Source organism: Platalea leucorodia (genome assembly GCF_965183815.1).
Source record: "Platalea leucorodia genome assembly, chromosome: 5".
Classification (NCBI taxonomy): Eukaryota; Metazoa; Chordata; class Aves; order Pelecaniformes; family Threskiornithidae; genus Platalea; species Platalea leucorodia.
In genome coordinates, this window is record NC_138827.1 from 3,697,535 (window position 1) to 3,768,496 (window position 70,962).

Genomic DNA, 70,962 nt, shown 5'->3' on the forward strand with positions numbered 1-70,962 from the left:
TGGAAAAAATAGCACAAACGTCATGTTTGAGGCAGCTTAGTGGGAAAGAAATAAAATCTAAGACAAACGAGTAAGCGTGAGCATTAGTGTGAGGTTGGAAAGGGTGAGAACCTACCTGTTGCATGGATATACGCTATGCTTACCCACACAGAAGTGTGACACGTACCTGTGCTTAGCATTTTCAGCGTTACTGATTCAGCTGAAGCTCTTCTGTATTTCGTTCTTTCATTTCTCCTCTTCATTAGTGAGAATGAAAACTTTGGCACAGTTTAAACCAGTTTTTATTTTGTTAAAGTCAGCCAGCATTACTTTTTAAAAATATAAATAAAGACAGAACTAGAAGTTTGGTTAAGTTGATTTCCAAATGTGGTTAAATGGGGAAGCTTACTGATTTGCAACTAACTGTGCCATCTTTCTGTGTGTGTCTGAACTACAGCACCTTGGCTGAGTATTACAGTCTTTTCTGAATAAAGGAAAGATAAAAGACAATGTGTAAAATATGTTACCATACAGAAACAAAAATGAGCCTGCAAAAAGAAATTCTTAATTTCTTTAAACAGTGCTAAAATTCCAAAATTTACTTTAGAAGGTGTACAGAATGTATTTTTGTACTACTACTTAAATTACCACAACTATTTAAATGCCACCACTATTTAAATGACCACAAAAATATTTTGCTCCCAGCAACATTACCGAATTTAGTTCCTGATTCTGCAAATGGTTTTTGTTGTGCTTCAACTTTGGAAGCTGCATCTAAGGACTCTGTGGCAGTGGAGCCTACAGTGCCTAAAGACGAGACCAAACGTAAGCCTCATCAAACTTAAGCGTGGTTCATGATTTTAGTAAAATGCAGAGGATAGTTTTACTTTCAGCTGCGCCATGTAGGAATTTCAAGTAGCAAGAACGTCCTCACTTGAACATTAATTTGCCTCTCTACTGTAAAAAGGGCTTTCTTACGCACATAATTCATCTGAGGAAAAGGTACAGGGAAACCGTACCGGGTGTAGGTTTGGGGTCAGTGGGTGAGCGGTGGTTTATTTCACGAGTTCCTTTTACATCTGGTGATATGGCTCAGGTATCGGTGTCATCGTCTCTGAAGTTTGGAAGGGACCGTATGAACTACAGAGCCACCGTCGCCCACTCATTTAATTACACTCTGAAACAACTGGAGGTCCATTCCCTGTCGGAAAGAAGAGGCAGAAAGTACAACCATCAGGTGAGATCATGAGGAAGGGCTGCAAAATGCAAAGTTGTAGTAGTGCACTTACTGTTAGTGTGCCTTTCATCTCAAAGAATTGCAGCACCAGGTACCATCCTGAAAAATGTAAAGAGCACCGAGTGCTGTTATCTCCTTCAGTCCAAACCACCAGCATTGTTTCCTTCTCTAAGCATTACTGGTGCTCGCTGGCAGTATCTGTCTTGCAGTTTTAGCATCGACCCATTTTGGATGGTGAGAAGCCAGAAGCGCGCAGGAGCCAGCCTAGCAATGAAAATTAGGCAGATTTTGTCCGCAAAGTGGTGAACAAGCTCCTATTCCACAAAAAAACAACCAACCAACCAAACAAAAAACACAAAAAAAAACCCCCAAAAAAACCCAAACCAAAAAAACCCCCACCAAACCAGTAACCCTTTGATACCCATGTACAGCAAACCTAAATTTTTGGACTATGTAGGAAATTGCAACACAAGTGTGAAAACGTGCGAGACTAGAAAGGCTTTAAAATACAATTGTGAGGTGCGCTCGCAAAGCATACCTGGGGAAAAAGAGGAAGAACTCCACAAATCCTCCTTCAAGATCAGAGACTACAGAATATTTTCTGTCTGAAAATGGACTGCGCGGGTCAGGACACCCCAGTTGCTGAGGCTGAAGACTTTCTGCTCAATAATGAGCTGCACAAACTGTACAATGTCCTGTTTGTTCATCTGGAGTCTTCTTGGTACTCACGGCGGTGCCGCAGAGTGCCCTCAGGTTGTTTCCACTCAGTAGTCAACATGTCTCGAGCATCGTATTCAGAGGAATTCTCTTGTAGTGTCGTTATTCCATGGGCATCATTAATTGCTATGCATGAAAGGCCCAAAGCAGCTTCCAGAGAAGATAACAGAAAGACTTCTCTTGCCTCAGTTGTAAAAGTGCAATTTCCCTGCGTGTTTGCCTAAGGCCCTGAGCTTCCAGGCCACGGGGAGTTTAATGGCATTTTACCGTTGCTCTGTCGCAGTTTTAATTGTGTTTCTTTTTTCCTCCACTGGGTGGAGATCATTCTGCTAGGTCACCCTGCAGGCTCTTCTGTAGTTCTAGTCTTGCTTCACTGGACCAATCCTTCTCTTCTGGTTTCAGCTGCAGCTCGCAGGGAATGGTGGGCAGCCTGCTGACATCCGACTGACCCTGGAGGATAAATCAAAGATGAACACCACTGCCTGGGGTGGCTGCATGACACTCGCTTCAGGTCAGGTATGAGTCTTTGAGCCTAAGAAGGGATGGGCGTAGCTCAATTCCTGCTTTTGAGGCTCGCAGAATGAATTTTTTCTGCACTTGTTATTGTATGAAAACCTTTTCCTTGAAGTCAACCTTTTCTTTTCATGTCTCAGAGGAAGAAAAATAAAACCTCTGAAGAATTCTGTTTCATGTCGCCAGATACGTTTGTATTTGGGATGCAGTTTTCCCTCAGGACAGAATCGTCAACCCCTTAGGTTTCTTGGTCGAGATTGAAACACTCCTTTATGGACACAGACCTTTCAGGGGTTCTCCCAGGGGTGTATTTTTGCCCAGAAAGCATACTCCTCTAGTATATACTGAACACATTTTTTAGAAAATTACTAATATGTCTGTCTTATTTTTTTTTCCCTCTTCTAGCTTCAGAGAGTATTAAGTATGGAACATCTGCATGCATGTGGGTCTCTAGAGCAAAGGTCAGCGTTGTTTAACGAATATCTAGATCTGAACTGGGATGACAAAAAATTCAAACACAATTTAACTTACGAGGTAAGAGAAGGCAGTTGTATCCGCTAACTCACCATTTTTATAGAAGCTGTTCTTAATAGATGGGAATTTATTTAGTTTTTATATGTAATTTTGAGTGGATTTTAAGAAAGCTTCTGTAGAGCTCCACTTTCTGTGAAATACGATTATTTCATTTTGCCTTTTACATATTTCTCTGCATCAAAAGAAAGCTAAATGTAGCGTAATTAAGAAAAAACGAGTTCTTACAAACTATAGGCCTCACTTGTGCCTATATTTGCAAAACCCTTGAGTTAATTCTGTAGGATGGGGACCAGTAACTGTGCTGATAAGCCAAAACGTTGTCAAGTGGAGATGTTACGTTTTGGAAATGTTACGTTAAAACCCTGAAGCTACTGGAATAAAAAAAGCCAGCCCGGGAACAGGAGGAGGTTGAGAGCTGGGATGAGTGGGCATGGAGGAGTGTCTAAAATTCTGTTGTCATGTTTTAACTTTGTTTTCTTGGTTCATTGCAGAGAAACCAATCCTTGTATCCTGATAAATTTCAGTTAGAAGCTGTTCTGGAAAATATCTTCCTGACCTCATGCACCAAACAGAAGATTCTGGGTAAAATAGAAACAAACTACTCCTCTTGCCTGGACTATCATATGAGCTTTGAGTTCTGTGACCTTCCAAATGTAAGTCTCACATAAACACATATTGAACCTACTTCACTTTAAATGTAATTGCTGGAGACTGTTTTCCGCTGCTGCAACTTTTCACGAGAATTGCCGTACTTCTGTAATTTAACAAACCATAAATAAACAGTGCCTTTTGATGGGTCGAGGCAGAAAGGCTGCGTTTGACACTGGAGTATATTCTATAGGCCCCATTACAGTTGTAAACATTCCCACTTCCTCCGTGTTCTTTCTTTCCTATTCCTCTCTCAAAGGTCTTTTAATTTCATGTTTCTGGAGAATATCAAAACAGGCTCATGAGTGATCAAAAAGGAAACTAGAGAGGAATAAAAGTGCTTTCCTTCCCCTGGAGGTAAAAGTTTACTGGTTTTTATGGTTGCTCTGCTGGTAGTGATGGATTTTTGAACCTCATTGTAACCTTATACCTGTCATTTATTTTTATATTACACGCATAAACTGAAGACCCATCGCGATCTTCCTTAGATGCACACTGGACCCCAGAGATGCCTATAGATATTCACAACAAACACAAAACTTGGAACTTGGAACCAATGCGGTCTCTTTCCAGTTCCCGGTGGCTAAAAGGCATCTCCGCTGGTTTCCTTGTGTACTGCCAGAGCCGGTCGCACCCTGTTAGCGATGGGCAGCGGCAGCCACATTCTGATGCCAGTGAGAACTTTTTCCAAGACCGAGATGTGTTAGCTCCTGTTTATAATGCAAAAAATGGGTATGCGTGTTACTTCAAAATCAGGTGCCTCTCTGTTCTTTTGGATCCTTTCCTTCAATGTCATGCATCAAAATGCCTAGCGCGAGTAGCTGAGAAGCATAAGACCAAAAAAAAAAAAAAAAAAGGACTTGTTTTAATAAAATATAGTTATATTATAGCTCGTCTTAGGCTGTGATCACTGAGCAGGCTTTGTTACGCCACAGCGACTGAGGATGTAATGAAGTAAGACCGTGCTGTGAGGAGGAGGATGTGCTGCTTTCTGAAACAACAAGTTTTGTTCATCGCTTCGTTGTGTAATTTCATGAGAACGCCAACATTGTACAACCTCTTGCTACTCTATGCAGAGCCCATTTCTTTGGAAGAGTTAAGTTTTAACACCTTTTTGCTACATACTTAGGTAATTGCTTTCTCTGGAAAACACCAGCTCAGCAAAGACGACATCATTTTGGAATCAGAGGGCAGATTCCACCTTGCTGATCGTGGGAGAGATGAGGGGTTGATTGGAGTATCCTTAAAAAATCAGAGTACAGCTGATGTGAAGAACTATTCTTTGGAAATTGAAGTGAGTTTTTATTTTATTTTTGTGGCAGTGGGGTTTGGGGTTTGGTTTTTAAAGGCCTACTGCCATCTATCTTCCAAACTGATCAGGTGCAGCCAGTGACTTTAAACCAGCAGGCAAGTCCAGGCAACGTAACATACCCCTGGTTTCTTTAGTTCTCTTTCTAAAGGAGCAGTTACGCAACGTACGTGCAGTACGATCAAGAGAAAAAGGCAGGCAGCAACGTTAGTTATCTGCAGAGCTCCGTGCCAAATGCAGTAAGTGTGTATCAACTGGAGTATTGTCGTGGTTGAACCCCAGCTGGCAACTCAGCACCCCCCAGTCCCTCGCTTGCTCCCCCCTCTTCTTTTACTCAGAAGAGTAAAAGTGAAAAAAACTCGTGGGTTGAGATAAGAACAGTTTAATAATTGAAATAAAGTAAAATAGTAGTAAAAATATTAATAATAATGATAGAAGAATATACAAAACAAGTGATGCACGATGCAATCGCTTAGCACCCTCTGACTGACGCCCAGCCCGTCCCCGAGCAGCGGCCCCCAGCCAGCTTTCCCCCAGTTTATATACTGGCCATGACGTCATATGGTACGGAATATCCCATTTGGCCGGTCTGGGTCAGCTGTCCTGGCTGTGCCCCCTCCCAGCTTGCTGTACATCTCCAGCCTTCTCAGTCAGTAGACCACGAGAAGCTGAAAAGTCCTTGACTTAGAGTAAGCACTGCTCAGCAACAACTAAACCATCAGTGCATTAACAACATTATTCTCATCCTAACTCCAAACCACAGCACTACACCAGCTACTAGGAGGAAAATTAGCTCCATCCCAGCCGAAACCAGGACACGTATATAAAAGTTTTAAGAGGCTGTGTGCCATTATAGCTCACCAGCATGACTGGTCTGTTTGGTGAGGCATGTTCTATTGCACCATAGCGAAAAAAAAAAGAAAAAAAGAAAAAAAAGAAAAAAAAGAGGGAAACAAAATGTGAGACTCGTACAAACCATCATTTGCCAGAAAAAAGAACTGGCCTTAAGAAAGGCACAGAACAGCTAATATGATGCTCATCCTGAGGCAAATATCTTCCTTTTTCTCTCCCCCTCTATTTTGCATTTGCTCTTAATTTTCTGTGAAATGAATAAGGTGGAGAAGCTGGTGGTGGCAGCAGAATGTGGTCAGCACCATCCCAGCTCTTCACTGGAAGGAATGTGGGTAGTCAGTCATAATTAACTGAGACAACAGGCCACCCCTTAAGAAAATGATGATGATTTAGTCACTAATGGGCTCGGACAAATACTAAATTATTTTTCCCTCTCTCTTTAGAAAGGAGATGAAAGAAATATCAGCTGCTCTACTTGGGCTTTCTCTAGTCTTTGTTTTGGAATAAATGGCACCAATAGCAGCCTCACAGGGGACTGACTGCTAGAGTGTATTTCTTTCATCGCCACCATTAAAATTTCGTTCACAAGCCTTGCGCTATGCAGTCGTTCAGCTCTTGAGCCAACCATCCTAACGCTTGCGCCTCTCTTCAGAGCGTAACTCCTGTGTCGTGCACAAGCATTGGCAAACGTTTCCCTCGCCACTTACCCTTCTGTGGGAAGCACTGATATTTGAGCATCATCTCTGCACATTCATTAATTCTGTGTGGTGGCTTTGAATAAATGTTTTTCCTTTATGGCTGCAGTTAAGAGCCTTTGAAGATATTTGGCTAGGCCTGACAGGAACTGCTACTTCCTCAGCTGTTCAGAGCCAAATCCTGGTGGAAGGGATTATTGATCAGAAAGAGAAAGTAAAAGTAGCTGCTTCTAAAGGAAAGGAGTGTTTTCAGTACTACGTGGGGCATTTGAAAGGTACGTACCTTCACGGACGATGCTCTTAGTCATATGATTTAGTTTTAGGTAGTCCTGCAAGGAGCAGGGAGTTGGACTTGATGATCCTCATGGGTCCCTTCCAACTTGAGATATTCTGTGATTCACAGCTGTCACTGGCGTGAAGAAAGGAAGAAAGGCTGTGTCCCTCTAGTGCCGAGCTAGCTCAGTTTTGTGGCGATTCAAGCTATGGTCTTCCAGATAATGAAAAAACTTAAAACTTGTTATACGAGGGTCAGTTTGGGAGGCGTTTGTATGATTACTAGCCAGGGAAGGATTATAATAGATGGTGATCAGATAGGATTAACTTCATCTTGATTTAGCCATCTTAAAGTTGTGCGCCTTGTTTAAGGTAATCATTACATTCCAATTTCAACGAAGGGAAGGAGAAAAGCACCCCAGAGGCTGGCTCTGCCCCATGCTGCACGAGCTGTATGAAACGGGGTGTGCGAAATCCCCCTCTGCAGGTGACTCCCTCGGCAGCAGTCAGTTCTGGCTGGCAAGAGAGGAAGGAGGGCTGTTGGCTCAGACCGTGCCTAACTTTTAGATGACTAAAGTTCGATGGAATGAGATGCTCCGAGCGCTTTCTGTTGTGACTCATCCACCTTTCAATTACATCAGATTTGTGTGCAAACCGAGTAGATTTGGTGGCACGACAGCTGCCTCAAACGCACGTTGCTGACAATCCCAGTCCTAGTTTCAGTTATGGGTTTGCCATTCCACGCTTCTGCAATGGAATTTCTCTCAGGTTCATGGCCTCGCTTGTAAGTGTTGCGATGTATTTGAGACTGAGACCATTAGTTTGGGAGTTACTGAAGTCAGAAGTTTGTAGAAACGATTCAACTCAACTCTCTCAACACAGATGCAACGCGCACTTCGCCAACCATTTCTGCTTATGCTCATCACTACTTGGGCAGGAACAACTTATGCGTGTGGTGGGTGGATGAGTGACTGACACTCCTTCCTTTATGCTCTAAGCTGTTTTGAAGTGTCAGCAACAAGGGACAGTGGAAGACTAAAGTAGAAAAAAGCCTGTGAATCACTGTGACGGAGGGAATTATTTAGATTGGTATTAATTCAGTGCTTTCTTTGCAGTAGCACATCTGTATTTGTAAATCATTCACAAGCCACACAGAAGAGAGAAATCAAACACTAACACTGATCTAATTTTCTCCTGTTTATCTTCTCTTGGTTTTTTTCCACAAACACCTAACACTCAGACACTGATTGATCACCTAAGTAATTAAAAAGCTGGCTTTGAAACAATGCCTGTCAGTGTTGTTCCTGTAAATGAAGCTCGCTCTTTTCATTCTCGCAGGGGATTTGGAAGAAGGAATGGAAGTCAGTGCTTGTACTGATGGGCGACAGATGGCTGCCGTCAATACCTACCTCAGCGTTAATGGCGAAAGGCAAGAAAACGTGGGCCAAATGACTCTAACAGCTGTTAATGGAAGCCTGAGTTTTCTGGCTCATGGATGCGGGGATCCAATTCTTAAGGCTGAGGTGAGACCCTTCGGTGGCAGTTAATTGCAGTATGGTTTTTCCAGAATATTGTTTAATCCTGCCAGTTTGATGGAGCATCTTCCAGGTAGGCTTCAGGTGTGAGTTTTGGGGAGTAACCAGGCAAACAGGGGAATTACGCAATTCTTCAACTCATCATAACATTATTTTTCACTGTGGTGTGAAAAGATATCCATGGTGAGAATTAAAAAGTTCAGCCATTCCTAGCAAGCAGAGCCAATACGGAACCCTCTCCTAACAGGGATATTCTCTGAAGAGGGTACGTAAATAAAGCGAGAGCAGCAGTAACGTGCCAGGGCTGCTCCGCACGTTGGTTACAAAACTACGATTAGAATTCCTGACTGTGCTTTTACTGCTGCTAGGGTTTCCCATACTCTCTGCTGGGAGGAGGCTTTTCAGTTTTTCATCCGTAGACTCTTCTGTTCCCATTTCTAACCACTGAATAACGCACAAGTCGTTTCCCCTGAGAAATGGGAGGCCACTGCGGATATTTGCTGGCGTTTAAACTAGTACAAACGTTGAGTGATTTGAACCCAGCACAAGCAATTCTAAATCAGAAATTCAAGGTTGTTTTTCATCTTCTCACAGTACAAACTTAAGGAAATTGGGAGCCTTCTGAAAGCCAAACTGATGGAGAAGATGAAGAAGTTTGATGGATATATGTGGAGATTCAGGAGATCAGTAAGTACCTGTACATCATCTGCGAAAGCACCGTGAAATGTTCGTGCAGTGTTAATTAAAAATCATTATATTGCACGCAGTCGTTTTGTTTTGCTCAAACATTTACATGGTTAATCCTGTGCTAACCTGCAGTTCATACACAGACAAAAACCATGTTTCATGGCAGAGATCCTGTATCTCTGCACCAACACTGAGGAGTTCAGAATCGCCTTGGAATGGAGTCAAAGCTTTGCCTGTGATCACTATGTATTTTGATATTTCTTCTTTTTTGGGAACCACTGTAGGTGCAGCAAGTCGATTTTCTGTCTGAGGCAGCTGGCTGGCCTTCGATAGCCTTGCAAAAGGCAGCAGGATTCCTCCACGGTGTGGGTAGAGCTCTCAGCCAGGTGTGGAAGCAAAGTGGAACCAGGCAGATACTGAGAAGCAAGCTCCCGCTTTACCTGGATAAAATCCAAGACATTGTCCAGCAAATGCAGAAGGAATTGCAAAGTAAGCAAAACTACGCAAAGCAAGGAGAATAAGGACAATGTCAGTGCAAGGCAAAAGAAACTTGAGCATAAAAGATGCTGAACAGCACAAATGTTTCTATTTTGATCTAGCAAAAAGTGCTGACCTTGGCTCTTAGTTTACAGAACGGGAGCCTTGATGCAATAAGTTCTAAGTAGCCTCAGCGTGACGACCGTCCTAATGAAATCATCGAAGGGGCATTCTCCTGGACACAGGAGTCTGGGTTCAATTGGATGAGAACAGAGCCCTAATTCCTAAGCTGAAGCATTTCTGCTAACGGTTCCCTGGCAAGCATTTCCTCCCAAAGCGCTGTTCATATCCACCCTCGAGTTTTGAACGCTTGTACTAATCGGATTTCACTTGAGCTGTTTTTAACAAGCCTGTCCAGTAGCCACCAATTCACTGCTCAGCTGGACCATGGCCCACACCGAAACCATCGAGAAATGCGCTCAGCTGTAATTAGCTGAGAGAACCTTCAGTGCTCACAAGATTAAAACCTCACTTTGGGCCACTTACCTCTAGACTCTTCCCACTCAAAAGTGGGATTTTTGTTGATATACTGTGTTCCAAATGAGTTGTGACCAAACCGTTGTGTTATTCCTTGAGCAGGCGTGGGCTGAGCTGTACAGCTCTGCTGGTGGCGTCTTGCAAAGCACTCCTTACATTTATTTTGGAAAGCAGCAATGTATTTATAACATAAGGCGTATGAGTGGATCGGGGTTATAGCCAAATGCCTCTTTAGCGTTTTCGCAACGCTGTGTGCACGCACACAGCTGTGAAATGTGCCTGACTGCCATGAAAACAAAGCTGCCCTCTCCTGTTTTCTGTGTCCCTCCTTCACTTAACACTGGAAGCTGTGGGGAAGCAAACAAACAAACAGCTGCTTTGTAACACACAGCCTAGCTAAGGTGTGTTCCATGTCATGTGTTTGCTTCAGAGCCATTAGCAACTTTGAAGGATGCCTACTACGATGTAACCTTGAAGCCACTGGATGAAGTTTGGCAGGAGAAGACAGAAGAGTACATGCAGAAAATCCAGGCTTTTCTGCCCAGGGTTGTAAAAGACGTGTGGCTAATGGAGCCAGTCCAGGTGGCATTACGGGCCGTGAAAGCAGCCTTGGATATGGTTGGTATAATTCAGTTCTCCATTTTTAATGGTGTGAAAGACAAGGCCTACAACTTTAAGTCTCAGCTTTGAACTATGGATACACAAAAATAGTTAAATATTTTTGCCATGGAAATAGTGCAGTTATCTTTCCACATAACAAGCGTGTGCACGGCTAATTTACTGTTCCTGAAATACTTGCCCTGCTTTGAAAGCAGTACTTTTCCAGCTAGAGGAGGGGTGGTTTTACTAGCGGTGGTTGAAATCGCAGCAGCAGTAATCTGCCGTTCACGTAGCTTGTGCTTTTCTTCCATAGAGAGGAGGGATTGTGATTCCAGCAAGTAATGTATAAATAGGTTTGGGCTCATCTAGTTGAAATGAAGAGCATAAAGGCTGTATCTTGACACCAACTTATATTAACAAAGATATCAATCCTTTGCAAGCTACTGAAGCCCATTACCTCAGTGAAGTATTGGTACGCTTTAAGTAATGTTATTTTAGGAAGGATTTATTTCTGGCCATTATTTGTTGCTGTAGTGACGAGTGTCTGTCTTCTGGATATCAACCTCTCAATGCCAAGATGCTGTCAGGCGAGTGACAAATGCAGGAGACGCTAAAGGGCCATTTCACTGACTACTGCTTTAGAACTCATGATCGAGTACTGACCCCGAAGCCGTACTGAAGTCAGTTTGTAACCTCCTCCTTTTCTGGCTCTCCAACAGACTACCCAGCAGATGCTCAGGTGGGCTGAGGCCATGTTCTCTAGAGCTGTGAGCAAGATCCGGAAGCCCTTACTCAACCTTTACAGTTTTTCAGCCAGGTAATTGGTGGGTTTTTTGCAGGATCCCTGCTGCCAGGTAGCGTTCTAAATGGGTATGTGCGTAGTTACACCAGCTTGTACGCTGAGGGGTGCGGACGACCACCCGACCGTGCTTTGCTTTGGGCACGTGGCATCACACCATAGTGTTCATTTTTGTTGGCTAGCGGCACAGGCTGCGTTTCAGAAGAAGCTGCTGAGAAGCAAACAGAATAGCGATAACTATGGTAACTGGCCTTATATGGCGCGGTGCACCGCAGGTCTTAGCCTTTGTGTATCTTTGTTTTGCCGTTCTAGCCAGACTAACGGTTCTTATGAATATTTCACTTCCACATTTCTAATAATAAAGCAACTGCATTTCGTCAGCTGAGCAGATAAGGGCACATGCTGTTTTGTTTGTATTCTACAGGAACTGTTCAGTGGCAGTAAAGCTGCCAGTACTTCCTAAAGCAGACCGCTCCCTGGATCTGGCAAATATTACTAATTATCTCATTGAAGAAAAGCTAATGAGGCCTCTCCAAGACCTCTACAGTATCAACCTAGTTGCAGAGTATTATAGATTCAAACGGAGGATGATGGAGAGTCCCTTTGAATGTAAGCCCTGTCAACTGCTGCTTCGTTTTGTAATTGGGTCTATTTCCACTTACTTCTAAATTTTACAAATCGTATTTGGAATAGTAGTTTACACAGAGATGATTGCTAATTAATAATCTTCCTATAACCTTTACATATAGTCTTTCTTGTAAAACAATAATTGTATGTATAATATCAACGCTTTGGCTAAAGCTGACGTGCAATACACACTGCTTTACTTCATATTCATACAAATTTTGCAACTCTTTGCACTTCCTATTGTTGAGACTGGAAATCAGCAGGCGGCATTTACCCGTCTTATCTACACGCTCTTGTGAGTCAATGGTTCGGTGCGTCATACCTGCTGGCCCTGGGTCTTGCCGTGGAGCCTTTGTCGATACTTTGAAACGGGTGACATCACTTCTGCTGACTCTAGGATGAAACGTCAGAGACAGTATTGCCCGAAAAAGCATTGCTAGATGCCAAAAGACTGCGTTAACAGTCCCAACTGTCCCTTGTAGATAATGGTTTTTCCAGAAAGAACCATTTTTAAAGGCTTTCTCCCACGGAGCCGGCACAACGCAGGGCACTGAAAATAGCTCCTAGTGACCAAGTAGGCTCAGTGATACATCAGCAGCGTTTCCTCGACTGCAACTCTGCTTGGTGCTCTGGTTTGACAGGGTAGTTGTTGAGACAGTTAACATGCTTCGTCCTCTGCACAGGAGTGTATAAGGTGTATATAAAGGGCGGGGCTTACACATATGACTATCAAGTAGCATGACTATAAATCAAGATGAGCTTTGAATCCCAATTCATGTTTCTCAAAGTTTTAGGACACTCAGGTGGATCTAGAATGAAAAAGAAATTATTAGATTGTTTCCTTTCTGGAGATGTTTTTGTTGCAGAGCAACTTCTAACTAACGAAAATGTAACAATAGCTTGAGAAATTATTTTAAGCGTATGCCAGCCAGGAGCTGTTTGTGTTGCAGTATGCAAGTAGTAGCACAGCACCTCCTGCTCCGTGGAAAAACTCACTGATGTTTCTTCTGAAATGTCGTTCTCCAGATCATGCTCTGTTAATGGGCACCAAGCATCTTATGACTTTCGATGGAAAAATTTATGATTTGGCATCCAAGTGCAGTGTCCTTCTTGCCAAGGATTTTGTTCACAATACTTTCACTGTAATACTAAACGAGGAAACCAGTAACTCAAGATCGCTGTATGTAGAGATGAACCAGACTGTGATCAGGATCTACCCAAGACTGAAGGTAGGAGGGGAAAGTCAAGCATTCTTCTTTTGCAAACCAGAAATGTTCTTCAACCAACCAACCAAAACAAAACAAACAAAAAAAAGAAAAAAAAAAAAAAGTCTTCAAAATATTAATGCTCAAAACATAGACCAGAACAGCTCTCAGAGAGAAGTGCTAGAAAGTAATCACTTTTTAATCAGGAAATAACTCCCCCAAACAAAACCAGTTTTAACTCAAGGGCTGCCTCTTTGCTCTCTGGGTACTTAAACTAAGAGAGGCTCGATGAACTTTTCAGCTTTCCTCTTACATGGTCTCAGAGAATGGCCGTGGGAGAGGCCTGGAGAGCGCGCTGGGCGATAGGCTCGGTGTACCCGGGGGGCTTCGTGCCTTCCTGCGCTTCAGAAGTTGAGCACAACCCCGTTCTTACTCCCTAATTCTGGGCTGAGCAAAGTTGACCCCATCCCACCTGCAAACCCAGCCGGAGCTTGCCTGTCCTTGAACTTTCCTTGCGGCATATTTGAAATTGCGTTTTCATTTTAAAACAGATATCCAAGATGTATAACTTTTCCTTTGCGGAAGAGAACTGCCAAGTCCTGGATCAATCCCTTGAAAAGAATACCTCTAATTCAGGGAGGGAAACCAACAAAATAGAAGTGTCTAATCAGAAAGGAGTTTCCGTCTCTTGTGACTTCCAGTACGATCTCTGTACTGTCACTCTGGCTGGCTGGCAGCATGGTGAGTATCAGCCATACAGCTTGTGTCAGCTGGTAGTTGTTTTTTCTCTCCAAATGATCATCACCTGCAGCAGCAGCATGTGGGTTGTCTTCCACTTGCTTTCCCCCTCTTCATGTGTACACACCCTGGAAATAGCCCTAGGCGCTCCCAGTTATTGCCAAATAAAGCAGGCTGTGTGCCATTCCAGCCAGAACAGCAAGTGCTTACCTAGGTTACTGTTGTTTCAACGCCAACAAAGCAGACAGAAAGAGGGGGTAGCTATAACGCAGTCAGCCCAACCCCAAACCCTGTCTGAGACTCACTGCTCCACAGAGGGAGGCCCGAAAGCTTCCAGGGTTTTTGGTATATCTGGAATACGTTCCCCACGCTATTTGAAAACTCGGACCCCTGAGATTAGCAAAGAATGGATACAATGCCTTTAGCTGGTCAGGAGAAGCAACTGAACAGCTAACAAATGAGATGGCAGTGCAGGCTGAGAAAAATCCGTAAGGGATGCCTGGGCATACTTTCCCTCTCCCACACTGCAGCTGAGCTCTGCTCTACAGGACCATCAGAGCCCAGAGACAGCTTCTAAAATTTTCCTGCGTCTACCCGTGACAACTACTATTTTATTCCATTTCAATTTCATTCCAGGTGTTTCAGCTGGGCTCTTTGGTACCAACGATAACGAAGCTGGAAATGAATGGATGCTTCCTAATCGTTCCTTCACTGACAACGTGCAGGAGTTCACACGGAGCTGGCAGGTAAGGAGCTGAAGGGCTTCTCTCTGCGCGGGTTACCAACGCTGCTGGGGCAGAAAGGGCAACGCGCGACAGACTGTTTTGGCTTAGACGAACTAAAGCTAGTTAGTGACAACAGCAGCATGCTGTGTATCACTTGTTTTCCTGTGTTTAACCAGGGAAAAGGTTGCATGTATTTGCTAAAAACCATACAAGAATTCCCTGTAGATAGGCGCTGAGCATTTTTGGCCTAAGTGGTAAGGCAAAACGTGGAGGCTGCTCCTGCTGCTAGAAGAAAGCGATGTTGGCACCAAGTACCTTTGGTGTTTTCCTAGTTAGAACACCTCTGTCTGGAATGCAGAGCCAGGTGGTACTTGGTCTGGGACAAATCCAGCTGTTCATCAGCCAGGCCACAGTTTGTACCAGAGGTTTTCCCTCTTGAAGGTTTCTTTAGAGCTGTTTGTTGTAGCTGGGTATGTTGAGCCTCTTAATTTTTTTTTTGTTCTTCCTGCTTTTCATCTTACCAAGGAACAAAACTTTAGAGAGCAGTAACTAGTAAAGTTGCTCTCCATCCCCATACCACTAAGTGCCGAGACTTTTTTTGGAGGGTTAGCTGCTACTGATTCAGTTATTAACTTGTGTGAAAGGACTTCCTATAACTATCTTAAGTAAATGTTGTAACTCTCTTACACCAGTAATGTCTTTGCTTCAGAGAGACTTCACCTTAATTCATGTAACTTATCTTCAGCTGAAAATAATCTAAGCATGAAAGCATGCAGGTGTACGTAGCCATTTGTGGATGCAACTCACCAAAAAAGAAAAAAAAGTAGCCTTACTGTGCTCTCAAGCCACGTTGATGGGATCCTCCAAATCCCTTCAAGCCTGATGTAAGAATCTGTTACAAAAAAAGAAACCAGCATCTCATTACTGCCAAGATTCTGCGACTCTTCCCTTTACCTTCTCTCACCAGCTGATGTCCGAGTTCTAGGCACAGAAATGCTACTGTTTTCAGCTTTATTTCAGTACTTTACTTTAAAAAAAGAGGATTGCTTCAAGTATCCTGTACTTTTTGGTGCTGTTGGAGAGCTGCATCTAATGAGTCTGCAGCCTACGTTTATGTTAATAATGGGGTGGGATCATGACGTGACTGACTGTAGGCATAATTTTCTTAATTGCTACAAATATTAACTTGTAATATATTCATAAAAATGCAACCATCTAATGCAAAACTACCCAGAGAAGTTGAACTAAAAATAATAATCAATTGATTAATAAGCAATACGTAAGAAACTGACTGTCATAAACAAGCTGGGAAGTCATGTATGTCCTTCTTTAAGTGGCTATTGGCACAGCAGCTGCGCTTACACTATTGATTTATATGTTTTATTTGTAGGCCATGGCATCTTCGCAGTGCTGTGTAGCGCCAAGAAAAATTTCTAGATGACTCTAGCTGAACTCTGCGCTGTTTGCAGTCGTATCCCATTCAGAAACAAGTAATAAAACGACTGACTTGCCAATAACGTACCGTTATCGTACATCAGTGAAGCGATGGCCAGAAATACAAGTGTGCCAAGCCGGGAGTTCATGCGAAGTCTTAGCACCTTTTCTAAAGCGGCAGGAAGAGATGATAGGGTGGAAATGCCCAGTTCCAACAGGCAGCGTATTCAGCTGCGCTGATAAAACGGAGCTTGCAAAAATCCTCCCTGAGCAGAAGTTTTAGCACGGCTATACGCGATACGGAAAGCAAAACCACCATCAGGTTAAATCTGGCCAGGTAGCGAAGCCTGAAATAAAAGCAGTCAGTCACTCTGCCTTGCTGGAGTCACCTCACATCGAGCTATGAACCCAGAGTGGCAGCTCGCTCCCAGGAGCTTTATTACCAGCCTGTGCCGCTTGTAATTGTAGGGACCTCCAGTCTGGGGTTTTGGTGGTTGGTTTTTGTTTTTTTTAAAGCTGCCTTGTTGTTTATTACCCATGAATAACCCACCAAGGATACGGAGATTTTTTTTTTCCTCCAACAAAAAGATCTCGTAAAGCACAACTCTGATCTGTCATATATAATAGAACTTAAGACAACTAGCCACCTACTTACTGCGTCAGCAGCCACCCACCAAAATCCTTCAGTGAATAACAAAATCAATAGAAAAAGGAAACCATGTAATCTGTAATATTTGAGAGACATACATTTTTGTTTATGAAGAGTGCAAGGTACTTCTCAATATTAACGAACAATAAATGTTAATCAGAGCAGTGTACCGAGCTGCCTGTGTCTTCCTTCACACCATCTCGTGCTGGAAATCTGAAGAATTCATGCTAGGCTGATGTTTAACAAAAAAAACCAACCAAACAAACAAAAAACCCCAACTTGAGTAATTCTGTTTTCCCAGGTGAACAAGTGCGGTCTCGTACAGAAGAAAGTGAAGCCATGTCCAATTACAGCTAGGCAAAAAGTCTGTAAAGTGTTTTTTGAAGAATCACATTCCCTTCTTAGGAACTGCTTCAAAGTTGTAAGTATAACTGCAGCCAGCAAAGAACTATCTGAATACCGCATGTCACGCTTCAAAGGAGTACACATAATTGTTGCAAGGATATAGAAGTTTAGTTTCTAGACAGAAAAAAAAAAAAAGTGTTATATCACCACAAATATAAATTAAGGTCCTTGACATCCACAAAATATTGGCATGCCTTTGCACCACTCTTCAGCCTATAGGTCTGGAATTTGGAAACACAAACCAAGCCCTCAGCGTTAGGAAGAGAGTAAAGGCTGGTGACTGGTCCCAGCAAGGGCCAGGGCGGGGTGGGGCAGACACAAATCACACCCCGCGCACCACTCCTCTCAACACCCCGCTCTGTGTTCAAGGTGGACCCTGCCCCCTTCTACAGCATGTGTGCCTACGACAGCTGTGACTCGCACGGGCTGAGGGCTGCCTGCAGCCTAGCAGCAGCTTTTGTTCACTTGTGCCAGCGGAATTTTGTCCCTGTGGAAATTCCTCCTCAGTGGTAAGTGTCGTTTTCTTTTCCTCCCGAACACTCTGCCTTGCTCCAGCACTTACATGTCTGTTACTCGAGAGCACATGAGAAAATAAAACTAATGAATCTGACTGTGGGCACAAGCAAAAATGATCCTATTCCTGGAATTCTTCTTCTTGCTCCTTGTCTATCCCGCCCTTTCTGCTGGTCACTCAGAAGCACACCATAACCCATCCGATCCGTACTCTCCAATGGCTTTCTTATTTCCTCCTAATTTGCTGTGTAGAAGGAGGCAGAATCATAGAATCACAGAATCGTCAAGGTTGGAAGAGACCCTTAAGATCATCGAGTCCAACCGTTAACCCAGCACTGCCAAGCCCACCACTAAACCATGTCCCTGAGCACCACGTCTGTCCGTCCTTTAAATCCCTCCAGGGATGGGGACTCAACCACTTCCCTGGGCAGCCTGTGCCAGGGCCTGACTGCCCTTTCGGGGAAGAAGTTTTTCCTAATACCCAACCCAAACCTGCCCTGGCGCAGCTTGAGGCCGTTCCCTCTCGTCCCATCACTTGTTACTGGGGAGCAGAGACCGACCCCCACCTCGCTACAACCTCCTTTGAGGCTGTTGCAAAGAGCGATGAGGGCTCCCCTCGGCCTCCCCTTCTCCAGAAGAATACCTGCAGAATATGGTGTGATTGCCCCTAGGAGTTCCACTTCTCAGATACTATTTTTTTTCAATCATTTTTTTGTCTGAATAATGCAGTTGGATCCATCTTAACATTACTACGTATTACACAGAGGCACTGAACATACTCAGTGACCTATTTGCGTACTTTTCAGTCTCTTTTAATGAAATCCATCATCTTCAAACTTAACCGAGAATTTCAAGATTATCAATAGTTGTATTTTAATGCAGCTGTCATGCAGATAGCTATCTTCCCGGAATCTGTTTAAAAATGCAAAAGAAAGCTGAAAAGCCTCAAAACAGCAGTAGCGCTGGCTTGCATTTTTTTGGCATTACAATCCTTGCCCATTTCTGTTGTTCTTGTGCAAATTAGTCACGGATCCTCACATATTTTGGTGAAGGTGCACGCGCTGCTGCATTGCACGTTGCTGCAGAAACTAGGTTAGGGCACTTACTGCTCTCAAAGAGACTGGAGTCGTGTCTGCTAACTGGAGCTGTGTTACTTGGCAAGTGCAGAATTTTAAGGGAAGAATTCCTGCGTAAAGAAAACAACCGTGTAAATCCGCAGCCCCAAAACACTCGTTTGTGATAAAATGTAGTCCCCTCTTATTTATTTTCTTCAGAGCTACTGCATTACTACTGCAGAGTTCAGCTACACAGTTGCCATTTCCAGTACGCGTTGTCTTACTCCAGTCCCACTTAGCTATTTTGCAATATAAGTACCTGAAGAACGGAGAGCTGTCTGTGCCGGAGAACTGCAGCCATCTGAAACACCTCACCGTTTAAGGATGGTAACCGCTGTACATTTAGGCATTTTCTGTATAATGTACAGTCACTAATTTGCACTATACATCTTTTCTACAGGTTTTTTATTAAACTCTGTCTCCATGGGATATTCTGCATACAGTACCTTCCTTGAACTATGCTATGTATTGACTACAAATTGCTATATAAATAATGATATATAAACAATAACTCGTACCACTTGAGTAATATTGATGACCGTTCACATATTGCTGTCTTAAGAGAAATGCCCAAGAACATCCCCAAAACTTATTATTTTCTTCATCTGCATTATGTTATTCCTCAGTTTAGACAAAAAAAGGACAAAGCCTTCTCTGAAATTTGCCATCTTCTTGTATCTTTTCATTGAGCGAGAACATTAAAGGAAACACACATACAAATTATTGTCATACTGATACGCTCGCCCAAGTAATAACTTAAGATGTAATTATATTTTTTCACAAGACTGCAACGAAAACATTTACTCTTAAGTAAATAACAGAATCATGCAGAAGAGCCAATTATGCTTTTGCTTGAAATGAAGCACTTGGGTTTACACTCCTACCTTCTACGCTCCATGCTTTGCTAAGGCTTGGTAATGAGAAAAGAGGGTGGGCTTTTTCATATATGCAATGAAATGTTATTCCTTTGCATCTGTAAACTCACTACCCCCTCCAAAGAGTGACTTGGTGACTACAAACATCTTTGCGGTATGCTTAAAATAAAATATTTACAACTATTTGCTGAATTCTCACCCACTAAGGAAGGGAATAACTACTTTGTAGATGATTGTGTTAGAATAAAATAAAAAACAGAGAAAAAGAACACTCGATACATGTGTAAGTAAGCGCGTCACATGCACGCACTCCCATACGCAGTAATAACGCCATGTGTCATTATCTGCCTTATGTATTCAGTTCACCCAGTGCGTAAGCAGTAGATGGCCATGAAATTCCTGGGTAGTGTCCTGTAGGCAGTAAGTGGGTTTAGCTCCAATAGTTTCTACAAACTCTTCCACGTGTGAATATGAAATAAAGAGACAAATTTTATTAAATCTGAGCCTGAATATTCAGTTGAAAGCAGAGTTTTAGAATGGCTCGGTAGCCAAAAGACTGAACTCAGCTAGTGCTGCTAGTTTACATTATCCTATTTCTGAGGAAAGGGATTGGAATTACAGCGGATCACAAGCTCAGTTAACAACAATAGCATGCTATTAAAGCACGCTATTAAACAAGCAAAATATACTGGGAATGTACACATGAATAAACAGATTTAAGACAAGAAATAATAATTCTCTTTTCAGCTTATTTTATGCATCCAGTTTTGGACACCACGTTTTAGTTAAGTTGTGAACCAGTTGAGAAAAGTCCAGAGGTCTCTCTGTGGGGAAGACATTGAAGAGCTGAGGAAAGATATGAGTTAAGTCTTTAAATATGTAAACACACTAAAGAGAAGGAAATGTAACAGACCAAACTGCAGTAAGGGAGAATTAGGTTTGATATTGTGAAAGAGCTTGTAAAGGCCAGGCTAGTCACGCATTGCAGCCGATAGCCATCTAAGGTCATGAGAACAAAAGAGAAGGTTGCAGCCAGGAAGAGCTACGCCTGCACTACTTTCTGGAAATCCATTCTTGTCAAGGGTCTTCGGTTGGATAGCTGAACTAGCCAGATCCCACAAACTTCAGGAATAATGCTGCTCTTTGACTCCCATCTGTGAATTTACCATAAAACATCAAGAACCTTACATCTTTATTTCACTTTAGTGTAGCCAAGATAAAACTGTATCTAAAATGCTAGAATACTTTTTCCCACAGCTTTTTGATAATGTCATAAATATACTCGATGCTATTTTTCCCTTCATAGATTCCTTGTAATTCACCATAATAACAGCTTGTATTACACGTCACTTGTTACTTTCTATCCTTTAAGTACTTACTAAGCACTTAACTGGATTTCATCTCTTCTTCGTTTCAGCTTGAGCCGGTTCTGAATGGCAGATACCAGCCCTGAGGATGGAAGAACCCTTTCAGCACCCAAAATAAAACAGCTATTTTAGGTATACGAGCTAGAAGCAATAGTAGGGAGAACAGTAAAAGTGTGAATGAATTAGTGTTAGGACTATGAATATAATGAAGCATATATACTATAAAAAGAAAGCTTTTCACCCAGAAACACCTGAAGGTAAGCGGAGTGATTTCAGTACAGTGACAAGAAACTATGATCAACCAGAAGAAATTAGACATAAGAGTATCAGTTCCTTTAAAAAAATTCTTCCATGCAGTGGAAAAACTGCCTCTTCACAAGCCTTGAACCATAGCGCGAATACCTTTAAAAGATGAGAAAAGGTCTTTTCCAGCTCAGATTAGGACGAGTGGGCTCCCTTGCGAAAGCAGCGTATCGGCTTTGAACCTGTGCAGAGATGCTGACTTCTTTTTTCTCCAGAACTGAAACTCAGCTGTTCAGTAAATTCTGGAGCAAGTGACCTTTTTCCAGGGAAGTGCCCCAACACGCAAGAGGGCTACGATAGAAGTAAGATGGTTAAATAGTTGAAAGCATTTAATCATTTTCTCACTTTTATGCTGGTTGATTTCTCCCTTATTAATATGTACATTGTTAAACGAGAAACAGCCTTCTTGGCATCTGTTCACCAGTTTCACATTCTCCCCTCGTGTCTGCAGAACCCCCTTCTCAGAAATCACTGTACTTGTTGGGAAAAGGTGACGGATACCGATCCTACTCATAAAGTAGTCTTAAGGTGTCATAGATATTGTTGTGTGAAAAGTGTCTCATCTGTTACATTACTTTCTATATTGTAAGTCTATTGATTAAAAAAAAAGCATTACATTTCTCCACACAGTACCAGGGACGCGATTATTCCTTAATAAAAGGGAACACTGCAAAATCCTTCAGATGTCTTTGCATAATATGCAAACATTGAAATAATGGTGTTCTGAGCTAAAAAATAATGTCAATAAACGGTTGACTTCCTTATTTTTATGTGGGACTACATTTTTACTGATTATTCATAAGACTGAAGTTGTACTGATCTACAGCGTTGGAACTGGCTGGGCTTAAATGGATCCTGTAGTTGTTCACAGAGACAAAAATAGCAGCTGGCCTCAGTTATCTTGTGCATGCTGCTTCAATCTACGCTTGCTTTCTGAATGCTTACACTGTAGTTTTATACAAATTCTAAGTAAAACATGATTCTCATGCTAGTCGGGAAGAATTCCTGCGATTGTAAGGATTCCCACAAGCATAAGCTGCTGCTATACAAAACATGGTAGAAATCAAGTCTTCCTGTGTAATAAGTTTATAACTGCTTACTTATACAGAAGACGTGTTTTATAACGAAGCCAAAATTGTATGAAATAGTTCTGAAAGTTAAAGAATATTTGTACCAGTTATTAATTAAAAAATGCATAATCTCCCCAGCCACTTAATGCGTGCTAGGCACACCAAACACCTTTGAAAAAACACTGAGGTGACAGTTGCAAGAATAAAGTAAAACGTCAGCAGGTAGAGCAAAAGATTCAGAAGAGCTGCTTTACTTTTCAGCTAATCGCAGCACAGTTAGGGATACAGAACAGAGGAAGGGTTTAACTATACGCTAGCTGTAGACAGCAACACTGAGATGGATGCAGACACTGGCTCTCCTAGAAGCTGCGCGTGACATACCACAGGCGATAAATAAGCCATTTAAACACCAATAAACACTTTGAACGACGACCTTTGTGCTCAGCACATTGAGAGAGGTCTCCGAGATGTTCCCAGGTTGTGCACATGCAAGGTTTGTGTCTGGATGCTCACTAGCGAGGCCGGCCCTCGGGCAGGCCCTCCGAGCCACACCTGAAGCCCAGGGAGCCGGCGTGGCCCGGTGGCCAGCAGGCGGAGCCAGCACCCCGGCCGGCGACACCGCAGCCCCGCCTGCCCCGCTGCTCCCAGGGCTGTCCCCAGGCGCTGACCTCATCAAGACGACATACTGCGTCAGACCGGGAACAAAAGGCTGCACAAAGCACCATTCATACAGAGCAGGACTAACAGGATAACGATCTGGGGGGCAGATGAGGGGGGAAAAAAAAAACCCTCAAACACTCCACACTTCATTTTTCAATACCTTGTTCATAATTGGAGTTTAGCACTGATTTATCACTTTCATAAAGTCACGTCTCCATTTTTTTGTATTGGCAGCTATTCCTTTCCTATGTGCCAGACGGACTGCCGGTGTTAGTGGAAAGGCAACCTCTTTTTCATACCTGTTCATAAAATAACTACCAACAAACATGCAGTAGTTTGTCACAGGTCAAGAGGTTCTCCAAAGGAACTTTGTAAAACCACTAATGAACCAAGGAAACCATCCATCCAAATGATTTTTAAGTACGTCTTAATCACTGCACGGTAACGTCTCATCTTGGGAATTCAAAAATGGGAATCGTACGCCACCTTCCCCTGCCTAACAGAAGCAAGATGTCAGCTACATTGTAAGGCAGCTCATATTAGCAAACAAGTCGTTAAACAGGCAGGCGACAGAGGATCTTGTGGGGAAGCACGTTCCAGCAGTCCCCGACGGCTGGGGAGCGGGCTCCCTGCCTGCTGCAGCTGACATGCTCTTGCAGGGGAGCCTGCCAAGATGAGGTGATGACTCAGCACAAAAAGCATCCCTCAAGCCAACTAAAATACGTTTGTGATCCTCCAGGAAAGATCCCTTTGGCAGCATCTGACTAAATAATTTCTCAGGTCCAGCCTTCAGTTTCAGTATTTCAAAATTGGCATTTTTCTCTGCACTGCCCCTGGCTTTATCAAGACTAAACTTGTAGTATACAACTACTGATAATACTGCACATTTTGGAACACCTTGACTGAAGTCATCTAAAATGTTTATACTTCAGATGAAGGTAATGCAGTACACAAACTCTGCTGTCCTATGGAAAATGCATAAAATCCATTGAATAGCTCATGGATCTACACACCACACAATACAAATGGCTCTGATCTTGCCTCCTGGCTTGCTGGAGAAGAGGAACTTCTGCATCGGTAACTCCGAGCAGTCTGAACACACCCACCCCCAGCCAGCTGTCCTTGCAGGAGCACGGAGAGGTTAAGTCATTCTTCCAAGTGCGAGCATTTTTAGTGCCTACAACTCGCCTTCAACATGTCCTTTATATAGGTCATAGACAGAAACTCCAGCTCTACAAAGTTCACAGACATTTATGCATACCACACAAACTCTTATGCCCCAAAACTTAGTAGCACAGTTGAGGTTTTGAGGATCTATCACAGGCTGAGAAAGTTCAAAATACACAGGGCTTCACATTTCTGCCAGGTCAGTTCCCCGGGTACTGGTGTGTGCTCTGAGAGAAATCCGGATTTGTTCCCGTTATGACAGAGCGAACACAGAGTGCACAGACACCTCCCTGCAATCTACAGCCATTCTCCTGCCCTTTTCAAGGTCCAAATACCAAGTATTCTTCGAACAAGATCCCAGCTGTGACCTCCCCCTCCACAAGACAGGGCTAGAGAAGCCCCTTACCCTGTAGCTTCTCTGGCACGTGCTCTGCTGTACAACAGCAACAAAAATCACAGACAAACCCCCATTCTACTGTAGAACTTGAGACACGAGTTCAAATGTGCAAAAGGGAGAATTCCCCCTACCCCGCAGAGCTCTACAGTGCGAAACCCCTCGCAGAGCTGTCCTGAGCTGCTGCCCGAGTGAGCCTGTCTCTCTCTCTCTGTCCTGGGAAACCCAGAGACGAGGCACTTAAGCCCGACCCTTAAACCTAGGTGGCACAGAAGCCACCAACAGCCATAAGCAGCACCAGCCACTCCCGAGGAAAAGCACAGCTAAACTCCCAGTCAAAGCAACCACTAGAAGCCTTTTGTTTAGAAGCTCGACATTCAACTTTGCTAGCAGCATCTCTTGCTTTGAGTTCCTAGGAAAGCACTTTTTAATAAGTGAACTGTCATAAAAGCATCCAGTCTTGGCTTTAAAACCCTTAAAAGTTACTGTTTTACTAACGTAATTGCAGGCCTTTCTGAAGCATACTTCAGTTCAGATAGCAGATCTCCTTCCAATCAACTGCCAAGCAACATTTATAGCTTTGTACTGATCAAATATGTGAAACCTGCTACGGGGTTGGAACCAGAGTTTGCGTCTGGATTTTTAGTGAGTTCAAGTGTACAGTACAGAGCCAGACAGATACTGGAACACCCTAAATCAAGCAGTGAAGAGATCCAGATCTTATTATGCTTGGAACTGACTGTTAGCAAGCGAGCAAAGAAACCCCAGATGCTTTGACTCATGAGCCTCTGGATGGCAGAGGGTGGTAAAGATGCAAAGAAACCCTCTACAAATCCAATCCAGCCCTATGTAAATACAATCCAATCCTATATAAATACAATTTTTTCGGATGCATTCAGTGGATACGCATCACTGCCAGATGGATTAACAGCAGTTTCACTCCTGATAGCCACTACGTTGTGCACCCACCAGCTACGTATGACAGAGGCTACAAGCCATCTTTAATTCTGCCATAAATTTACTGACACTAGCAAGGATGCAGCAGACCTTTTAGCTCTTTATTTCCAGGGTTTTACTGCCTAGTTAGAAAGCATGGCAAGGTGAACTTCTTTGGAACGAGCTTAAGGTTCCTGGCATAAGCAGCATTCAGATGGAAAAGTATCCATCGCCAGATAAAAACAGTTGCCAGCCAATATGCTGACCACGTGGATCATTTCTAAAAGGCTACAGCGTTCCACAAGTGGATTTCTTCCCAGCATTAAAAACAATAAGTAAACCCAGACTGCCAAAATTTGGTATGTGTGTGTGTGTGTTTTGGCATTTCATCAGCAGGGTCTCAGAGCACAGGACTTCCATTATACAACTCCCTCTGATACGATCTGGTTTGGAATACGAAACTCAAGGCTGGAATTGCACTCTGAAATCCAGTCCTTAATCCGTAAAGATCTCATTTAAAGATCCACTTAAAAGACAGTATTTAATTTCCATATGCTTTGAAAACATAATCCCACAATTTTAAAATTTAGTTACCACCACTTGATTCTTGTCTTAAATTGTACAGAGTACAATTAGAGGGTATCTTCCCTTCCCATATGCATTCCTCATTACCGTAACTGTATTGCTGGACAATATAGTCCCAAACCACAAAGCCACACCACACAGATAATCCAATGTTTTCTTTAGGACTCAAATTCTCTTTAGACAAGAGGGGAAATAAGAGTAGTAATAGTTCTGCTTTTTAAAGGTTTTTTTAAAGGCTTTTTAAAGGCTTTTTCAGTTTGGTTTTTTTTGCACAGGACGAGAAAAGAAACATAAAAATAAAATATACTTAAGAATGACTTAAGCAACTAAAAATAGCATACATTGGAACAAGAAAGGAAACCTTCAAAGAGAAAAACGAACTTAGGCACAGCAAGCTTGTTTCATGAGGTGGTCAAAGTATTTGCATCTTGAACCTGGAGAACCTATTCCAAGGAATCCTGCCTCGCACCTTTTCAGTTAATTTCACTTCACTGGAACACATGGGTTATTACTGTACCACTTTCAGTACTTCAGAAACACAGAAACCAGAGAGGTATTTAAGTACAAGACTCTGCTTACAGTTAGGAAGAGACATCTGTCTTACAAGTAGAGTTTACTGACATGGTTGTTACTGGAAGAGAAAACACAGGCGAAGATGTTATTTCCAACCACCATCTAAATTGTACTGAAGCACATTTTGCCTTCATTCCACGTATCGAGTTCACCCTGGTAACAGGAGTTCTGTGCAGCTCTTGCTGCCAAGAATACACCGCTATAGGAATGACTCTCTAAACACATGTTCCTAGAAACAGCAACTAACCCATGTAGAAACATGGAGTCTTCTTGATAGCACAGACATGTTACTCAGAAAGCATCAAATAAGTCTTTCTCAAACCTGTTGGTACAAAAAGAGACTGTGAAAGAGATGAACATTGTGATTATTATCAGATACGCACAGATCCCCCACTGAACTCTGAGCCTGACTTCTCTCTTCAGTTTACTCTGAGAGTAACTGGTGGTTGTTTGAAACCACAAACACACAGAATGGCCCAATGTTCTGCACAAAAAAAAAAAAAAAAGGAAGGAAAAAAAAAAAAAGTGCATTTCCAGTCATTTTAGGCAGAAGAAAAAGTATCTAGGGGATGACTCTGTGCAAATCCTCCACTTCAAGGCTCCACATATTCTTATGCACAGGGTTTTCAGAAAGATCTGTCATCTTTATTGCTCGAAGAACAGGCTCAGGACTGCAGGACCGCACCACACCCATCACCATTACATACTTCCCTGAAAAAAACAAGCAAGCATGAAATTTAATTAAGCCTTGTATTTTCATTTTATTTTTAATTCAGAAAGCAAAATATTTAAAACCAAGTAGTTAAACAGTTTGAATTAAAGCCGCCAATACTTGCAAGAAAACTCAAGAAACCCAGATTGCTTAGCACTAAATTTCAGAAAAAGGCTTCATTATCCATACAACCATTTTTACAGTAGATTTTACTACATTTTCACATACCGTAAGAGTCAAAATCAGCACACAATTCTTCCTTCTGCCATGCAAGCGGAGAGAGGACAATTCAGAAGACTGACAATTAGGCAATGTGGCTATTTTGTACCACAATTCCACAATGCTGCAGTCCAGCACTTCTCCAGTTTAATTAACAGTACTGGTGAGGGGGAAAAAAAAAAAAACCAAACCAACCTCCCTATCCTCCTTGTTCCTAGACTCACAGCTCTGCTCTGCAGCACGCCAGTTTGATCAAACAGTTCCTGTAACTGTGGAGAACTGAAAAGAGGCCCTGTCCTTACTGGAACTCAAATGGGAGGACAGCATAAGTCTTCATGCTGACCACCACAAACACACTCCCCTGCTGCAGCACGTGCTGCTCCTTGTGTGACCGCTATGGCAGGACAGCTTTTTCAGGATGCCTCTTCCATGAATGATGTACGTGAAGGCATGCCCTCCTTGCAGCGGCGCAAGCTCAGCATGCCCCCCAGGCGCACACTTGACACACCGGCAAGAACCAGTCTTAACACCCCACGTAGCCATGGGCATGCAGGCCTGCAAGAGTCTCCTGCCTTCAGCCAAGGGGAGCACCCAGCACCCCCGTGCAGGAGGCACCGTTACAGGGGCGGCCATGAGGGGCCCAGGAGGGCCGCTGCCCACGGCCCGTGCTGCAAGCGGCCACGCCCGCAGCCAGGGCCCGTCTACCTGTCCCACCTGGGGAGGGACGCCTCCCGCAGGCTCCTGCGGCGTGAGGAGGGCACCAGGAGGGAATCGGCCCCATTACTTTAAAATAAACACGGGGAGGGAAAGCGCCCCGCAACACCCGGGGGAGCCCCCACCCCCGGGGGCCACTCGGTGCCCGCACCCCCCCCCGCCGGCCGGTACCTGCGCTGAGGCAGGGCCGCCCTTTGGGCACCTCCTCCACCCCCAGCACGGTGAAGGGGCCGCTGCCGTCCTGCAGCCGGGCCCGGCCGCCGCGCTCGCCGCCGCGCTCCACCTCCACCACGGTGCCCTGCATCCACACGACTCGCAGGCGCAACGGCGCCCGGCCCGCCTCCGCCCGGGCCAGCTGCCACGTCCCGCCGGCGCCCCGCACCGCCCCCCGCAGCTGGGCGGCCAGCACCTTCACCGGCGGCCCCGGCGCGTCCCCAGCCATGCCGTCGCGGCGGGAGGCCGCCGCCGAGGGCGGCCCGCGGCGGCTGAGGGGAGGCCGCTGCCCGCGGCGCGCAGCCGCTGAGGGAGGGGAAGGGCGGGAAGCGGCGCGCGGCCCGCCCCGCGCCGGGGACAGCGGTTGGCGGCGCCTGCATGGCCGCCACCTGAGGGGAGAGCCCCGGCGCCGCCCGGCCGCGGGAAGGCGGGAGCGGCCTCGGAGCCCGGCCTTCCTTTGAAATACAGCTGGGGAGCAGCAGCCCGCTTGTTTGTGCGTGGTGGTCGGGCCGTGCCCCCCCGCCGCGGTGTTTCACAGAAGGAGCGGCGTTCGCAGGAGCCGCGCCGTGCTTCTGCCCCGCTCCCGTGGGGCTGCTCCCCGCCACCGCCGCTCCGTCAGCGATAAACCGCTCCCCCGGCGGGGCCCAGGGAGCACAAACACCCTGTTCTCCAGAAGCGGGCACGCCGCCTCACACAACCAGCACATCTGCTGCTGACTTTTCTGCGTTAAACCCAAAAATGGCTCATCTGGGTAATAAAGGACACGGCACAGGTGTGCTGTGTTTGATGCCAGTTGCAAACAAGTTACTCGCAGGTGGTTTACCTGCTCGCAACAAGGCACCCATGCACAGCTGCTCCGGTGGCTGTCGTTTGTGACTTGCTGAAAGAAGCGTGCAATGCACCAGACAGCGCTGGGCCAGCACCCCCCTCGTCCACCAGCATAATTTATGAAGAGCCTCTCCAGAGTTTTAGACCAGCTGGTTCTGATTTCACCTGAATCCAGTTCAGGATCGACTCCTTCACTTGCAAAAACCAGTGTAAAATCTGATTCAATGGTTTGGTTGGAGCAGAAAATACTTTTTGCTGTGTCTTGGCTTCACCCCAGTGAAGTCGCCCTGCAGACTGGTTTCTGCTCTTTGCCCCCACCCCTGGTGCAAGCCTGGCCCACGCCTCCTCCCAGGCTCTTGGAGCCATCCCAGATATTTTTCCAAGGTATTTCTTCACTACTTAGCAAGAACTGATCATTTAATGTTTACTGTTTAGTTGATGAAGATCCTCCCGTCTTGTAGGAAAAAAGAAAATGCACATGCTGATTTTCTCAGGGATGCTTTCGGGATATCTTTTTAATGTATATACTTACGCGGAAATCTGGAGCATAATGCACTGTAAGTACAGGCAGCTTTAAGCTGGGAGACTTGGTAATTCCAAGGCCTTTAAGAATTTATTTGCTGTCTGTTTATATTACAGACGGGCTAATTTGCTTTGCCACAATCTGAAATCCTTGATACGTTGTGGTTTCCTTTGGGTGGGTGGGTTGACATTTCATTTAGAAAATAAGCCAAGAAATAAGCTAATGGAAAAACAGGAGAATGGAACAAAGAAAAAGAATCAGGAAAACCAAGGGGATGGATTCCTCAATTTCACAAATTCTGTGTTACCTACAAAAGTGCAAAATGGGTAAAAATACATAGAGAACTGACTCCCCTGCAATGATTCTTCTTTAAAGCAGATATTGTTCTCCATTAAAATAGCCAGTTACTTTATTTAAAAAATCCAGTTTTGTTTTGAGTAGCAAAATACATCAAAAGACCTTTTTTTCTACTCACCCATCATGTTATGAATTATTTATTCAGCGTATCTTTTTTCCAGAGATATTTTCTGTTTAGAGACATTCTGTAAATGGGACCTTATTCTTTTTATAGTGTAAGGAAGCAGTTAACTTTGTTACCATTTACAGTAAGAATAAAAGAGAATATTGGTAATAACAATAAAAACACTGACATCTAAGCACAATACAGAATCATGTAATCTGGCAATCAAATCATATGGCTTACAGGAATAGAAAGACATTAGATGGTTACTGTATATGAACGCAAAATTTGAGCGAGGCTCACAGGAGAAGAATATTTGTAATTTATGCCCCTAAGCTGCAGTCACTTGACAGCATCAATATTTAGTTTCACATAAAAAAATAGTTGTGCCAAATATTGATAAAAGTATTGTATTCCTATTTGTTACTGTATAACAGGACGGTCGAATGCTTATTAAGCCATTAAATCCACAGATGAAGGCAAGACCCCTACAAGAGTGTAATCTGCAGGAGAGACTAAAAGGTCCCTTTTAAAAGATTTTCCTTGAAGAAACTGTGTTATGAGAAGAAGGGCAGAAATACTGGCAATCTGCACCAAGAAATGGATTTGTTTTCCTGAACCAGGCAATCCTTATCTTTCAGTAAAAAGCTAAGTTACACTGAACTATCTGCAAAGGTCTTTTCGAAGAAGTGGCGCAGCTCTGCGTGGAGACACGTTCTGCAGCTGCAGGGAAAATGTCTGATGCCTCAACGGCCTCTTGTCTGCAGATGATCCCGCAGCGATCATCCTCTGATTTAAGGGTAGCAGAGGAAGCTCAGCACACAGTTGGAAAAGGCAATGAGTCGGCGGCTGACAAGCTGTAAATTACACTGGATTAAACTTGAGCACATTTTCTGAGAGCATGCTGGATGAGACAGAGTTTTGGGTTGCGTGGATTAAAAAGAAGGAATCGGTCTTCTGCCTGCTGCTACAATATGCACCTTTCTTCGAAGCAGTCTTCAAGGACATTATTCCACACGCTGACATGCACGTGAGATGCTGTCACAGTATGGGTAAAAAAAGGTCAGACTACACAGAGATAAGATAGTCCAGAGCACATCAGGAGCCAGGTCTCCCTCAATTACTCTGGCACTGTTTTGTTGGTGCCGTGTCAAGAGAACTTAGAAAAGAATTTAACCCTAGATCTCCATGAAGAGAGATTTCCAAAGAAGAAGCAACTTGAAATTTTCTGTCCAGCTCATGCCTTTTCACACTCTCACTGACAGTACTACTTAAAACGGAAGCAATTCTCTGCTCCCCTCTCTAATTTTGGTAAAAGGCTGGTATTACACAATCAGAAAATCCTTCTTTGCCTTGGCCAGAAATTCTGATTTATAGTCTTTCATCCTACCCAAAGGAGTTATAAAAAAGATCTCTGTCCCAGTCCATTAGGTAATTTGTACAGAAAAGTTTCTTCAGTTTTATTTCTCAGTTTCTCTTCCTTAGTACTGAGAAGTCACTAACTAGACGTTAAAAAAAGTTCTGGTTTTGTTGTTTTGTTTTTTTTTTTTGATTTGGAATCCAAGTAATCAAGATTATTTTTTGCGTATATATTTTAGTGTTTTTTAAATATTTGTTTTCACAACAGGGCTACCTGGAAGCTCCACAGATGAATGGAAGAAAAGTCATGAAGCGTAGAGCTGATAAATTCATGGATCATAATGGTAAGGTCAGAACGGCCCACAGATGTCCATGAAACAGATACTATAGAAAAACTTGTCTGCGGCAGCCCAAAAGCTCAGAGGATTTGGGCGTGATGGGGACAGGCCCACAGCAGCTCTCCACCTGCTCTGTTCTGCAACCTGCTGGCGAGTGCCGCTCTGTCTTAGCATCTCTTGCAGACACTGGCTGCCCACCGTCACAGAGTAAACCGCAAAGTGATATGACTGTGTCTTTTATATCCTCCTTCAGGAAAAGAACGCAGCATACAGGAGCTAAGCATAACAGAAGCGTGATAAGAAAACAATACTTCGTAAAAATGCGTTACTGCATAAGTAAGAAGAGGGATCTGAGACAAACTGTCTTCCTTTCTCTGGTATTCATACGAAACTTCACTGAAAGACAATTTTTAGGACAGACAAGAAGTGTCAAGTTTCACCTTTAAGAGATCCATCCTAGTTTATGCTTATTTTCTTATACTGCACACAGAACCATGTGAAACAATCACAAGAATATAAAATTCAGCTGTTTCCTGATGTTTGTTTTGTACTGCATAAAGGATGCAAGTGGACATGCTGACGTGCTGGATGAAGTCTGGAAAAACATCCTCACCCTTCAGGGTTTGTTTTTTTTTTTTTTAGGCTACCTCATCATCACTGAATTTAATTAATTATTTGAAATTAATGGCTCAATGGGTTGGAATTAATGGGCTGAAAGTCAGTCATATTTGCTTGAACTGGAACTTCTGCTGCTTGCACTTTATGCTTTGGGACTGAGCAGTCTGGCACATGGATGCTAAGTTATATTCAACCAGCAATTTCAAAAAACCTGGAGCCAGGCAAGTCAGCTGCTGAAACAGGGAAACTCCGGGTGCAACTTGCCAAGGTTTTAGTTGGCAGGTAGCTCTGAATAAGTGACATTTTAGAAGTGACTTGGCAGGTAAATGTGAGCGACAGACATCATAATACTACTACTAACAACAAGAGTCTGGCCTATCCCGTAGTGTTGTCAAAACTGCATCGAGTCACGCTAAGATAAGATGAACTAACTTTTGTGGCAAATGCTATCAAGTAAAGCTTAGCAAGGCACCCTCTCATGCTCTTTTTTTCTTGAGAACCTAGTACAGATGCTGTACGTTGCATGTCAGCATATGCTTGGTGGAATCAGTGAGAGGATTATGGCACGAGTCCTCCTGCAGCTGCCAGGAGCTGCCAGCTGCACCCAGTGTGTGGCAGAGCAAAAACAGCATCTGGCTCGGGCACCTCCTCAGAGAGGGTGGAAACCTTCGCTTGTACAGCCAGCCTTAACATGAGAAATTCTTTCATTGCTTTCACCGTCACGCAAACTTAACCAGTTCCTGTCACTCACCGCACATCCCTGCTGATGGTAGCCTAGAGGTTATGAAAACAGTGCGATGCTCTCCAGCTTAGCTGACTCATTTCATTTACAAAGAATACTTAGAGGAAATGCTTCGAGAGCTCCAGTCGCATTCTGCAGAAGTGGGTGTCACCTGTTTATTCCTTTCCATGCTATAAATATGCTGGTATGTAAGTGAAATAAATCAGCGTTCTATGGAATAGGACTGTGACATGATGAAAGAAAAAAAAAAGAATTAATCATAGTCTTGTCTTTACCAGTATTGCTTGCCGCTCTGGAAATAGTCTGTAAAGCTGGCTTCCAGATGAGCTTATTCAAACTCCTGCACCAAGAAAAAAAGAACTCTTTTTTAAACAGGAAATATGAATGGCATCCAAAGCGTTTCATCTTCGTCCTGACTGAAGTGAAGCCAGTAGCTAGGAGACTTCAGTCGTTCCGCCTTTCTGACTCCATTTCACTTCAAGAAAGAATTAGATGTTTAGGAGAAGCTTACCAGGACTGGAGAGCCCCTAGAACCAGCGTAGGGGAATACAGACCACGGTGTCCTCCCTTGACAGCTGCTGGCTTTGCATAAATATACTCTGATTAGCATCGGCGGCATCCAGTTCATCCGGTGGAGGGAGAGCAGCGTAATTTTCCTAAAGAAAAGTAACCAGAAGAGTGGCATTTTATTTTTGAAAACTTAAAATCGGAGATGTCCAATATTAGAAATATACAGAGGCCAGTAAGGCTGAGAAGTTACAGCCGTTCCAGAGCATACATTGGCAGGGTTCTGCAATATTCAAGGCCTGTTCAAAGATTCATGAAATGAATTTCTGGTGCTTAGTAGGGAGAGGCTCTTACTAATAGTCAAATTTTTGAGCAGGCAAGATCTTCTTCAGGTCCAGTCAAAGAGACCATCTCTCCCTACGAGCCTTATCTTGTTTAAACTGAAAACATCACAGCTACACCGCCACCAATCAGGGTAATTTGAAATTAATAAAATGTTAGAACAGGAGTAAAAGGAGTTTAGAGTTTTAATAGAATGACTGAGGGAATTTTATACCAATCTGACACTCGGCACACACCTGCGTTCATTCAGGAAAAACACTCTTCGAAGTTTAAGATTAACATCGAGCTACTTGAAGAGGAAAGTTTGAGGTGAGCCTCCGAGAGTTCGTAAGGAGCCAGAGAGGAGAAAGCCCACGTCTCTGCTGCTGTGCGAGGCCGTATTTTGCGGAGTCTTCAGACATTTGATAGCAGGTTTGGTGGCAGCTGCAGGTCACACAGCCAAGCAGAGCAGTCAGCTGTTTCCCAGTCACTGAAAATTTGTGTGAGAAGTGAATACTCCTCACTATTCCCTATGCTTTAGCCAATGTTTTTGACTTGTATTCCCATGGAGTATCACCTGAGACACAGACACTGTCCTTAACTAACCAACTTTTGCTGAGAGATCCGAGAATCTCCGTGTAAAATGGCTGCATTTATTTTCTATGAAGCTGCGAGTAAAGCTTTGCCCGTGTGATTGCCCGGGGATGCTAGACAAAAAGGATCCTGCGCTGGACACAGGGCACTAGCAGCACTGGCATCCTCCGTAGAAACTGCTTGTGAGCAACTGGTCTCCCGACTCGCTTGGTGCTGGCAGCGATACTGGGATGAAGAGCAGAAATGGCCTCGAATGGGAAGAACGCTGCTGAGTGCCGAGTGGGAAGGCGCTGGTATCGTCGCTTCAGAAAGCAAAAGCTAAAATCATAGCTGAAGGAACAGCTGGCCTTGTGCTTCTCTGCAGCGGGGAAGCAGAGCGTGACTTCAGAACAAACAGCTGAATGACTGGAAAAGCAAAAATAATATAAAGAGGAAATCAACAGCAGTGAAACTTTTCTTTAAAGCTGCTCAATAATAGCACTTTTATATTTTTATGTACTTAGATGGGCTGGGGCCTAAATAAGCTTGATTTTTCAATTTCTTACATTATCATGTGCATTTTGTAAAGCAAGGTTCAAAAATGGAAGTAGTTACAAGCCCAGACTTAATATGCATTTATTGCCATACCATCTATAAATAGCAGCTCGCTCCCCCAACTGCTGGCATGAAGGAATGGATGTTGGCATGTACAAGAGCGTTAATTTTGGATGGAAGTCCCATTGGTGTATGGGCTATACAAGGCCTATTTATCTCTTAATAGGTCTAAGAGAAGATATAAAATGGTAAGTAAAATCACAGAATTCTTCCTAAATCAGGACATTCAATGTATAATTGCTGAAATATGTTTTCACATTCTTAGGCGTCTTTAATTTATTAAAAAATCAAAAGACAAGATTGCATGAGCCAACTGGGAGACATCTCATCAGTTCAGCTTAGAAAGACTTCTACGACTCATATGGACATTTTAAAATATAATTTGACATTAAAATGTCACAAACTGCCTCCACCTCTTGATTTAAGTGATTTTAATCACAGGTTCTAGCTTGTAGCACCTTATATTAAACACTATATTGCAACTCTCTAATTAAGACCCATCTCTTCCCACAAAGCCCAGAATATGCAGGGTCAAATATGAATTTGATGGAATGAAGGTCGGACTTCGAAGGTCGGACTGCTGGCATTCGAAGTCTTGAACAACCATCACTGACAACTGATCCACGAGTACCTCCTGGTACTCAGTTTCTGTTACAGAAAATATATCTACTGGTGCTAAAAGATTTTCATCAGCTCATTCCAGTGAGACTCCAGACCTCGTGTTATGAACTAAACAGAAAAACAAAATGAACCAGAAGAACATAGAGAGAAATGGTGAAAAGGACCCGCTTCAAGGGAAAATATTAAAATCACTTCTTATGTATGGGTAACCTGACCTTTCTCCTGAGCTAAGGGTTGTGATGAAGACTGTAGTGAGGCAACTATACATTTATTTATCTGAATAAATTTAAATAATTATTAATGGATGATATTAAAAAAATATATTTGACTTTTTGTAGATGGCTAAAACGTACATAGTTGTGCAGCACAATGGTTGTTTCTAAATGTGGCTCTGTATAGGGCAGCCCTCCAATCTAAACAAACCTTGGACTCGAAATTCAAATACAACCAAAAAGCAACTCTTCAGAGATTCAAAAATACTGAAGCCAAAAACTTAGCAAGCTTTCAGCTTGTCATGAAAAGCAGCAATAAGTGATAAATGCAAAACCAGTACGCCTTATTTTCAAAACCTGACGAGCCCACAAAACCAGACTTGCAGTAGTGCACTGTATTGCAAAAGCCAACAGTGCTTGTTTATTCAAAATAGCAACTGTCAATATTTCAGGAGACATCAGTTCAGTGTAGATGGTGTCTAAGATTCATGCAAATGTCACATAGCATGAAGTGGCCGTGCAGAGCAGGCATGACAGTGTGTGCATGCTTTCGCTTGCACCTTTGGAGCTTTGACGTTCCAAACATCAAGCACTTACATTCAAATAATTTCAAATTTTGTACAGGAGCATTTGAAAATCTGTGGCTCTGCTACAATTTGAACAGATATGAATTTCAGGCAATAGACACTTCAGAATGGAAAAGGACGGCACGCAACCTCGGATTTGCAAGGCAAAGCTCATCAGAGTACTTGGGCGCAGTTGCCGGTTACAGCTTCATTTACAAGAAACTGTGCAGGGTGAAAGTGAAAGGCACAAAGTAGTTTCTTTTTCTTATCCACAGATCTCTCTAGTCTGACTATATGTTATCTAGACTCTTTTAAAAGATAATACTGTGATTACTAACAAACAATCCTAACAGATGTGGGTTAGGTATTTTCATTTTCATTGTTTTCATAGATTTTAAGGCAGAGGAAGAACTGAATAGTTGAACCTACTGTTTGACAGAGACCACTGATTTATTTGCATTCTGGTACCTCTGGCTCTTCCTTTGCTGGGAACTCAGTGGTGTTTCGGTCCGCTCCAGACCACAAGAGCCTTCAGCACTCACCAGTGGAGCTAAGGAGGCTGAAGCACGGTCAGTATTGCGTTCACACTGTCATTTGATGCAATCCCTTTTACAGTCATTTCTGCCAAATCAAATACTTGGGTGAACATCTGGGCGATGGCAAAAATATTCTCCAGGCCCCCTTTTTTCCTCCATCCAGGCTGATTAACAGTGGTTAACCATATTGATGAAGGAATTAATAGCTCAGGGCAGACATTTTTCAAATGCAACTGGGCTGGCCCCCATCACTCCCCGGTTCCACTGCTCTGCCCTGCCTCATAAAATTAAGCATTCAGGTACATAGGTTAGATTCAGCATACATAACATGGATAGAGTTCATAAAATACTTTGGCTGGCTCAATTAAATTACAGTATATGCTACCTATGACACCAGCACTGCTCAGTATCAATCTACTGATTCTTCTGACTTGGGCCCTGTTCCGAAAGGTACACAGTGCCCTCTGAGACATGCTACGTACTTTAAGCCTTCTTTGGTATCAGCCCGAGTGATGGTCGTAAGCGACTTGCAAAATCAAGGCTGGGAGGAACAGTCCTTACTAAGAAAATCTCTAAAGTTCACAGTCACAGGAGTGTTCATTTAAATAGTGCCGCATTTTACTCAAAGCTGGCAGTATTCAGTGAACGTCCCTTTTGCTTCTGGCTACTTTTCCCTTTCTGTTTCTTATAAATGTCATTGTGCTACCCTGGATTCTGGCTGGACACATGACAGTCTGGGGAAAACAGAAATTACAGCCAAAGGAAACAGAACTGAAAGTAATTAGAGAATCTTTTTCATTCATCCTCTTGATCTGTAAAAGAGAGAGATGCGTTTCCTTCTAAAGCCTGCGTTTCCTTCTAAAGGCTGCACTTCCCAGCTGTAAAACAATCGAGGTCCCTCCACCAGTACTTCTGCAATCTTCGTCACACAGCTGTGGAGTGTTGCAAACTGATAACGTTTGTAAAGAGTACTTGTAAAGTCATAAAAGAAGCAGGGCCATTAAGTTCTTACTCCTAAACCGTGGGGAAAGTTTAAGTTTCTGTTCTTGAGTTCAAAGCAGTTTGCACATTTCACAATGATCTCCAACTATAGTTCACAGTCTGCAACGTTGCATTGAGCCCTGTTAAATTCGTAGTACGTGAGTAGGAAAGGGCATACTGTTGCTTTGTTGTTTCATCAGTAGAGTTACAGACAGATGCTTTAGGAGCAATGCTTTTATCTTTCCTGGTAGCCATTTCTCGTGCAGGCACATACTGAGGAACACGTTTCCATCATGGCTTTCATTTCGCTGGTTTTCATTCACAATTTTGTATTATCTGTAAACATCTGAATATACAGCACCTCAACTTAATAACTCTAAAGTTGTATCTTCGTGTTGCAGCTCTGTATAAATGGGCAGACTGTGCATTTCAGAAGGTGAGAAATGAACAGGCTCTGCATGAAAAGGCCTCTGGGAAGTGGCAAGTCGTACCCTGGGTCAGCCCTGGTCCTCCGTCCCGCTCAGGTAGGAGGGAGCTTCTGCCTCCTGTTCCCAGCTTTTACCAAGTGCTACAGCTTGGTTGGCCACAGTTTGGCCTCTGTGGAAGCAGGTTAGCTCTGATCAGAGAAGCACCAGATTCCTGTGGAGGTAGGATGAGGCCTCTAGATTGCAGACCTAGAAAACTTCGAGATTTATCTAAGCTTGGTCAAATGCGGCGGGAGGAAGGACGGCTCCCCCGGTTGCGGAGCTGTCTCTGATTACCCGCTGCTGGGGACTGAAGTACTTCCTGCTTCCTTTTTTTTCCTTCCTCTCTTCTTCCTTCAGCGTGCACAGACCCTGCAGTAAAACCTTCTCATTCAGAAGGAAAGGGAACTCTCTATTGCACTGCAATTATAAAGCAAGAGCTGACTTAAACCTGGGAGCCAATGCAGCTGCTTTTCAACAGACAGGAAACGTTGCATAGTCACAAAATGTTGCAGACACAAAAACTGAGACTACTTGTATTTAACCCTCTGCCTTGTGAATGAAGAGGTTGGGCATGAATTCCAAACACGGCCTTGGTTGTCTAACTTCCCTAGGACTCGGGACTATTTAGACTTTTTTCTGGTCCAAACCTGTTAATTTTAGCATTTATTGGGTACTAGAGCTAAGACTGAATACTCATTTGACCTCACCAGGATACACTCTGTACTTACAGTATATTCTAGGAAACTTTAATTAGCTCACATTTTCATCTGAAATACAATTACATAAAAAAGTATTTTTTTAACATAAAACACCAATTCAGTATGGTTTTCCTTCCCTCAGTTTTGCTACAGTTTGATTTTTACAGGACAATTGTCACTATTTTCTCAAACTGAATGAAGTAATAGAGCTTTGAAATAGTTCTCATTCCTTCAGAGACTTCACTAGAGATATTTTCTTTAAAGGGGTACCATCATCTTTTCAACCTCATCAGTTTTATCCCACAGTTTACCAGCAACATCATTTGCAGGAATGTGGGTGTTTCAGGCTTAAATATGGGCAATTCAGGCTCAAATCCCTTCCTGGCATAGAGGGACTCAAGGACATGCTTGTCAAGCTCATTTTGAAAGGATGACTTCACCACAAGACTATGGAAGGAAACGTTCTCTGGTTTTCCTGTGAACTTGCTTTAGTTCACAGAAAAGCATTCAAGAGCCATTGACCTACAGAAAGAATGGGACTTGCCTTTAAGCCTGCAGTTTGGCGCATTGATTTGAGAGAGGTGAGCCACTGAAGTCTGGCTCAGCTTCAAATACCACTTACGTAGCTTATCTAATAACTGCTTAATGTACCATATATAACAGCACTCAGAGGCGGCACCAGAATCCAGTGATTCCCACTCATAGGCGAGTGCTCTAGCTGTTAAGCTCCAAGTCTCTCTTGGCTAAGAAATACTCTTCCTTCCCTTTCAATGAGAAGAGACCTCTACTTAGTAGCTAGCACACCTTCCAGAAAAGGGAGGACTGAAGTTTGACTGCCCTCTTGCCGAGCAGGGACACAGATCTCACTTTTCCACATACTGAAGAGACCTTCTAGGTACTTATCAGCTGCCCCAGCAACGCTCTCTTGGCTTGCTGCATTTTTAAAAGACTGCCATTCTTCAAAGACCAATTTTTGAACAAGCTCAAGAAGGGGAGAAGCTTCAGACGCACCTCTGTAGGCAATAGTTCCTTACTGGCTGCTTGCATGGCATCCCGGCTGCTTTGGATCTCCTTTCGAAGAAACTCAGCTCTCAATGTGCACCACAGAGGACCATAAACGGGTCCAACACTTCATCTCAGAAACTTCAAAATTTCGTTGGGCAATGGTCAATGCTGTGGCACTCTTCTTTTTTGGCTTTTAGCCTAATTAATTAGTGCAAGGTCACCAGGCAGTCTGTTTCAGAGCAGGGCTTAAATCTATGTCCTAATTTAGTGCTCAGGCTAATGGATTCTCTTTCCTTGCTGGGCCTATTTCCCGAACTGTAAATATAAAGCTGGGCCCTGGAAAAGGCTTTGTCACACACAAATGACGCATGGATTAAACAGCACGTAGTATTGTCTTTCACCTAACGAACTTCCCTTGTCACGCTTTAAAGGCAAGCAAAGCAGGTCTTTGCAGTTTGAATTGCCCTGGAAAAGCACATGTGCTTCTTGGATTCAGATTTTTATTCTTTCCTGTATAGACGTATTATGCAAGTACACTCTAACTGTGCGCAATGAGATCACTGACAAAAGATGTAAATAATACGTACGAGATATAGTGGGGGGTGAAGAGGGTGGACGCAACTGAAAATAACTTGGATGGTAAAATAATCAGATGACAGGATGAATTTTCAACAGACTGACTGAATACTCATTCCAATGGAGGGATATGAACACATTTGCAGTGATCATCATGACTCTTGTTTAAAGCTCAACTCATGACGGGTAACGGTAGATAGTAAAAGAAAGATAGTAATGATCTTGTGAACACTGAGCCTGTAATTACTTCAACAGTAATAAGCTAGAATGCTTTTCCTAGATGTCTTCAGCATGCGGGGGTGAAACCACGATTTTCCTTCCAGCAGAGGGGGCTTGGCAGTAAGTTTTCTAAACACAAACCCAAATGATTTCTTTGGAAATTGAGTAATACTAAAATTAAACTGACTTTTATAGGAACTTCCATAGTATTGTAGATAAAAACAGAACTTCCTACAAATGAGATTCAAATATAAACAGACACAATTCAAACTGAGTGTTGTTCTGGCTATCTTTGTTTCCCTTGCTTCTCAGTGTGGCTTTTCTATTTCAGCAGAAAGCCCTTGCAGTCATACCTGACAGGCACAGTGTGCAAGTAAAGAAGTTTTTGCTCCCAATTCCTTTGAAAAGCTGAGTCCAAGTTCCCATTAAACCCATCCCTGTAAACTACTTCAATACATGTACAAGAAAAAAACAGGGAAGACATCGAGGTAAACTCCTGGTGGAAATTTTTCCAAGCCACCACAAAGCTGTGTATTTGAAGATAGGACATGTCATCTGAGTGGTCCAGGAGTTTACAGCACAGTGATCTAATTATTTGAGGCCACTATGTAGTTTTAAACAGTAGCCATAAGTCTGGATGGCCACAAGAGCCACTGGCAAGCTCACAATATGGGCAAGACCAAAACCATGGATGTAATCCAAGGTGGTGGTGTACAGAAGCACCTTTAAAACTAACGCTTAGTGGTAAGTTGCACACAAGAAGTTAAGTTACGTCAAGACAAAAGAATGACACAAGTTTCTCTTGAAATTAAAACAGGCTGGCTGGTCTTCTGGTAAATTCCTCTTTTTCATGGTTAAATGGATTTGTCCCCCAAATACGGTTTCCTTGCTCGGTTTCCACTCACACAGAAAAAAGCGCAGGCAGGTGCATTTGAATGCCTGGGCGTTATATTCACGTTGTTACTGCTGATGAATAGAGTTTTACTCCACGCGTGCGTACCTGAATGGCACTGTTCAGTGCTGTGCAAAATCTGATTCTTTTATTTCTAGTGAGAACTAGCAGCCAAATTTAATGACAGATTCTGGTAAATGTAATTATTTTCACCTCTGTGGCTCCAGCTTCTTGTGAAGGAAATATTGAAAATAACCATGCAGTAGAGTAACTTAAAATGAAATTCATGCCAGATGTAGCAGAAGGTGCAAATGACTCACCGTGACCAATGAGGGTGCAACACTTTCCCTCGCTGACGTGAGCACGGGCTGTCCTGTTACCGGCGCAGCAGCAGTCACCTTGCAGGGATGGTGGTAGGTGCAGCGCTCTGCAGCAGCTGGGGCTCTGCCTACTCGCTGGCCTCGCTGGTCATTCTGGTGAGCTCTTCTCAGAAGGCAGGATCTCAGCAGCCGCTCTGTGTTTGTGGGGTACAAGGGTCACCACCCACGGAGCCCAGTAATTTTCCTTAAGACTAATATACTTCAAAAAAGAGTACGTGGGGGAGGAGGTGGATGAGAATTCTGGTCGCCTGGTGAAATAAAATTATCATTTAGTGTGGATATCAGAATGTCTGTTAAACCTTCTGTTTGGAAGCGGAGGTACTATGGACTGACATACTATATACCACCATATTTCTGACAGAAGAAAAAGGTGGGCTGCGAGGGTTACAGCAGTCCATTGGGAGGAAGGGGGATGGGGCAAGTCACTGTGTGTCCCCAGTCCCCAAACCAGGATCCCAGTTAATGGCACCAGCTCTGCTAGGTGGTGATCCCTGGCCCCTCCTGCCTTTGAGTCCCCTCATCCATACCACATCTGCAGCACTTCCACCCATTGCTCTCAGTTCCCCCAGTCTTTGGACCTGGTGTCCTCCACATCCTTTACCCCACTTCTCCAAACCCATTTCAAAACCTCTCCCTTCTCTACAGAGCTGCCTTTCTTCTCACAAGATAAAAATATCCAGCCTTCCACGCCAGAGCATCCCCTCCCTGACCCACCGAGCCTGGGGTACAAATCCCCCCTGGACCTTCCCTTTCCTCCTGCCTGGGGTCACCCCAAGCTGCTCTCTCCTAACCCTCAGGCACTCCCGGCGCTGCCCCCGCCTTTCGGCCCGCTCCCCACTGTCAGGTCCCCCAGTGCCAGCCACCCCTGGGTTCCCTTTGGCCTCTGCAATAATCCGAGCTCCTTCCTGGCACCAGCTCCTTGGGTATCCCCTCCTCGGGTGCACTTTGTGAAAACCCTGACTCCTGCTTTTCAGATGGGAGGATTTCAAAACCTACCAAATCCTCCACCATTCACAGCTGTAAGAGCAGCAAAAGAGGATTTCTCTGAGGGAAAGCAACTGGGTGTCAGCTTTCATAAAGCAATGCACTGTATAGCACTGCTGTGTGTGGTACCGGAGAGGATTGAGGAAGAGAAAAGAGAAGAAAAGTGGGCAGTTATGGGAATTTGCAAGAAAAAAAGAATCTGCTTTGATGTTCATGACCTGAGTCAAAATACGAGGAGGCCGAACTTCCCAGAAAGGAAGTTCACTAACAAGGAACCACAGATAACCTTCAGATGCTAAACTGAAAACTCTGGAGGAGAAGGTAGACTTAATTCTCAGAAAAAAACCTGTACAAAGTATACTTAATATCAAAGAGAGAAAGAAAGCAAAAGACAGAGAGCATCGTGAAACTAAAAGAGGTATTAAACAGAAATTACAAGAAGCAATTAGAAAACATCAGGCTGGAAAGCAGAAGAAGGCAGAGAGGAGCAAATTTTAAACCTGGGACACTGGGATTTGTTTGCACAGAGAAAGGTCAGATGGGGACAAACTTCCAGCAGTATTATGGAAGAAGCCAATAAGGAATTAGCTGGGACTAGCACAGAGGGAGTACAAATGAAACAAAAAAAATAAAAAATAAGGAAAAGGACTGTGAACTGGAGGAGAAGAGACAGGCTAGAAATGAAAGAGGAAACAAAGAAGCAACAGAATAAATATTGCATGGGATAAAGAGGGAAAAAGAACACAACAGCCCATTCTCGCTCAGCTCATGGGAACCTGCAAATCTCCCAGATCTGCTTTATTAATTGCCAATGCCAAGTTGAGAGCCTTGTGGATCCAGAACTTTTCACCTGGAGAGGCAACTATCTGTGCAGGTTCAAAATGGACCAGGGAAAGCTTTATCGTAATGCCAAAGGATGTATCAAAACTATGAGCCCAGAGGAGTAAGATGACACCTGACAGCTTCAAACATAAAATATTCTAGGGCAAGTGAGACTCCAGGTGCTGCTGACCTAGAAACTACTAGACTGCTGTTGTTTTAACAAGGGCATAGCTTCTTCCAGCTCAGTTTATCTTTCCAAAGATGCTAATTCTTTGAAGGAACAGTAGGTACATTAGAAAATGTATTATAAGCAAATATGTAATTGTCTCCCTTCCATTCAGCATATTTACACACATACTCTTTAAAATAAGAAACCGTCGTTCCTGAGTCTTCTGGCACATGAAATGAAAGCAATGAAAATTCGATTTTTTAGGCCATCAAGAGATGCAGGTAAGAGCCCAGTTAAAGTATGTTCATGTATGTCCCAAGAACTTTCACGTGAAGGTCTAACAAAGATCCAAGCAGACAGACGGTTCTGCAGGCATGAGTCATTGATAATCAGTCAGCTTAACAAGAAGTCCAAGCAGTCTCGTTGGTCTACCATAAGATCATTACCTTAAGACACCAAAAAATAATGGGTCATATTGTCAGTTCGGTTCTTCCAGGGATGAATGGAGTCCTTCCTGATATGGTGCAAAAAGAGAAGTAAAAATACCCAACTAGAAAAGGGTGTCTGCGCAGAGTTCCCAATGACTGCAACGGCTGAGTCACAGTGGGTTCTTGGACATGCAGGGGAGTTTTAGCAGGAAACCGCCTACCACTTTATTTACAGCTCCACTTCAACTATGCCATTCGACTCAGCTCAGGAGATGATTGTTATCACTCTAGATGTTGTGGATGCATTTGCACAGAGACACTTTCCAAAAGGCCACATATGTTTAGCATCAGTTTTTCACGAGGTTTCTATATATTCACTTCAGATGGAAGAAATACTGCCCCTTCTGCCCTTCTCCCTCCAGTACAAAAGTACCTTTTCTCCATCCACTCTGATTTGTTTGAGTCATACCTGACCTGCATGCATGCTTTGCATTGCTAAACTCTATCTGCTTAGAAATTAGCATGCTGTCATTCTATACTTACGAGCACAGGCAGCTACAGTAGCACAAAAGCACTTATTTTCAAAATTGGGACAATTCTGATGTCTCACCATTAGTCTTAAGTAAGGCAGGAGCTCAAAGATCCAGAAAAGGTGGGGGGAACCACAGTTCTGCCCGCCAATCCCGCCTCAACTCCGTGATCTCCACATTCAGCACCTGGAGACAGAGTCCTGCTCCCCCGCATACAGCACGTTATCGTTCTGGCAATTATCATAATTAAAACAATGAGCTTGTATCAAGAAAACATTCTGCAATGCTAGCAAAGTTTCTGTTTATACCTCTCTTCTTTGTAAAATACAGAATTATCTATAGAAAACTATGTTAAAAAATGTAATTGTTTGCAAATTCCAGCCCATAAATTTAGACAGGGCCTTCCGTGTCTTCTCCTGCAAATTCTGTCCTAGCTTCGTGAAAGTGTTAAGATCACGCATTTCACCAGCACACCTGTGTCACTCGGTGCACAGATGTGTGAGTGGGCAGATTTCAGGTTGCATGTGCAAATGTAAATCTGATATTGCCCAATTTTTCAGTTCTTGGCTTTGTAAACCACATAACATCAGTGCAGCGTGTGCGGCAGTGTGCAAGACGGGAGGAAGGCTGTGGTGTGTGCTGTGCTGAGGCGCAAACTGCTGACGAGGAGAGCAGAAAGCAAATGGGGTGGTGGTTCTCTGGAACAGCGATGGGGTCTCTGCACAGCCTCATGACTGCGCCAAAATCCCGTTTTCAGAGGGGAATGGCTGCTGAATCCCCAGTGATGAGGACTTGTCTCCATTCATGGGGTGCTCCTTGGCATAGTAAACCCACTGGAGTACAACGCCACGACACAGACCCTCCCAAATCTGCGTCTGCCTGTGCAAACGGGCCGTCATATCTCCCAAGCCCTGAAAAAGGGGGCTGGGAGGAGATAAGGGAAGAGACAGAAAGACAAGAAAATACTTCAGTTGGACCCGTTTCTCTCTGCCAGTACACAGAAAAGTTTATGCAAATTCAAGTCAGCCACAGGACTTCTGGGAAGTTGCCAGTGACACACTCAGTGTCTCAAAGTTAACGTATGAGTGAAAATAAGAGAGGGAAGTCTCTTAAAGCTGTTTCTAAAGAGCCAGTAAAAACATCCAGTTCAGTCCATAAGCAATTGCTTTGGAAATCTACGTCGGCAGCTTTGGACACTCAGCATCGCTTTTTCTTTTTTACGCTGCACAAAACTCCGCTTGTGGCTCATTTTTTAAAATCAGATTCAGCTTTAGCCCTGCCTTTCCAGTACACATTTGAGAGATCATCGCACGCAGAGCAGAGAAAGGATGCTGAATGAATCACAAGAGATGATCTACTTGCCCAAGATTTGCAGGCTGTACCATTCTTGGTATTTTATGCAGCGGGTCTGTCACATGGAGAGGATTCATATGTGATCTGAAACAACTCAATGAGCGCAACACCGTAAAAACCAATGGGTTTACCTCCCCAGTCTCGAGTCTAGTGTTTCCCTCTCTCCCCCGAATCACACCCCTCCCACCCTTCTACCACCACCACAACCACATGTTGGGACAAAATGAACAGAAAATAGCCACCCTCAGATCTGTCTGCCACCCGCTAGTGGAAACTGGGAATTCACTGGAATTCAGGGAACTGGAGGCAGGTCACATGCATTACACCCTTGACACCGCAATTTATCTGCACAGTTGATATTTTAGAGTTTCATTTATGTTGTTCAGTTTCCCTGAAATTAACCTTTCAAAAAAAAAAAAAAAAAAAGAAAAACCCACAGTCTTTCAAGGGGATCAGAAACCATTTTCAGGAAACACTACCAACTTTGATGATAAACGCAGCCACTAAGAGTAAATGTATTCGCGTGTGTCTGTGTGTCGGACTAAGTTTTTTATTGAGTTTCATACAGAAACAGAGGAAGAAAAGTGTAGAATGCTATGCAACTTACTGCTGGAATACCACATTGCTATAGATTGCGGACTTATCAGTGGAGAGTTATTTTTAGTATGGCCCATGAGCAAGCAAGAAGTGAGGACGTGTTTTTTTCCAGCGCTTGAACGAGGCAAGCTGCATTTTCCAGCCCTGACACCGGGAAGCCTCCAGCGCAGGCATCCCTCGGCATTGCTGCACCGGCACAGCGCGCAGCCCGGCCCCGGGCTTCCCGCTCTGCGGCCAACGTCAATGGCTGTGCGGGGGAAAACGGGACACTGAGAAAGCCAGGGCAAAATATGCGAGGAATAAAAAGCCAGAACAAAGGGAGGAAAACGGAGGGAGTTAGGTGGTATCCCTTCAGCTAATTCAAAATTTGTAACCCAAATGTATCTAGAAGTGAGCTTCAGATGTCTTTGTTTTTCATCTCTTCGAAAATCAGCTATTTTTAGCAGTAAAGCTAAGGTCTGGACCCCACTACTCTATTCTGGGTGCAAGTCTGCTTTTCCATTTTACTAAAAACATCTACTTGGAGATCTTTGCCCAGCTACCACTAGCAGCATTTTGGATGCAGAAGTCAAGTCTAACGTGAAGTCACGTTTGCATCCTTCCACAGCCACGGCATATCCATCACATTCCTATTAAAGAACCAGCACATACTACAGAACAAAACGTTCACCTTGCTCAACAAAGAAGAAAATTCCTGAGAAACATCCTAAGATCACAGACATTGTACTATTGTTACTGTGTTTATATACTACTATAACTGGAAATCTTCTGAAGGGCTCTGATGAAGCTCCTGCCAAGCCTTTAGCAAGGAAATCTGAACTCACAAAAGATTTCCTCCTGACCAAAGCATATACTGTAAGCATGGACTTGGGAAGATACGGGAGCATTTTTAATGTACCCAGAAATTCTGGGTCTCTGGCCGGCCTCTGAAGCTCGGCACACCTCTCAGGATGCGCAGGACCTCGTCTGGAAGGGCGTGCTCCACCTGCGCCACGTGTAAGTCCCAGCACTGGAGGAGCCTTAGAAAGGGACAGAGCTCTCCCTGACTAACTGGAAAATCCATACGCCCTGTTAATATTTTAACCTTTCCTTATAGACTCAGGGAGAGAGGACGTAAACCTATTTATATGGGAAATCATTAGAGAGAGCACAGGATTTAAATTCACATTCATCAGTTTATTGATATTTCTTGGTATTATTATAGTAGGTGCTTAATTGCATCTGTTTGCTTATAAAAGTTCTTGAGGGAAAAAGCCCCAACACTTAACATTTGAAGAATTATATCTGCTTTTTCTTGACAAGCTAATCTGAATTTTTAAACTGGTGGTTAGAGAAATCTAATTACTGAACTTCAGCTTAGATATACACTAAAACAGCAATCACCTGAAGGCTGCATTAATTTATGTTGAATGGGGCTGTCATACCAGGAATGTACAGATCATTCTGTTTAGAAGTAAACCCAGAAAGTCATGGACATAGTTTTGGTACTGCTGCAGAAACTGAGAGGTTACTCAGGCCGTACTCCAAGTCATGGTATGAGACAGAGCCAGAACAGCACAGCTGGAGCAAAGAACTAAGGAGAAGCACAAATTTCAGCTGTTCGCATGTAAGAACACCTCCAGCCACCTTACCAGAAGTTTTTTCTGTAAAGTTGTATTTGAATGACTTGTGGTTTGAGGTCATCACATTTCACTACTCATACGTTCAGTAAGTTTCTGAAGGTCACCTTGGCAAGCTCAACTCAATTTGTGCATGTGACTAAGTCTTACCCTTCCTCCAGACCCATTAGCAGACACTTTGCCAGTATTTTGACATTATCATGAACTGAAGTTGATCTGCAATTGAAATACAGCATAGCATTTCTTTCCAGTTTAAGACAACTGATAGTAGGACTTCTCGCAGTGTCAGAGGACAAAGCTGCCCTTAAAAAGTGAGTCACCACAGACTTGAAACCTCCTGACAAGAGCAATTCAGTGAGATGTCTCCAGAACTGCAGGAGGAGGTCCTCCAGGCTGGGCACTCTTCCCACTCTCATATTCTCAATTACCTAATTTACTGATAGGGGACATCAAGGCCTGCATGGTAAGCTACCCTAATTTTACATAATGTAATATTTCTTCTTAATTAATCCAAAAGCGTGTCTGGTGACGTCTGTATCTAACTAATATAGATCTTTCTAAAATTAGAGAATGCTTCAGTAATATCTTTGGAGAATGTTTCTGATTTACCACTTTAACGACAGTTGCCAAGAATTCTACATTTAAAGGACTTTTGTCTTGTGTCAGAAATAGCCAGCTTATTCTCCTGATTCCTAGAAATTCTGCTGGAGTTGGAATATGGTGAAGCTAATCTATTCTGAAGACAGCTTGTTGAGTTCACATGTAAAATTGGATGAGGTTTGCAATAAATCTGGAGAGGGAGAATGTCTGAAGAAAAAAATCCAATTATTTTCCACAAGAGCAATTATGTTGGGGTTTTTTTCCTTTCCTTTTCTTGGCAAATGAGGAATTAATATTTGTATTCTGAAGTAGGCTGTTGAGCCATCTATCAGGACCCAGCCTTTCTCCAGGGATGGGGGAGGAACAGAAAACTAGCTAATGTCTCAGTACTTTTGAAAACTGAGAAATTAAAATTCATATGAGCTATTTCTTGCCTAGATCTTTGCAGATGTATGTTACATAACTAGCCAAGGCCATAAGACAATAATAAAATCTATATAGCATCTATGGGTCCAGTAGAATAAAAGATGCACCCTCACTGGTTTCTATTTGTTGGGTATAGGAGTTATTAGATACTGCAGAACCCTAATATATTCCATCATCATAAAAGTTTGGGTGTTTTATGATTTTGAGATTAGACTGCAACTGTAAAAAAGATCTGTCAAGACAGATAGATTACAGTAATCACAGCAGGAATATGGAGGTCAGCATATCACGCAGCAGGAAAGCTCACAAAAGATATTTTCTCAAGGCTGAGTATTAATAGTGATTTATTCAGATCCAGGCTCGATGACTTCAAGTATTAAAAATCCACCCAAGTCATCGGAAAGTGTCTCAGTGCGTTGTGAAAGAAATATGATTGTCCACCTGGATCTGGATGAGAAGCTGCAAGATACTGCTGTGCCATCACCCTCTGATTTCTCAGCTTCCTATGTGCTACTCTGGCTCCTGTGACAGCACTGGATCGGTCTTTGTTCCCTTTAAGAACAAGACCACTTTTTTCCTTTTTATTTGGACTACCGAGTCTCTCTACATTCAAGGATGTATTCAAGAACTGAGACTTGGGCCCATTTGACCACCTTAAGAATGAATTTTAATTAGTTTCTGTGGACTGAAAACCAAAGGTGAGGGAACATTTGAGTCACTTGCACCACCTCACCCCAACCATAAAAATCTCCTCATATGTGGATTATGCTCATGAATGAAATACATCAGAAACTGATTCCACAACCTTTGAATTACTTCAGCAGAAGCTCAGCATTTGCATGTGGTTTGAACAGACGGAATCATGGGAGCACCAGAAAGGGTATCAACACCGTTCACCTTCACCAGCAAATGCAAATTCCTAATCATGTAAACCGTGCAGGACACAATCTAAACCGGCACTGAAAACAAAGAGAAGTGGTAGAAAATGCCTGTAAGAATGGGAAGCTGTAAGAGCAGAGGGTAAAGGTACCATTAAAATAGTAATAAAGAGACACCGGAGGCCTTTTTGGATTATGAATTGATGTTTTGCTTGGTGTCCTCAAGGTTCCCACTCAAAAATAAATTTTCCCTAAAGCTTATGACCTCTCCTGTCTTCTCCTTACAGTCAGCATCCCCTTCCCATATTACCTGGATCTGTAACTGCCTGAGGGCTCTGCACGTACAAACAGTAACCGCGGCTCCAAAACCCACCGCACAGTGCAGTGCCGTGGCTGATTCTCCTGTGCCGTGTTACCACTCTCCTTTCATGGGCTTGGGATCTGAACAGACGCGAGAAGAGGGAACCGGAGAAACAGCGAATGTGGCTTCAACAGCAAGGGAGAGAGCTGCCGGGGCGGCGAGGGAGGCAATGGAGAGGGAGCGGAGGTCTGTGCTGGCTTAGTTTGCAAAGGATTACTCAGGTATTGCGGTAGCCAGACTGAAGTAAAATTAGCAACTGGCTCTGAAATTCAAGGTCTGTGTTCCTCCAGCCAGCACTCAAACCTCTGTAGTCCAGTAAGTGTATCTGGAAGCCAAACTACTTTCACATGGTTCTGCTTTAAAATATCCAGTTCAGTATTTATAGCAGCAGTTCCCCTGTAAGAACGGCAGCCTGCTACCTCTGCAATTAGCACCAACGTTATTTTTAGGGATCCAAAGTTCCTCCATCGATTGGGGAGTACACGCGCGCGCACAGACACAACGAAGCAACGCGCATCTCTCATTCGTACGAAGAAACACCAGCAAGCAGGCTGCCCTTTCACAATGCTTTTACCAAGGATCTGAGGCTTTCCTTTTTTTTTTTTTTTTTTTTTTTGCTCAACTAATTGCCGAGAAGGATGTCTAAACTACTGAAATGTAGAAAACCCAAACCGCATTTTTGTATGGTTAACTGTTCAGCATTTGAATTCATGAGACTAATGTGAATCCTGATTTGACTTAGTTAATATCAACAAAAGAACTTCCACTGAATGTCAGACAAGATCCATTTAGTCTGGGCTCAAGGAAACCAGCATTAAACTGCCCCAGAAGAAGGAACTAATGTAATTTAAAATAAACAGTTCCAGAATAGCCAGCTTAGAAAGAAACTTTCCTCATAGCCTCAGACAGTTAATTTGTTAGTTATTTGAAGTATAACAGTTTATGTCTTACAGAGATATATTTCAGACAATTTGGACTATTCAAAGGAACATATGGGAGGGAGAGGCTCAACCTAAGCTTAATACACTTAACTTCCAAAAAACACAGCTCTTCATCCTAGCCAGCAGACATGTGCACTTTCTCACAACTCGTACTCACAGCGATCCTTTTTAGAAGACAAAACCACTAATTTCTATCATCCATCCTAGCTGGATGTGATCTGACTTGTATATTATCTGCAGAACAGACCGAATTCCAGTTCGGACAGAAATTATTACCTCTGTGCTGACTGTCTAGCCCTTGTCTAGGTATAAGCACGATGCTTATCAAGGCTTGATAACAAATTGGTGACATCTCAAAACGTATTTTGTTCTTGGCGTAATGACTTGTGTATGTTGTGACAACCGTGCCGTACACACATCGTTCTTCAGTGATATCTAGCATGATAATTAATATCAGTGTAAAGTGAGTCATTTTTATAGCCATTTCACCTGTAAGTAAATGACTGAAAGGATAAGAGGATGAGCTGTACTCATCAGGCCCACTTTATTATCTCTTAACTTGGAAAATGATAGTATGGATAGCATGGAAATGGAGATGTATAAGGAAACGTCTAGACACAATAGTTGCATCTTTTGGGCCTGTCGTCCCATTTAAATACGTCAAACTCTGACCTTAATACCTAGTTAAAGTGGGTGACGGAGCTTCACACTTCCCTCAGTGCTGCTGGTTTCAGTGTATCTGAAAGCAGACTCAGAAACAGTGCGGTGTCTAATTTACTTGCAAAATCAAAGGATTCCGATTTCAGGGGTTTCATTTAAATGAAATTTCAGATTCTGGAGAAGAAAACAAAACCCACTAAAACAGGAAGGATGGTATTGTGGTTAAGTTTCTAGTATGGGGCTCTGAAGACCTGAATTATGTTCCATTCCTAGCCCTGCTGCAGACTATCTCGCTCTGTGACTCTAAGCAAATCACTGAATCTCTTGGTGCTTCAGTTCCCCTTTTCTAAAGATGATGTTGCTGATTTGGTCAGTTTAGATAACGAGCGTTTTCATGTAAGAGCTACCATTTACAATATCAGCACACGAGAGGCTCTAACCTCAAAAGACTAATAGTAAAATATGTGACCCTATTTACTTGAACTGTTCTTACAAGAAAATATCAATTTATTACACTTGGAAAAATACTTTGATTACTCATTGACAAGTGTCGTGGTTTAACCCCAGCTGGCAACTAAGCACCACACAGCCGCTTGCTCACCCTCCCCCCCGCAGTGGGATGGGGGGGAGAATTGGGAAAAAAAATAAAACCCAGGGACTGAGATAAAGACAGATTAATAGGACAGCAGAGGAAGAGAAAATAATAGTAATAATGATAAAAGAATATACAAAGCAAGTGATGCACAATGCAATTGCTCACCACCCATTGACCGACACCCAGCCCATCCCCGAGCAGCGATCGCTGCCCCCCAGCCAACTCCCCCAGTTTCTATACTGGGCATGACATCGTGTGGTACGCAGTAGCCCTTGGGCCAGTCTGGGCCAGCCGGCCTGGCTGTGCCCCCTCCCAGCTCCCTGTGCACCGGGCAGAGCAGGGGAAGCTGAAAGGTCCTTGACCAGTATAAACACTACTTACCAACAACCAAAACATCAGCGTGTTATCAACATTATTCTCATGCTAACTCCAAACCACAGCACTACACCAGCTCCTAGGAAGAAAATGAACTCGATCCCAGCCGAAACCAGGACAAGCGTCTTCATAACAAGAACACAACTGAGCTGATTTAACATTCCCATATTAATTCCCACACTCATCGCCCACTTACTATAGCAAATTCTAAACAACGTGCTACTCCACAGACACGTTGGCCTGCCAATTAATCCAGCTTCATAGCAGAATCAGTGTCTGCTTCTATTCTGAAAAATTAGGAACAAAGCTGACATGGGGAGTGCCTGCTGACTTTTTAAGCCTTTCAAGTTTTTGGATTTTTTTTTTTCCAGAGGACTGTCCCTGCAGGGGGGATGAATTGAGCAGGGTGTGGAGTGCCCCATAAGGGAATTTATACTGGGGAATACCATACATGGTATCACAACCTCCCCCCTCTTGGTGGTTTCACAGGGCGAGGAAAGGCTTGGAGCATAAATAAAGGAAGCTCTGCCTGCATTACACTGCTGCTAGTAGGGCTAAGAGTGTGGGTTTTGAAAAACAAACTATCAAACAGGCAAACGTCTCCTGTATCCCCAACAGATACAGTACTCTCCTGCCTTCAAAACTATCTTCAGAACCACGTTTTCTCCCTTGCTGCCTCCTGGCAGACCTTTCCCGCAGTCCATATTCCCAGTGCTTTCTGAAGACATTCCCTCTAGCCTTTGCCCTCTTTCTAGCCAGCAAGCCGTGCTCCTGCTGCACAAATGCCAGCGATTCCGCCAAATTCGCTGTCATTTTCCAAGCCAATATTTACAAAATAGGGGTAAGGACTTTTTTTTTTTTTTTTTTTTTTAACAAAAGCTGAGTTTGTTCTTTATTGTAGCCTTTGGAGGCTACTGATACGACCCTTCAGATGAAAAGCGTTTTCTTTCCTGCTCCAAGAAACAAGGGAAAAGGGGCTATGGGATAATGTCTCCCAATCATTTTCTTTCTCCCCAGACTTTGCCGTTCTTTTCTGAGACACAAAGAAAGGGAACACAATTTGTTTCTCCACGTGAAATGGTACTTTGTGAAGAGGAGGAAAAAAAAGGCATTTCAGAAGGAAGGCTTTACTTACCCAACAGACTCTAATTCACCTTGCAGTAAGCAAGAAGTGCTCATTAAGCTGAGTGACGGAGCGCAGCTCAGGATCACCTGAACGGGCAGCAGTGCTCCCAGTCCTTTCTAGAGACCTTCCTTCCACCTGGGCTCTGCCTGGCAGCTCTGCACGGCGCCGGGTTTATGCACTGCCCTCTACTGGGTAGAGAATCCTCGTTTGATCCAGTCCTGCGGGCACCGAGCTCTTCCCAAGGCCCAGATTGTGGGGATTTTAAGTAGAGAGAGAGGAGGTAAGAAAGGAAACAGGAAGATGGGAATGGTGGGGGGGGCTTCAAAAGGAAACATGAGTGGGTAAAAATGAAGATATCCCAAGAAAGCTCAACTTGTGGGACCCTCAAGTCTAAAACCCCAGCTCTTCCTATCACAAAATCTTCACTCGCTGTACAAGTCTCCTTCACACACTACGATTGATGTCCGCTTCTCCTGGGCAAGCCGTTCTAAGGCACCTTATGGAGCACCCCGGACCACTCTCATTGTGATTGATGTAGAGATGGTATCAAACGCCGCGAGCAGCAGCCCGACGCACTTGGCCTTTGCTGTCCGAGCTGGCAGGCTTACCCCATCGCTCTCCTCAGCGACTGCGAGCTCACCCACCCATTCGAGCCCTGCCAAGCTCTGAAGCTTTGCAACTCAATATTATTACCACATTCCTGCTTAATGAAGAAGACTTTTTGGACAGACGCTTTGTCAGCTGCGCTACTCAGTACATGGCAGACAGACTGCACGTGCACCCGGAGGATCTTTCTTTCCCCTGTGATCTTAAAAAATTAAAAATTACACGAGAGCAGAACAGCTTTCCTGGCATGCCTACAGCAACCTGCAGCCAACCTCCATCTCATCTGAGAAACACTCGTACCCCCGCGCCGCATTACAGCCGTGCCGGGCTCCGCTCCTTAAAGCCGCGGTGGTGCAGGAGCCAGGGGTGCAGTAGCAGGAAGGTGGCTTGGCTGGGCGCCTCGGGGCGCGGAGTCGGAGGATCTGAACTCTACTTTTGGCTCTGCTATACCTTATTGTGCCACAGTTAAGCACTTCAAATCTCTTTTCTTTGGAGGGGTGGCGGGGAGGAATGGGACTTTGTCTTGCCTAAGTAGACTTTAAGCCGTTAGGGACAAGGCCTGGTTGTACCTGCCTGAACAGGAGCAGCGCCTGACACAAACCAGCCATTGAGCCTACTCGCTGCATGGAGCGCACTATACCAAAGCAAATAGTGGCAAAACATTTCTCACTATTACACGTTCAAATTCTAAAGTAAGTTTCAGTTCCACCATTCCTTCATGCTTTTGTTTTACACAGAAAAGCAGCTGAGCTTCCCTCCCCCAGCTGCTTATGCCAAACCTTAGCTTAAGCCCCATTGCTCAAAAATGGTTTGAAAGAGGATTCTGAGCACAAAGTGAATCTCTGTGCCAGGTCTTCAAATTAATCATGAGCTCTGTTTCTCCAAATTCATGACAACTACACTCTCACATGACAGAACATAAGCAGTAAATTTTGGTGGCTAAAGCACCATCAGAAATTTCCAGGTTCACCTGTCGTACACTGGCTGCACATCACTGTAAGGCGCTGTACTGCCAACGGGTTAATTCAGTCTGCGGCCACACTGGATTTGGTAAAGAATATTCGGTCTCAAAGCAGGAAATATATTCCCTCAGCTTCATCCCAGAGGACAACCCACAAGTCCTTGCCAGCCCCTGTCCCCTTAATTATTTGACAGAAACTTTTCATTGTCACAAAACATCGTGCTGACTGCAAGGAGAAAAACATCCTCTCTCTGCTCCTGATGTAAAGAGGCGTCCTGGCTGCAAAACCCGGCTGTCGTTCGGCATGCCCCCGGCCACACGTGCTCTGGAAGCAATACATTCACTATCGATTCCAGATTCGAGAGTCAGTGGCATTCTTCACAAAGTTTCTGTATTTTCGCACGTGCCTGTGCAGATGAATTGCTGCGCAAGGTATGTATTAGGGCACTTGGCTTCCAAAAAGACAAGGAATAATCAGAAGGAAGACTTCTTGGCCTTTTAAGCAGCTGTTGGTTACTACTTTAAGAAACCTCCTCTTTGGAAGAAAGCACACTTTACTGGGGCCTGCTTAAGGGAGCACGTAAGACACTGGTTTGGTACTTGAGGTTTCAAATCTCCCTCTGGGTGAGCAGAACAGCATCCCAAGCCTCCTGCACTGGCTGCTGGCAAGGTTATAAATACAGCTGGGGATTTGAACAGTTACTTCTAAATCTGATTACCCTGTAGAAAACCCCAGGGAAATTCTGTTTTGAGAACTCAAAACCCAGTGTAGCATCTGCACAGTCCTCTCAGGGGAAGGATCCTAGATTCCTCTGGATGCTTTTCTCCCTTTAAAATTGTTATTATTGGTGTAAATTTGCTCCACTCCTTTTTGACATTTAAGTTACACGTTAAGTCCTCTCACCTGTTCTGTCCGTGCTGACCTGTTAGCTTTGAGGAGAGCATCTATCTTCACGTTAAAACTTCCCACGCTGGTTGCTTGCTTGCTTTTCTTGCCATTTTTCCCCCACGTTCTGCGCTAGCTGCCAGGTCAGAGCCTTGTTCATCACCTACCCCTAGTGCCCCCTCGCCTCCCCTGGCCCCAGGGCACTCCTGTGCCGGGCCAGCCTCACCCTGCGCCCGCTGCCCGCCGCTACCCGGGGGCACCTCCGGCACCGCCGCTTCGCTGTCCAAAAAAAAAACGGGGGAAAAAAAAAGAAAAGAGGAAAAGCAGGTTTAGTCGGACGGAAGGAACGGGGTCACCCCAGGCTGGAGACCGCCACCAGCGGCGGAGCGGGGGTCGGCAGCGGGGCCGGGCGCTCCGGCAGCGCCGGCGCCGGGAGCGCTCGGCGGGGAGCCCGGGCACGGCTGGGCTGGGCTGGGCTGGGCTGAGCTGAGCTCGGCTCGGCTTGGCTCGGCTCGGCTGAGTTGTGACTCATTCGGAAAGTGAAAGCGAAGAGGCGGCCACGTGTTTTCGGAGAAGGCAGGGGAGGAGCCGCCGGGCAGAAAAGAGCCGCCGCCGCGTTAAATAGAAAGCAGAGGCGATGAGCGGGCCCAGAGCGCTGGAGGTGCCGCCCGCCCGCCCCGCGGGAGCCCCGGCTCGCTGCGGCGCCAGGCAGGGCCCCCGCGCGGAGGATGCTCAGCCGGCCGCCGGGGCCAGCACTCGCCACCGCTAGCCACCGCGCCGCCGGCCCCGGCGCGCCCCTCGCCGCAGCCCGCGCCTATGCTGCGCGCCCCGGGACGGCCCGCGCCCCGCGCCGAGGTAAGGGGGTGCTGGCGAACCGCGACGTGCATCGCCGCTGGAAGAGGTCAGATGGCGGAGGCGCCACACGGGAGCCCTACCTGTTGTGCAGGAGCGTGGTGGCTTTGGGGGTTTTTGCCTATGGTTCTGGTTTTTTGGTTGGTTTTTTAGTTGTTGGTTTTTTGGGTTTTTTTCCCTCCTTTTTTTGGCTCGGTGCCCGCGCTCAAGACGGAGATCTGGTATAAAATAGCGGGAAAAACAACCAAGCCAACACGCAGTGTGTTTTTTTTTTTTTGTGTGTGTGTGTGTTTTTTTGGGTTTTTTGTTTTTTTTTTTTTTTTTGCACGGCACCACTCTTCTCCAAGGACTCCGCGCCCTCGCTACGCGGTGGGAACCGGAGCCGGAGCCGCTCCGGGCCGGGCCCCGCCGAAGGCTCTGCCCCGGCGGCGGCGGGGCAGCCCGCACCCCCCGCACCGCCCGCTCCGGCTGCCGGGCGCTGGGGGCTGCCGTGCCCCGGGCTTGCTCTGTGCCCCGGGGAGAGGCACCGCCAGCTCGCTCCCTCGGCTGCGGACGGCTTCTGCTAGCCGGCCCTGCGATTTTTAGATCTCGGGCTTAGTGGTTACTGCTCACCAGCGTGCCCCGAAATCGAATTTTTGTTAACTTTAAATACTGAGCGATAATCCTGGCCCAGTAATTGGAAAAACTGACATCAGTTTCCTTCTGCTGTGTAAAGAAAGCCCAATGCTACTTTCAGCCTGTTATTTGCCAGCATAAGGATTTTACAGCCCTCTTTGCTGTTTCAGGAGGTAATATGAGCTAAATGAAACCGAACATCAAGTTGTTAAATTAGCACAGACAGGAATCCAGCTGCGCACTTTCTTTGAAACCCTCATTAGCATGTTACTCTGAACCGTAAGATGGGATTAATTTCTGAGAATACGTCAAGGTTTCTCAACAAGCTGCTGCTGCAGATCTATATCTGACTGTAGGGATAAATCCTAAAATCTATGCTTGCCAGTAAGGTCAAGGCAGCCAGCGGAGATGTATCGAACCACACTGTCAGAGGTAGACGTTTCAGGCCAAACTCATTCCTGGTGCAGCACTGCTAATTCCTTTGAAGTAACACGAGGGATGAATTTAGTCCCTCATGCTGAAAGATATATCAATAGGAAGCAATTTAGATTGGGCCACTTAAAGTGCATGTAATACAAAAAAGAGAGAGAGAGAGAGAGCCTGAGGAGTAATGCTTTAAGGGTTCATAGAGGTTGATTTGTGTAAGCTAGTGAGGTTGTAGCGTTGCTGTCCCAAGGGAGAGTTGGGGGAATGGGAAATTGCCTTTTATGGCTGAGCCTCAGGTTAACAGGAGGGAGGAAAGTAGTTTTAGGATTACTGTGTAAATTGGCAGTGTTACAGGCTGCCCGTCTAAGTTACACTTCAGTCGCACAATGGCACCTATTCACCTCGCCCTCTTCCCCATTATCCCCAGATGTGCCCAGCTGCAGAGTTCACGGTTCCTTCACCCACTTTCTCTTTCTCACGCAACGCACCAAATCACGATGTGGTCTGAGTTCCGACGTCCCAGTTGGGATTGGGGAAGGGAAAGAGGGAGGTGCAGAGAAACTGGTAACTCGGTTGTAAAACCTTGTTGCTCCGTTCTCTAAAAACTTGAGGATCTGATGGAGTGTACACAAGATAACCTCTCGTTGAGAGGGTCCTGTCATTTGACTCGCTCTAGGTCCTGATAGGCTTCTGTGGGCTCACAGCAGGGGAACTGCGTTATCCTCTGTACCTGTTAATGATCCTTGCTAAATATTTTTGGAGCTTTGGACTTCTCCACAGTGGTGGACTGCTAATCTTGTCGGAAAGCGAGCAGTTGCTTGCCCAGTGTAAATTGGCAAATGAATATTTTATTATTTTATAATGGGTGGGAGGCATGTGAATGGAAGACTTGGTCATTCAGAGGTTGCAGCCGCTTTTCTCTGGGGATCTCACGTCGTGTCTCTCTTTGGCATTTCAGAATAGCTGCTGGAAAGCTGCCCTGCCGTAGCCGCTGACGCTATGGAAGACCGCATCCGCTGGTCTAGGCTGTAGGATGGTAGCGCACAGCAAGGTGTCAGCAGATAATGCAGTTGCAGCAGACCCAAGATGTCTACTTGACCCTCCAGCACGGGATCGTTCACAGGCTCGAGGCTACCACGGCCCAGGCCGGCCCGGCACTGTGCAGGCACAGAGCAACACGCACTTCCGAACCTTTCGCTCGCAAGCGGATTTTAGTAGCATCACTCGAGCAAGCAGCCTGCTGGATGCCTGTGGCTTCTACTGGGGACCTCTGACTGTCAATGCTGCCCACGAGAAGCTGAAGTCTGAGCCCGAGGGCACCTTCCTCATCAGGGACAGCACGCAGAAGAATTGCTTCTTTGCCATCAGTGTTAAGACGGCGACTGGGCCCACCAGCATCCGGATAAACTTTCAGAGGGGGCGTTTCAGCCTGGATGGCAGCAAAGAGACTTTTGACTGTCTTTTTAAGCTGCTGGAACATTACCTAAGCTCCCCCAGGAAGGTACTGGTCACCCCCCTGCGCAAAGTCCGTGTGCAGCCCCTGCAGGAGCTCTGCAGGAAGAGCATCGTCAAGACTTTTGGAAGAGAGAACTTAAACCAGATCCCTCTCAATCCTGTTTTAAAGGACTATCTGAAATCCTTCCCGTTTCAGATATAAGTACAGCATTAACTGTAGAGGGACGCGTGAGAGATGGGTAAAGGAATCCAGCTTCCTGGGTTTTTAAACATGTTTGACAGTGAGCAAACTTATTTTTGTAGCAATTTACTGTATTTTGGGATGGAACTTGAACACTTGACTTCTTATGTTTACAAAAACTGTTTGCACAAACCTGGGGTTTTAAAACCCTGGCATAATTTTTCTGCCAAGCAGAATATTTTATTATTTTATAATATTTTTAATGGTCTTAACGTAATAAACTTTATTGTGAAAGTTTTTAAAAAACAAATAGCATCTCTGATTTTAGTTTTAAAGGCTCTGGTACCTATCCTGCTGACAAACTTGAACTGCTAAGTGAGTGTGCGAGTGCAGACAGGTCTCCACGCGCTCCTGCTCTTTGCCCTACCAAAGTAGCCTGTTTTAGTCCTCGTTCAGCAGACGGAGGATTCCCGCCCCAAAAAGCCTAAAATAGAAAGATGCAAGCGAGTAGAAAAAGCACTCGGGATGAATCAGCCCAGGAATCTAGCTCTACTCTAAATCCATGAGAGCAGGATCAGTGTGTTAGGGCTACACCGGTGTGTAGTTTTTGAAAGAGTGAATCGGACCCTTGGCTGGGCTCATTGCACCAGCGCTGGCTTGCCTTATTTCTCTTAAAAGCTACAAGGCTCTAAGCAAGAAGAGGGTGCTGTCTGACATAACGAAGCCACGTGAACACCGGTGGGGAAGAATAAAACTGTCCAGAAATGCCATTCACGCACTTTAGAAGGCTGTGAACACTGTATCGTTATGATGAATCGGGGGAAGGATAGCTTAGTTTTCTCTCTTTAAACCAGCATACACAAAATGGTGAAGGTGCAGACAGCTTTAGACTTCAAAAAGGTGTTTCTTGTCTTAAATTCCTGGTGATCTACAGAGCACAGACTTGATATTTCAAAAGAATCTATGACTTAGCTCCATGGCAGAATCCAGAGAGCATAAGCCTATAGATTTGCAGCTGTAATTTCTCGTGGCTAAACTGCATTCAGAGAAAGTTAAAATAATTAGACTATTTTGTAATACCGTTGGTAGGGAGTGGGTGAAGGCACCACTGGTTTCTGTCTGCTCATAAAATGCAAAATTGGTGCCCCATAGAGCTGTAACTGTGAATGACTTGAGATGCTTAATTTGGCAAAATGTCACCTGCATTATGATCAAGTGATTCTCCCCTCTGCCAAGCATTTCCTGAAATCCATGAAAAGCTGGCTTAGAAAACCAGCTGAACCAAATCACTTCAAAGAAGGCACAGAGTCTTTCACAGAAATGTATCGGCACAGATCTACAGTGCTTACAGTAACTGTAAGCAGTAAATGAAGTCATCTTTAGAGTTTGGAAGATAAAAGGTCTCTCCCTCTACTGTAATTCACATTCCTTTTAAAGCTAAAGCCACTTTTAGGAAACACTGAGTATGTGTTATATAGTGTTCCTTACTGAATAATTTGTTTAATATCATTTACTCTACAAAATCAGCTCTTACATCATTGATGTTTCTTGGGAATAAATAGGATTCCTCCTCAAACGTGACTAAGGATTACTCATACTGCACTGGACATTGTGAAAAAGGGAAAAAGAAGGAACATACAGGCAGTATCATGTGGCCCTTCGCTGTGCCGCTTCCCTAAAAATGTTCTTTGGATGGGTCCTGCCTAGCAGCCTCCCTTTCCCTCGTCGGCCGTCCCTGGCTGAGACGAGCAGAGAGCATTTCTGCTTAATTCTAAAGCTGGAAGTCGTTGCCGAATGATGCATTTTCCCACAGCAGCTGCAAGGATATAAACTGGGGAAGCAGTGAATGCTGTGCTCTGCAGCAGATACCGGAGCAGAGCAAAGCAACTGCCCGAACGTGGATAACTTGAAGAAGTTAAATTGGGAAAAAAAAAAAAAAAGTGTTTGTAGGGTGAAGGCTGCCAAACTGGTTTGCTGTCAGCAGAGGTTGTTATCCCTATCTTCTTTTCCCAGCCCCACACTGCAGTATCTTTTAGCCCTTCAGGCCCCAAACTAATGACTCTTGCCTTGCTCTATAAATGAGTCTCCACATGACAGCATTAGTGGTAAAACAAGCACAATGTAGCTCAGAAGGTTCTCCACTACCCCTGATAAAAGCAAACAAAACCAGACCTAGATATACGGTAAGGGGCTTCCCCCAGGAGGCATGGAATGAAAAGCATAAGGATTGAGCCTATTTTATTTTCTTCCTGGCAGAAACAAACCTACTTTCTTTCTCTCTCACTGCTTTAGAGTAAGTTTAGCAGAAACGATCCGTATCCTCCCACATGAAGTGCCTAAATCCCCTTCTCTCTTTCTCTCTCTCCCCCCAGCATACAGTACAGTGGCCAGGCAGCTCCACTTTCTCGCAGGTAGATGTAGGTTGCTCCGGAGCCGCTAAGAAATCCTAACCACAGTACGCGTGTTCACAACGTCACTCTGACTTGCCCTCTCTAAGAGCTAACGAAGGGCTCTCTAAAATGTCTGCCTACCTGTGTGCACTGATTTAAGGACTCTCTCACATCTAAGGGGCATAGTAGGAGTCTCCCGAAGATTTCTGTAGTAATTCCAGCTGTCAAATCTCCTATTCTCTGTTTAATAAAGCACCAGCAAGGTCAAATAGGGAATTTGCTGTATTCTGCACCTGAAGCAATGGAAACACATAGCAGTGCAGTGATTTTAATCCTCCCTGCTAAATAGTACGTGAAGAGTGGTGTTTCCAGTCCCTCCTCCTCTTGCCCAGCTCTTTCCTCTGACTTTTTCACTCCCGGCTACAGCTGGGAAGTGAAGTAAACAGTCAGTCTGGTAAAGGGCTATGGAAGAATTTGAGCCACGCTCAGGAGCGGAGCACAGCCACGTTAAGAGACTGCAATATTTATAGTTCGCGGGGAAGGGACGGCTTTAAAATAATACCATTTGCAGCGTGGCGGTCACCCGCGAGGACGCCGGGGGTCTCTGTCCCACCTAGAGCAGCAGGGTCCTGCTGGGACAGCACCACCCCAGCCCTGCTCCAGCGCAACGCTCCTGTGGCTCTGCCGGCAGCAAGGCTGAGGCCTCCTCGCTGCCTAAAGACTGAAACGCGTATTTGCTTTCAGAGCAGGTTAATTTACATACCATGCTGCAGCTGTAAAACACTTGCTGACAAATAGAGCTAATTAATAGAACCGTAGGTGTTCGGAGAACCTGGTTCATTCAGCCATGAGGAGTTACTGAATGCTCAATAGGAGCCTCTTGAATGACAAGCATAACCTTACCCACTGTGAAGCTGTGGTCACACTAATTCTGTTACGATTGAAGTCATTTACAAGAAATGAGGCTTCAGCTGCAGTCAGCACTGATGCTATTTTCAACAGTCAAGAAAAAAGTGTCCCCTAGGGCAACACGCTGACCGTATCTAGCCATCAATACTCTTCACCCAGCTTGTACTTACTCCTCTATTGAACAGTGTATCCACCTCCTGAACCTTCTCCTTCAGATCCCGCGTCAGCCCCTTCTGTTGGGCTGGGCGGTCATTCAGCCCCTGGCTCTCCTTCCACCCCTCCATTCATGGTGCTGCCAGCTGTGTGAGCAATGCATTTATTCATTACTTCCAGCTTTGAGACAAAGGCTGCGTAACAGCGACTTAATTCGGGCTCTACGTTGCTTTCTGTGCAGTCAAAGTGTAAGCTAACAACTGCATGTGCAGCAGGTTTCCAGGATGTCTCTCCCAATTGCAAAGAAGTGCGGTTCAAGACTTTTTATTGCCACGGACTTGCCTGCTGTCATACTTCTGCACAGTACTCGGATCCTGCCGCTGTATCTGACTTTTTCTTCCACAGCTGTTTCTCAACATAGCAGCCAAATTTGCTACACCGGGGTCCCATCTGCTCGGTGGCACCATGGGATAAGAGAAGCACAGGCCAGCGGGGAGCGTTGTGGTGGTTTAACCCCCAGCCAGCAGCCAAGCACCACCCAGCCGCTCGCTCCCCACACCCCTGCCCTGGGATGGGGGAGAGGATCCCAAGGGCAAAAGTAAGAAAACACGTGGGTTGAGATAAGAACGGTTTAACGATTGAAATAATTAAAAAAAAAAAAAAGTACGGAAAAGGAAAACAGCAAAAAGAGAGAGAGAAACAAAACCCGGGAGAAACAAGTGATGTAACCGCTCACCACCCACCGACTGACGCCCAGCCTGTGCGCGAGCAGCGATTGCTGCTCCCTAGCCAACCCCCCCCCCCCCCCGCCGGTTTATGTACTGAGCATGACGTCATATGGTACGCAATAGCCCTTGGGCCAGTCTGGGCCAGCCGGCCTGGCTGTGCTCCCTCCCAGCTCTTTGTGCACCTCCTTACTGGCAGAGCAGGGGAAGCTGAAAAGTCCTTGACTTAGTATAAGCACTGCTTAGCCACAGCTAAAACATGAGTGTGTTATCAACATTATTCTCATGCTAAATCCAAACCACAGCACCATACCAGCTACTAGGAGGAAAATTAACTCCATCCCAGCCAAAATCAGGACAAGCGTAAAGAAAAGCCCAACTTCTCCCACCTGTCCAACATGTAACCACTGGTCAAGTACAGCAAAGCAGCAAAGGCCAAAGAGTCAGAATATAAACTCCTGACTGACAGATGGGTGAGATAGCCACACGCCAAAATATTTCCCCTCTGTCTGGACCTCAGCGACATGCTTTGGATGGAGTTACCAAAGACAAGGATGATAGAGATGATGCTTGTGCATAGCGGAGCAATTACCCTCTAGCCTTCAGCTATGAGAAGAGCAGATACTGTGAGGATGGCACGGCAGCCAAACAGAATAAAGCAGAGAACTAACTGTGCCACAAGCCGCATTTGCTCAGCTTCCTTCATTCTGCTCCTCCTGGTAGTATTAGCAAGGCAAAGTAGGATCACTTTTCTGCTGTCATGTTAGTCTCAGTTATAGGTGTATTTTTTTGTAGCTCCCAGCTATGTAGAAGAATGAAAAATCCAGTCATCACTCTTTAAGATTTCTGCCTCCTTCTGTGATTCACTGCTGCCTGGCCTGCTTCTGCTTGTGAGGGCAAAGGTTCATCTTCACTAACAGAGAGTTTTGGGGCTTTTTTGTTCTCTGCTGCTTACTGAAATAAAGCAACTGTGAAGATTTGCTCATTTTTTGCTGAATAAGATCCATTGGCCGCTGTGCTGTGCTTGTAGGTGTGCATAGTCCCTCCAGACATGGCTGTGGAAGTAAAGTTCTGACTGGGTGGTAAAAAAGGGGAACTTTCTTTACATGATTAGTATGTTTTTAATCAGAGACTTCTTACACACTTATCTATTGCCAAACACTTATCACTTCTTCCAGAGAAATACTCATTAAATGCCTCTTTCTTCCCAACATAATTAATTCATTTTTAGTTCTGTTAGTTACAGGAAAGGGTTATTTGGTTCAATCTTAACAGCATCCTTGTTTACACAGGATTCTGAATTCTACAGCCTCTAGTTGTCTGTACTGAATACGGTGGGCCCAAACACGCTCAGGCTTACAGGGAGATGTTCCACAAAGCCCCTTTACTTATACTTTACAGCATCTTTGCATGCCATAAAGATTTGAAGGCTAGAAGATACCAATACATTCGTCTAGTTTGACTTTCTGTATATAAAAAAAGGGCTCAGAAGTTTCACCAGGAAATTTCTGCAGTGCAGAAGTTATTCCTGCAAAGCTCCCAGTTATGCCTGCTGCCTAAGTGAACATTATCAAAGCCCATTAGGCGTAATTAAACTTAGTATGGTTTATAGGCAGATATCCAATCTCAACTGAAGGATGTCAAGCATGAAAGAATTTACCGTGTTCTTCCATGTGCTCTTCCACCAGTTAACGCACTGGCTGCATTACAACGCAACTTATCTTTTCTGATCATCAACGTGCCCGGCCAGTCACCGTTCTCTTTCCATTTGGAATTACAATAGCAGCATGGCATGACTGCAAGTGGAGAGGGAATAAAGCCCTAAAGTAGACGGTGGGACATTTTTTCTCCTTACCTGACAGAATAGGACTGGGGGCAAGGCTGGCTTCTTTTAGGTAAGGTGAGCTAGTGGCTGCTCAGGACTTACTGAGCTTGGTCACAGGAGAGGAAAGAGGAAAGTGTGGATCATCAGTCTTAGCTGACCACATTGGGAAAGGAGAGGAATCTGAAGTTGTTATAAATCACGTTCCTCCCTCTCTCAGGCAGCTGAAATGCAGATAGTGAGGAAACTGGAACTGCCGTACTAAAATAAGATGTGCAGGCCACACAGACAAAAGACCTGGAAAGATGCGCCCAGTTGGATAGGTAAGTAGGATAAGTAGTTTAGGCCTTTACTTAGATGCTGTCAAATCTCTTGGAATTTCTGTGCTCTGTTTTAGTTGCTTTTCATAGTATAAATGGACATGCTGGCTCTCCTAAAAAAGCAAACAACTATTTGGCCCTTCCTTATTCTACCAGTAACTGGCCTCCTGATACTCTACTGTGGACTTTGAGTCGCAGAAAAGAGATCAGCGGTTTCAATAGCCCGACACATAATACGTACACAGGTGAGTATGTTAATGATGAGAAAGGAGAAGAATGAACTTAGTAACAACCACGAAAAAATAGCAAAGATAATTTGCAAATTTTCAGAGGAGATGACAGTAGTAAAGGGTGGCTTTACTATGGTGAATGCTGGGACATTTAGTGGTGGTGTCAGCAGAAGCAGAGAACAGGGGATAGGGAGATAGCTTGAGAAGGAAGGCACAAGCGGGATCAAATCTCAAAGCCTGTACTTTCCTTGTAGCTATAAAGCCATCCTTTAATTTGGTTGCAAACTGCCAGGTTAAGTCAGGATAGCGTGAGAAGTTAGCGGTGTACTGGCAGATGAATACGTTGTCACTGTAAAGGGAGCCTCTGAATTCAGTTACCTTTATCTTAGACTGAAGATCTTGGATAATTTCACCAATCCCTTCCATCTTTCACAAAGTTTAAGCTGAAAATAAGGTGCTTTACTCTACTGGTCTAACGGGCACCCTAGAGGTAGCATTAGCACCGGACAGCCCGCAGCGGCATGAAGTCATGCGATTGCGGAGGAGTTCCCAGCGCTGCACCGTTCCCACGGATCCTGGGTTGAAGGACACTGCAAAACACGGTGTGAAAGCAAAGAGATAGGGAGGATACTGTGGACCCATTCTTGCTCTCGGTAAATCTGCTCTTAACTAATGTAAATATTTACACGTTGTGGAAAAATCAGTGTTAACCATATTCAACTGCAGGTTTATTATATGAGAACATAGAAATATCTGGAGTGAAATCTTAGCTCCAGTGAAATCAGTTTCCAGGGAAGACCAACTATTCTATAGATAATATTATTAAATAACAGGAAGTATCTTTTAAATCTAAGCGCTATGGTTGCATCATGAAGATTTCTGACTGGATAGAGCCCCAGCTAACTCACAGGTTGAGGGTGATGTGAAACGATATCGATGCTGTTCAGTCTTGATACTGAAAGTCTGTATTCAGGATTGTGTGCAGTTTCCTGCCCCCCCGGCTCCTTCCAGCTCTGCAGAGTATTTGCAAGTCTCCCCTGTGCCCTTCAAAGTGAAACCGATAGCTATGTTACATTTTCACACTACCCAAACTTTCCCCAAATTAACTTCCTTACAGCAGAAACTAATTATTACTGGAATTTGAGTCAGATTGAACTTTCAGGCTGAGATTTTAGGTACCCTCTCTGGGATTTGAACAACTTCTGGCTCCCAGATAGAGCGCTGAAAACAGAAGTGAACATAAAATACTCTTCCCCAAAACGTTACAACACAGACTTGACTAAGGCGTACAGATTTTGTAACACTCAGTGAAATAGTCTCGTTTGGTTATTTCTTGACCTGCCCGTATACCATCGCTGTTCAGGCAATCTAGAGAGATCTGGGGATGGAGATGGTATATCCTATAGACTCAGGACACTGAAGTAGGATCGGTCTGATCCCTAACATTATCACTAGGATGAATTTGGGAGATATATATGCTACACAAGGAGTAAGGCTACTAGCTACTTTCTTGGCTCTCCCCAGATGAGAACCAGTAAACCTTCTCGCTAGACTCTTCTGGCATGTGTTCTACATACACAATCTGTTCAGAAATAGGTTTGACAAAAGCTTCAGATACTATTTTAGGTTTTCTGTCCCCCTTACGCTCCCATTTGCTCTCACCAGGCAAGTTGTTCACAGCAGCTACTTTAAACAGCTGACTTAGGTGCAAATCAAAAGCTTTCAGAGACAGATGCCTAACTGCCAGGGGGCAATTAGATCTGTAAATTAGGTGCCTAAAAGACATTGTGTGAACCTTTCCCCAGGTTTCTACCTGGTTCCCGACAAGGCCAGCTATACAAAGTAAAACGAAGTGAGCCATGAAAGCTTTACAAGTATTACATAGCAATCGCTTTCTGTTTAAAACAATCTGAATCTACAGTTCAGTACCTCCAGCCTTTTTCAGCCACGAGATAGGAATTTCCCTTTTCACGTAGAGGGATCTTTTTGTTATCTAATCTTACACAGTTAATCAATAATTATGTGATTAATGCTAAATCCGTCACTGTCCTGTGACTAAATGTACCGTGCACAAGTTACTATCTTAGACGAAGGCAGGTCTTTTTTGTTTTGGAAAACCAGGAAGAATTATGGTTTTGTAGGAAGAGGAGAAAATACTTGTCAGAGTGTCTGTGTAAAACTGGCAGCCAACAGCAGCTCTTCCCAGACAAGACAGTCGAACAGCACAGTAGTCCAGAGCACAAGCTACACTCTTGCAGTCCGCAGCTCCGCGACGGATCAGGTAGCTATCACCCACAGGTATTTGGCATGTACCATATTTGTATTATTGTATGCAAAGTAGACGGTGCCTTTCTCAAAGGTAATAATTTCAGTTCCAGTATTCTCAGCCCAGCACATTTGGTAATGTGCTTTCCATTTTCATACAAGAGTTTCTGGCTGCTGTATATTTTCTCGTTGCTGTTGCTGCACAGAAAAAGCTAGTGGCTGGCTGAGCTGGGCTAACAGAGCACACGATCAGCCTGCTGTTCAGCCTAAGTTTGCTATCATTTTCCTCTCTATGGACATTAATTACAAAGGCCCAGGTGTACAGTGGCATTTACAACCGATATTGTTCTTATCATTCATCAGTAATGCCAAATGATTCCTCTGAGTTTCCATTCAGCAAAGAAAAGAAAAAGAAGGCTGCAACGAGAGAAACCTTAGACCTTACAGGGGATTCGTTACTGGCCCAGAGGGCAGAGCTGTCTAAACCATCCCAAGCCTTATGCACAAACCGGTTTATAGCATTCAGCCTGCTGTTGCACGCTGGGGTTGTATACACTTCCAACAACTGATACGTGTACATCTGCTGCTGTAATTCATCAGCTCACTGTAAAAAGCAGTTAACTCCTTTCTGGAGCGGATAGCTGAAGCAGCAGGAGTCTAGAAGGCGGCTCAGAGCTGATACGAGTGTTTGCGCACAGGGACAGCGATTCCTGGGTTTCTCCGTCTTTCTCTAAAGCCTGAGCAGCCAGGCACAGCAAACATCTCATCGGGTGGTGCGGATGACATTCTCAGCTAGCCTGTTTGTCTTTAGGGCCAGACCGACTGTCACGATGGGAATCCAGGTCAGACTGGCAATTAAGGGATGTTGTTAAGGGATGGCTTTTTCAACAGGCTGCAGCATCATTTGTCCTCGGGAATTAAATAAGAATATCTCACCTAATTTGTGTGTTGCAGTTGTAAAGGTCTCAAGCAGTGAGACTTTAAATATCTTCAACTTTCTGCCAGGGACACACAGTTTTGAGGACATTAAGCTTAGTACAGAACACACAGGGAACACTTGATATCTTCTAATAT

General features: G+C 44.3%; 3 protein-coding genes and 1 long non-coding RNA gene across 7 annotated transcripts; 2 read left to right on the forward strand and 2 right to left on the reverse strand.

Moving 5' to 3' along the window:
- Positions 1-6,219: 6,219 nt before the first annotated feature.
- LOC309591436 (uncharacterized protein) lies at positions 6,220-17,688 on the forward strand (the record flags this gene model as incomplete). Its single annotated transcript, XM_082313763.1, has 10 exons — positions 6,220-8,280; positions 8,887-8,979; positions 9,264-9,468; positions 10,424-10,611; positions 11,313-11,410; positions 11,817-12,001; positions 13,046-13,248; positions 13,776-13,965; positions 14,599-14,708; positions 17,545-17,688. Exons 1-10 carry the CDS (start codon positions 8,068-8,070, stop codon positions 17,686-17,688), a joined length of 1,629 nt encoding a protein of 542 aa, XP_082169889.1. The 5' UTR covers positions 6,220-8,067.
- Positions 17,689-18,339: 651 nt separating this feature from the next.
- On the reverse strand, positions 18,340-28,847 carry RMI2 (RecQ mediated genome instability 2). Of its 3 annotated transcripts, none has more exons than XR_014228346.1 (3): positions 28,550-28,847; positions 27,117-27,444; positions 18,340-21,639 (listed from the first exon to the last, which is right to left on the reverse strand). XR_014228346.1 is itself a non-coding variant. In XM_082313729.1 (2 exons), exons 1-2 carry the CDS (start codon positions 28,818-28,820, stop codon positions 27,296-27,298), a joined length of 420 nt encoding a protein of 139 aa, XP_082169855.1. In that variant the 5' UTR covers positions 28,821-28,847; the 3' UTR covers positions 18,340-27,295. The 3 variants fall into 3 exon arrangements, 1 of the variants encoding a protein (XP_082169855.1); XR_014228347.1 differs by having other exon boundaries at positions 26,740-27,444; XM_082313729.1 differs by having other exon boundaries at positions 18,340-27,444.
- A 4,891-nt stretch (positions 28,848-33,738) lies between these two features.
- Positions 33,739-55,318, reverse strand: LOC309590612. The gene is made up of 5 exons (XR_014228167.1): positions 55,102-55,318; positions 42,569-42,876; positions 34,545-35,286; positions 33,971-34,115; positions 33,739-33,799 (listed from the first exon to the last, which is right to left on the reverse strand). It is a non-coding gene; the product is annotated as an uncharacterized lncRNA (long non-coding RNA).
- Positions 55,319-58,218: 2,900 nt separating this feature from the next.
- On the forward strand, positions 58,219-61,313 carry SOCS1 (suppressor of cytokine signaling 1). Of its 2 annotated transcripts, none has more exons than XM_082311834.1 (2): positions 58,219-58,400; positions 60,397-61,312. In XM_082311834.1, exon 2 carries the CDS (start codon positions 60,472-60,474, stop codon positions 61,093-61,095), a length of 624 nt encoding a protein of 207 aa, XP_082167960.1. In that variant the 5' UTR covers positions 58,219-58,400; positions 60,397-60,471; the 3' UTR covers positions 61,096-61,312. The 2 variants fall into 2 exon arrangements, with proteins under 2 accessions (XP_082167960.1, XP_082167961.1); XM_082311835.1 differs by lacking the exon at positions 58,219-58,400 and adding an exon at positions 58,833-59,185 and having other exon boundaries at positions 60,397-61,313.
- Positions 61,314-70,962: the final 9,649 nt, after the last annotated feature.

Bases quoted from the DNA above. Each gene is read 5' to 3' on its own strand.
- SOCS1 (XM_082311834.1), top strand. From the start codon at position 60,472: ATGGTAGCGCACAGCAAGGTGTCAGCAGATAATGCAGTTGCAGCAGAC.
- RMI2 (XM_082313729.1), bottom strand. From the start codon at position 28,820: ATGGCTGGGGACGCGCCGGGGCCGCCGGTGAAGGTGCTGGCCGCCCAG. The intron at 27,445-28,549 runs GTACCGGCCGGC...TGTTTTTTTCAG, and splicing joins GCGGCCCTGCCTCAGCGCAG to GGAAGTATGTAATGGTGATG.